Genomic DNA, 72,089 nt, shown 5'->3' with positions numbered 1-72,089 from the left:
TTCTGTGATCTTAGCCACCAGTTCTCTTTGCTCCTACCATTCATCGACTACCTTCTCTTTGCCCTTTGCCTTCCATACCTCTCTCTGTTGAGCCCATTTGCTAGTTTTAGAACTAACTAGTTTTGTTGGCTCACCTAGGATTTCCTCAATGACTACGCCTTTACTGCGTGTAACTGCTCGTACTGAAACTGGCTCTAGGGCTTTCACCTCAGTAGCCACAGTGCTAGGTGCTTCTGGGCACTGAGCCGCAAATGCCCATACTTTCCACAAGTATAACAATATAGGCTTTTATTTTGAAAGTTACCATGACCCCGGCCTCAGAGAATACCTCCCTGGTATCTGCCGCACCCAGTACTAGTACCATTGGTACCTGATTTCTCCTCTTGGGGTATATGAATTATCTCTACTCTAGCTAGTTCAGCATTGGTAAATGCCACTAAAGACAAGTCCTTTCCCTTCTTGAAGTGATGAATGCAAATGACACAGTTGTTTCATAAGTGACCATATGCTTTGCAATAGGTACATTGTGGACATTCATTGGAGACATGATCTTTAGATTTGCACCTTGAGCACCAGGTTTCCATTCTCCTAACTTGTTGTCTGGTCTGGCTGTTTCAGCAATCTGTCGCGCCATTTTATCAATCTTTCTGGACCAAGAGCCCTTCATGGCCTTGTCCTTGCTCTTTTCATATGAGCTGCATTCAAAGCTATTGGAAGTCTCACTGGAATCAAAATTCTCAGTGGAAAAACTGCTAGTGTTGGACCTCCTTTTCTTGTGCTTCTCTCCTTCTTAGTCTGTTGTTCAAGCTTCAGCACCGAATCATTAAATTTCTTTGTTGGTGCAGGCACCTCCTGTTCTCTGAGCTTCTTACTGCGGAACCCATTTAAAAACCAAGTGACAATTTCCCTTGTTTACTCTTATCTAGCTTGCACAGGATGTCCTCATCACCCTTGTTGTCTGAATATTCTAGTCTGAAAGCCTTGAGCAATTTGCTGTATGATCTAAGTCGGCAAGCTGGGTAATTATAATACCATTTTCTTGCTGCATCTTTCAGTGTCTGAGGAAAATACTCTCCCCAGTCATCTTCATCAATATTCTTCAACTCAGCATATTGTTCAAAAGCTTGAATATGAACACCTCAATCATCTTTCTTTCCTCCTTTGAACACTGGGAAAGAGATTTTCAATGAAGAAGTATAATCATGCCACTCGGCATCGTCTCTTCTTCTTCTGCCCTTGGGAGCCTAACTTTGTCGAGAAGACTTTCTGTAGTGATCTGTGTCAACATCCCAGTCAACTTCTTCAGTTTCAATTTTTTTCTCTTCTCTTGCTTTTTTGTTGGAACTGTGATGACTGCCCTTGACCCCATCTGCCTTATGCGTGGACCGAGAACTCCTAGTTTTGCGTTCTTCCCGCTCAGCCCTTCTCCTCCTGGAATGACTAGAGTGCTGAGAGTCCTTGGCCTCTTCAGCATGACTGTGCTCCTCCTGAGCCTCAGTCTCGCTCTTCGGGTCCTTCTTAGGATAAGACTCTCTTTCTGATACCTCAGGAATAGGGTCAACACGATCAAAATTAGTGCCTAATCGGGTTGACTTTTTGTGACCACAATTGACTTTGGGCGCCATCAGTACAGCTAAAAATTTCTAACTAGGAGATAAGAGTTTTTCGTCAAAGAGCAAACAACTCTAACCATCGTGATCGCCAAAATAAAATTGGAGCTGATTTCTTCAAACAGCTGCTTTCGGTGTTAGAATTTAGAGCTATTGGTTATGTCGTCAGTTCAGCTAGTGAGATTGGAACAGATTACTGACTGGACTGAAATAGTAGCTGAACTAGAATGCTATACTGAGACGAGAGACATAACTAAAAGACTGGAAAGAATATTTGCAAATTTAGATTAATAGCTCAAGGACAACCAGTACAGTGTATAATGGGTTTAAACTCAGATGATTATAGAAACAACGATTACAGGGTGAAACTAGAGGCAAGAGCTCGTAAACCCAAAAGTGCTTAAAAAGCTAAAGCCGAACTACAAGCAACTAAGATTCTTGATTACAATGTAGCGGGTCCTATTTATAGCTCCTTGGAGTTACTGCTACTGCCTACGGTAATTACTGCCAGTGTGATTGCCTCCCGCTGGTCTGTCTTCTAAGGGACAATTCCCGCCTACTAGGATTGTCTCTGCCTTCTACAAGGATCGATAGTGTAATCATCTTCATTGAAGATATATCAATGTGAGCTGCTATGGAAACGCATTCACTCTCGATCGTCTTGAGAGTGTATTGGCTACTTGATTATGCTTGCAAGCAATGTGAGCAATATGAAAATGAAATTGCGAAATGAAATCTGCCCACCTCATTTGTTTGTTGGAGAGCTTGGTTTGCGTCATGAAGTGGTGATCCGTTTGCAAAATGAAAGAGTCCCCAATAAATAGTGCTTCCATGAGTCTAAGGCATGTAGAACTGCAAGAAGTTCCTTTTCATATATGCCTGGTGCATTGGTCTAGCCAAAAGGCATGACAATGTACTCGTAATGACCAAACGTAGTGCAAAATGCGGACTTTACAATGTCTTCATCAACTATCCTTATTTGATGGTAGCCACTTTTTAGTTCAATCGTATTGAAGTAAGTCGACCCTTGTAGCTTATCAAATAGGTCTTCTACCCATGGAACAAAAAACCTATTTTTGATAGTGATCCTATTTAGTGCTCTATAGTCGACACACATACGATATGTGCCGTCTTTCTTTTGCACTAATAACATTGGTGAACAAAATGGAGATGAGCTAGGCCCAACCATGCCCTTCTCAACTACCTCATGCACTTGCCGCATAATCTCCTCTTTTTGAGCTTGAGAAACTCTATAAGGATGTTTATTAGGCGGTGAACTTCTTGGAAGAAGTTCAACTGCATGGTCATCATTGCCTCGTTTAGGAGGTAGTGCACAAGGGATGTCATCAATAAAAACATCTTGAAATTCCTTGAGAAAATTGGATAACTCTAATTCCTTGTGATTGTTGATATTTTCTTTTGCTAAAGCATTAGGTTTATTTTGAGAATCTTTAACAAAAATCATGTACACGGAAATAGAGCTCCTTATTGACTTATTAAAAGCTTGCTTATGTACAATGGGTATGGTGTTACCCAACTCCTTAGCATCTATGTACATATATTTTTCCCTGAACCTAGAGTAGATTTGTTTTTCAGGGAATTTAACATTGGCAGCCATGCAATCAAACCATGGTACCCCTAGGATTACATCCTCGTGCTTGAGAGGAGAGATCAAGAGTTGACATACTTTGCCATATCTTCAGTTAAACCCGCACAAAATTGTTGTTTTTTCTCACCAAAATCCATCTTTTTGAAGAGTGTGGCTTCGAGATGTAAATCCCAAAACTTGACTACATATTTATGAATAGATTCGTAGGGAGAGAGCTTCAAGCTTTTCCATTTGGTGAGTACTTTGTCTTTGGCATCGGTAGCCAAAAAATGCTTCATAATGGAAGCTCTTAAAGCTTTCCATGTTCGTGGAGCTTCATTGTTTTCCCATAGGCTAGACCACCATTGCCTGGCGGACTTTTGAAAATGCATAGCTACATGGTGTACCTTAGAGGACTCCGTGAAGCCCTCATCTCCAAATGCCGCATCCAATTGATGGATGAAGGCCAAGACTTTGTCCGTAGCACCAAAGGTGCCATCATAGGTAAGGAAGAGATGTTCTTTCCTTCCTCTTTGAACTTCTTGAGCTTGGACGACCTCTTCCACGCGGAATAGGATTTCCTATGGCCTCTTCTTTTAGGTGGTTCAAGAGTTGCAGCATCACTTTCTTCAGAAGAGGAAGAGTATGAGGAGGATGCAGAAGAGGGTGACCTCTTTCTCGCATTTTTCTTCCCTTGTTCCTCCTCATTAGGGAATTTGGGGGGTCATTTGGAGGGCCTTATTGAGGAGAGAGGAAAGGAGGCGCATCCAATGTACAGCAATCCAACGTAACGTAGAAATAGGAAGAAATAAATCAAATAATGCAAAATAAAGAGAAGAACATGAGGTAAAACCTCGTTTTTACGGCATTGCAGGTATCTATATGTGGGCCAGGGTCTATATGTAGTTATGGTACTGAAAGATAGCTACGATACTGTATCATTCTCCTACCACCAAAATCTCTTGCTCCATAACCAAGCCTTCAAAATTGAATTTCCCTCCATTGGAATCAAGTTGACGCTTTCTTCTACCACGCAGAAAGAGCCATGGTTTCTTCCTCTTCTTCTTCCCGCCCCAATAGCTCTAGGGGTTGTTGTGCTCTCTCCCCAAAAAGCCTCGCCATTAGTCTCCCAAGGAGGCCAAGTAGCACCATAAGCTCTATCACTATCTCAAACTCCATCAATATAGATAATCAATGGCAACAACAGACAATATACGAAGGTTCTTGGGTTCTTATGCAACCGAGAAGGAGGAAAATATCCTCAACAACAAATTTATTTTTTTCAGCATGGAAAGCACGAGTGCTAAATTTCAAAGTGGAGGTGGGCAAGAAAACTAATAAGGAAGTTTTGGTACAACATGTCTATAGTCACTCTGATGTGATTGCTAATGGTGAAGATGTCTCATTGGCTTATCATCCTTGATGCAACTATGAGTGTGTTCATAGCCTTCCATCTCTATTCTTACTTTTAAACCTTATTGTTCTCTTTATTTGTTTATTCTTTTGAAGAGGTAGAACAATATTAATAGAGCAAGATCTACTTCATCGGTTTCATTAGTTAGACTAGGTGTCTTACATTTTGTTGTTGCAATTGCAGATGTCTATCCTTCATCGTATGAGGAATGGGTGCCACTGGAGTGTATCATAGGTCTTATCTCTGTAACCCACGCTGACATTGATGTTCTATTGTATGATGAAAGAACTAGCAAGAGTCTTGCAGATGTGGGAATTTTCTTCTATGAGCATTTCTACCATCTCAACCATAAAAATCAAAAAGGTCATCAGGTTAAACTCCCTCTCCCTACCAAATGGAGCTGTGTTGATTGGCCACTCCCGGACACCACCGTGTGTGAGGCTCTCAGAAGCAAGCTGTTCAGGGATGTGCAGAGGTCTTTGCAAAATTCAGTACCTACTAAATTGGTAAAGATTGCTAAATTTTGTCCTATAAGTTTATTTCTGGAACTATTTTACACCTGCCACATACATGTTGCAAAGACGATGCTGATATGTAAATCTTTAGATGCTTGCTTCTGTAACAAACTACTTGATAGAGGGTGGTATGTTAAAGAGGTGGACGGCATACATTGCAAGGTTGCACTGGACACTATAGTGGCCAAGTACATGATAGGCACCCAGTCCCTTCTCATCTCCTTCTGGTACCAGCGCTCTCAGATTGTTGCAGACTACTCTATCAATCCTATTGATCAAGAATTAGCAATCCTGGAGAACAATAGTGTCATATATGTGGAGGTATTCGACAAAGATCTCAACCTTGTGATAGTAGTCATAATAAGAGAGCAATGAAACCTTCTGCAACTTTGGCATGACATCATGGACGAGTCCGCAGAGAACGAGCCCTCACCATTCTATTTCTTAATTGGTGGATGCAAAGTAATGCAACGACGGGAAAAAGAGATTGTCTGTAGCGAACTAACTGGCCAAGTCCAAATCGTGCCAATGTAACTTGAATGAATCTATATTCATGACTTCAATTCCAACATTTCTTGCAATTTGGTTATGAGATGATTCCCACAATTTGGTTATATCTTTATTTTAATTGTAAGATGAGGTTTTCCTCACTATTTATGTCCCTTTTTTAGTTGGTACTATGATAACTGTATATTTTGAACAACCTATGCAGAGTTATGTATAATCTCTCTCTCTCTCTCTCTCTCTCTCTCTCTCTCTCTCTCTCTCTCTCTCTCTCTCTCTCTCTCTCTCTCTCTCTCTCTCTCTCACACACACACACACACACACACACACACACACATTTCCATGGCACCACATTGAGAAGAACAAAGAATCATATTAATCTAGATAGCTAGCATTTTGGAGAGTATTTGTAAGTACAAATTTTGAAACAGACAATGGGCTGAAATACAAATTCTCGGAATAAGGGATCAAAATGTCCTCTAGATAAAAGTCATGCTCATGACCTTCAAATGAGGGTGGGGAGAGAATGGTGCCTGGTGGATTTAGGAAGCCCTTATGGGGTGTGTCATTTATCAACAAAGTGTTGATATCATCATGTGGGACATGGATTTGGAAAAAAGGTTTATAGAATAGCAATACATTAGGTTTGGTAGGGTTGTAGTGCCCTTCAATGTAAACACACTCCTTCTGTGAATACAAAAAATCACATTGCAAACGTTCGATTCCCGCTACATTGCAAACCATATATACAAGGGGATTGAGGTTTCTCTGTAGCATAGAGGACCATATGGAAACCCAAAACCTTGGAAGTAGAAACTGTATAAATTCCTTGATTCCTGGACGCACAATACATTTGCAATTGGATACCTTGAAGTTATGCAGGTTGATAACTTGCACGTGGGGATCATACGGCTCCTGAAACACCAACAATTTGTTGACGTCCAAAATAATCAGTCTCTACAAACATTTTGTAAAACAAATAAGTAGTTAGACAATAGGTTGACTTTCATATTCTTTAATATAGATATTTACCGAAACAATCATAGGGATGTCTAGCAAGGGTCCATAATGGGTTTGCCTGCCATCAAGGTTGTCTTCTCTAGTGTTTAAATCCTGGACCGTCTTCTCTTGTTCTTCTGCTATTCGAGACTCTTGTGTCTCGAGTGTTGAGGGATCCACTACACCTGAATTTTCTTCTAATGAGCTATATCTGTTTATGTGTCAGCACAACAGGTGGAGTTGTGGCAAAGGTATACTCTGCTTGAGGGTTAGAGTGTTCTTTTTCAGCCCCTCCCTCTGCATAAACTTCATCCTTTTGAAACCCTCCAAGTGCGGAGAGGCTTTCCACATTTATATCTTTCTCAACGCCTCTATCTATGTGATCTTGATCCTTTGTGGTCTTCCTCTCATTTGGACTTTTCCCCACATCAAACTCTCCCTCTGCAGCATTCCCTATCTTGAAAGTCCCTGCCTCCCCTTGCTCGTGTCCTTTCTCAGCTGCCACCATGGAATGTGTTTGCTACAGTTCATCATTAATTCTACAACGTGGTCATCCAACGGGCTTTGTTCTGCATCCATGTTCACGGTATGTGAAATTGCAAGCAGATGTTGGATTAGGGTGGCACGGTATCGGGGCAACTACTCTATAGTGTACCTTTCCAATGCACTCTGCAAAATACAAAAAGAAAACAAAAAGGAACTAAGACACAACTTGGTCCAAACTGTCACAATGTTATAGGAATGTTGTGCAAAATGCATACCTTTGACATGAATGGCTTTAATGCAAAAAAGCTTTGCAGTATAAACTCGGCATGGAGGAGGCATCTCCATCCACACGAGTTGCCATCATCTGTAAGGGCACTGTGACTTCCTTAATTTTTGACCTGTATAGCTCTAAATTATTGCATAGTCGTCCATATGCATGCAACAGTCTTTTTATGCATCTGCAAGAAGGAGTTGGTATGAACCCAACACAATAACTGTCTCCATTGTGTATCAAAAAGAGAACCAATTTACAGTTATCAATACTCACAGTCTCAATTCAGGATGCATTCCTCAACTTGATTTAGTGTCCAGACAACTAGCTTGTCAAGTTCAATGCACACGAGGCTCCATTGGTGGTTGCTCACATATGGAAAAATTATGGTTGTTACTTGTAGCATTGGACAATGAGCAAGCCCCTTCTCGAATGTGCCGATAGGGTATTTTTCATTCTGACTAAGGGAGAAATTTGGGGATCCAATATATATACATCTGCATGGCATTGTGGTGGCAACTAGCTCTTTATCAAGATCAAACTACAAGACAGTTTGATCTTGTTAGTCTCTAGCCTCAAGGCTGAATAAAATTATACAAAAGCTGGTGAAAACATCTTACTTCAGGGAGATATATACAATTGAATCTGTGATTTGAGCATCTGGATCCCACAATATATTGATATCCGTGGAATCTAATGCAAGTCTTCTTATACCATCTTCTAGTTGTATATCTACTATTAATCCTTCCTCCATAGATGACAAAATTTTGTTGTTGCTAACCTCAATTTCCTGTGTTACAATGAGGTAGTTGTTAACCTCTTCTTCTATAGCATGTGCTGCCTTTTCCTTCTCTTTCAGTTTATTTAATTCTTCTGCACACCAATTTTCCTGTTCAGGCCTGGCCCTGGTATTCACATCGTGGGTGACTTCTACAATCTTCACTGCCTCTAGCTTTGATGGAGGAATAAGCAAAATTTCCTTCATTTTATTATCTATAAATTCGTTGGGCTGGAGGAGCTTATCATATCTCTACCTTACCCTTTTTAGAGTATCACTATCTTTGTCCATAATTGTTACCCTGTTTGCATGTGCTACAACAATTGTAATGTCATAATATCCCAGCAAAAAATCCTCTGCTGCCTCTTGTAGTGCTAGCAGTGCAACAAGTTTCCACCTCATGGTATCAAAACATGCTTCCTCACATATTGACATGACTAGTCTTTGGAATGGAAGCTTTGGAACTAGAAGCTCGATACATTTCTGAGCCTTCCTGATTTTCTTAAATAATCTAATATGTCTTTGAAGCCTATTTATCCTTGGAGCTTTCAAGGTTTTCATTGGCTTCCCTGGTCTCTTCTTTTTACTAGCAGATCTTCCTCTTGCCTTAGCAGCCAAACCTAGTCCTTTTCATGCCTTCCTCGTAGTCATCTTTGTTCTTGCCATTTAATTGTAAGCTAATCTCTCTCTCTCTCTCTCTCTCTCTCTCTCTCTCTCTCTCTCTCTCTCTCTCTCTCTCTCTCTCTCTCTCTCTCTCTCTCTCTCTCTCTCTCTCTCTATTTCTAATAATATCTCGCTCTATCTCCCTCTAAATGTCCATAAGATTGCAGACTGGCGCGCGGGTATGATTTTGAGGCTGCTAGAATGAATTCGCGCGCCATTGTGCACACATTCTCTCTCTCTCTCTCTCTCTCTCTCTCTCTCTCTCTCTCTCTCTCTCTCTCTCTCTCTCTCTCTCTCTCTCTCTCTCTCTCTCTCTCTCTCTCTCTCTCTAACAATCTCTTGCTCTATCTCCCTCTAAATGTCCATAAGATTGCAGACAGCTATGGTGCGGGGTATGATTTTGAGACTGATAGAATGATGTACACATGGGCTCTCATTTAAACCACAACATTAAATTTTACACCATTGTGCAAAATAGGTAAATATTGGAAAGTTTTTTATTTTGGTTTGTCTATCAATTCCAATAACATACCATTTGGATTCAAGCTTTCAAACATACACCAACAACAATACTCTCTGTCTCATCCTCATACCTGTAGGTATATGTGGATAGCAATACTCTCAGCTTTGTCACTCTATGTGTTGCCTTTTGAATTGTAGTTCTTCACTGTCTCTCTCCCCTCTCCCCCCCCCCCCCCCCCCCCCTCTGTCTCTAGTGTTGGATGCTTGCACTATCTTGTAGACTGTGAAGTCTGTTAGCTGCAGTCTATCTTCTTCTACTCTCTCTCTCTCTCTCTCTCTCTCTCTCTCTCTCTCTCTCTCTCTCTCTCTCTCTCTCTCTCTCTCTCTCTCTCTCTCTCTCTCTCTCTCTCTCTCTAAGGTGCTACAATAAGCCTGCCAACAAATATTGTGCAAACGTAATTGTGAAAGTGACCTCTTAATCAAAAGTATACGGTGCAATAAATGCGCACTATTTAGTTTGAGCCGTTTGCCACGTGTAAAGCATGTAGTTATTCTTCGTGCATGTCGGAAATGGTAGTATGAATGATATGAGAGAGAGAGAGAGAGAGAGAGAGAGAGAGAGAGAGAGAGAGAGAGAGAGATGTATGCAGAAATTGCATCGTGAAGGTCTTGTTAGTCTCTAGCCTCTAGGCTGAATAAAATTATACAAAAGCTGGTGAAAGCATCTTACTTCAGGGAGATATATACAATTGAATCTGTGATTTGAGCATCTAGATCCCACAATATATTGATATCCGTGGAATCTAATGCAAGTCTTCTTATACCATCTTCTAGTTGTATATCTACTATTAATCCTTCCTCCATAGATGGAAAAATTTTGTTGTTGCTAACCTCAATTTCTTGTGTTACAATGAGGTAGTTGTTAACCTCTTCTTCTATAGCATGTGCTACCTTTTCCTTCTCTTTCACTTTATTTAATTCTTCTGCACGCCGATTTTCCTGTTCAGGCCTGGCCCTGGTATTCACATCGTGGGTGACTTCTACAATCTTCACTACCTCTAGCTTTGATGGAGGAATAAGAAAAATTTCCTTCATTTTATTATCTATAAATTCGTTGGGCTGGAGTAGCTTAGCATATCTCTACCTTACCCTTTTTAGAGTATCACTATCTTTGTCCATAATTGTTACCCTATGTGCATGTGCTACAACAATTGTAATGTCATTGAAATATCCCAGCAAAAAATCCTCTGCTGCCTCTTGTAGTGCTAGCAGTGCAACAGGTTTCCACCTCATGGTATCAAAACATGCTTCCTCACATATTGACATGACTAGTCTTTGGAATGGAAGCTTTGGAACTAGAAGCTCGATACATTTCTAAGACTTCTTGATTTTCTTAAACAATCTGATATGTCTTTGAAGCCTATTCATCCTTGGAGCTTTCAAGGTTTTCATTGGCTTCCCTGGTCTCTTCTTTTTACTAGCAGATCTTCCTCTTGCCTTAGCAACCAAACCTAGTCCTTTTCCTGTCTTCCTCGCAATCATCTTTGTTCTTGCCATTTAATTGTAAGCTAATCTCTCTCTCTCTCTCTCTCTCTCTCTCTCTCTCTCTCTCTCTCTCTCTCTCTCTCTCTCTCTCTCTCTCTCTCTCTCTCTCTCTCTCTCTCTCTCTCTCTCTCTCTCTCTAATAATATCTCGCTCTATCTCCCTTTTAATGTCCATAAGATTGCAGACTGGCGCGCGGGTATGATTTTGAGGCTGCTGGAATGAAATTTGCGTGCCATTGTGCACTCTCTCTCTCTCTCTCTCTCTCTCTCTCTCTCTCTCTCTCTCTCTCTCTCTCTCTCTCTCTCTCTCTCTCTCTCTCTCTCTCTCTCTAACAATCTCTAACAATCTCTTGCTCTATCTCCCTCTAAATGTCCATAAGATTGCAGACAGCTATGGTGTGCGGGTATGATTTTGAGACTGATAGAATGATGCACACATGGGCTCTCATTTAAACCACAACATTACATTTTATTTCTATCAGGCATAGGGAAAAATTGTGATTATGGTGCGCGTAAGATGTTGAACATAACTTAGAGATGTGTTCGCACACCATTGTGCAAAACAGGTAAATATTGAAAAGATTGTTATTTTGGTTTGTCTATCAATTCCAATAACATACCATTTGGATTCAAGCTTTCAAACATACACCAACAACAATACTCCCTGTCTCACCCTCAGACCTGTAGGTATATTTGGATAGTAATACTCTCAGCTTTGTCACTCTGTGTGCTACCTTGTGAATTGTAGTTCTTCACTGTCTCTCCCCCCCCCCCCCCCCCTCTGTCTCTAGTGTTGGATGCTTGCACTATCTTGTAGACTGTGAAGTCTGTTAGCTACAGGCTATCTTCTTCTACTCTCTCTCTCTCTCTCTCTCTCTCTCTCTCTCTCTCTCTCTCTCTCTCTCTCAGGTGCTACAATAAGCCTGCCAACAAATATTGTGCAAACGTAATTGTGAAAGTGACCTCTTAATCAAAAGTATATGGTGCAATAAATGCGCACTATTTAGTTTGAGCCGTTTGCCACATGTAAAGCATGTAGTTATTCTTCGTGCATGTCGGCAATGGTAGTATGAATGATATGAGAGAGAGAGAGAGAGAGAGAGAGAGAGAGAGAGAGAGAGAGAGAGAGAGAGGTATGCAGAAATTGCATCGTGAAGGTCGCCATGCCAAGCCCAAGAAAAGGTAACCCCTATGATTTTTCTTTTGTTTGAGAGAGAAAGAGAGAGAGAGAGAAAGAGAGAGAGAGAGAGAGAGAGAGAGAGAGAGAGATGTGACAATTTGGGAGGACTTTTGGTGCGTGGAGTGGTCTTTTGTGTAAGCCGATAGTTGTCCGCGTGCCGTAGCTGACACACAGCATGAGAGAGAAGCCACTCCCTCTGTTTGTTGTCCTATGGCACGCATAAGCATAAAAGTGGTCTTGTAATTGTTCTTCGCGTGCCGTGGTGGTAAGGGGCAAGAAATAAGGGAGATAGAGGAGTTGAACTCAAATAAAATGAGCTGCTCTAAGTAACCTCTATTAAAAAAAATTAAAAAAACCTGTGAGGCCAATTTGAGAGAGAGAGAGAGAGAGAGTTGAACCAACCAACCTTTGCAATACTTACCAATTCTTACCTTATTTTCCTTCCTCGACAACCATGTCTTCTTCTTTTTCATATCTTGCTCTTGAAAGCATATCCGCAACTAGATTATCTTTCCCTACAATATGCTTAAATTCTGGATTCAAGGACTTTATGTAGGCAATCCATCTCAACATAGCAATGTCGGGAGCTGAGCAACTTGTGATCATTCCAAGCAGGGGTAGACAATCAGTCTCCACTATTACATTTGCTCCTATCAAATACTCTTTGTCACATTTCAAAGATGTGACTACTCCCCATAACTCTCTTTTTACCTGTGGATAGTTGCGTTGACGAGCACTTAGGACTTTTTCTCCAAACCTCACCACATATCGCTTGCCATCATTATCATCTTGCCCAATCGCCCATCCAATTCCTATGGGGCTAGTATCCACTATCACAATTACATATCTTCCACATTCATAGTTTGCTTTTCTCAAAGTTGGAGACATAAGCAACAAATTCTTTAATTTCCTCATGGCATGGGTATGCATTTCTTCCCATTGAAACTTTTTGTTCTTTCTCAAAAGCTGATACAAAGGCTCTGCTACATGTGCATAATGCGGAATCCAAATAACATAAAACACGCATGCACCCAAGAACCTTCGAACCTCAGTGACATTTATACATTTCTCTTTCATTCTCTGGATTACATCAATCTTTGCAGGACAAGGCCTTCTACCATATGGCCCGCACATATGTCCCACAATAAGAACTTCATTCACACCAAACACTGACTTTTGGCCAGACAAGGTAAGATTCACCTCTTCCAACCTTGACAAGATATTATCACAATCATTGATATGGTTTGACACATACTTTTGGCACCCCCTCAAGTCTAGAGCCACATCTTTATCACTTACATCACATCCTTTGATTGGCACATCATCAAGGAAAGGCATTGTAGTTTGCGGTATGAAGTCACGTAGGACTTTGTTCATACCATTCATCATGTGTGCAACTGAATTCGTTGCCCCCTGAGGTAAGGTGCACATCCTTACTAAACCCAAGGGTGTCCTCATGGTAGTCAAGTCCCTGCTTTTCATTGCTAGTTGGAACTGATCATACCCTGAGTACAAATCTCCCATAGAATATATTGCCCTCCCTGCAAATGCCTCTGCAAACTCATCGACAATTGGCCCTATACCCACATTTCTGATTGTCACCTTATTTACAGGTTGCATATCCTGAACCATTTTTCTTTGGAACTGTGAACCACCTATTTGAATACGGAGCACAAGAAGGTTCCAAAATACCCATCTTGATCTTCTCATTAAGCAACTCAATGAGTTTTGGCAAATGAGCCTTTGGAACAGGAATAGGCCTCAAGTTCCAAGGTACATGAGGGATAGTGAAGATCACCATAGGAGCAACAATGGATGGATCAACACACCCTATCTCATAAGGCTCAAATGCAAAAGCTTTTCCGTGTTGGCAAGCATGTCTTCAAAGCATATCTTTTCAACTTTTGTCAAATTGTCCTCGTAACCAACCTTTAACTCTTTCAAAGAATAATTTGTGAACTTGTGTCCAATCTTGCTTGGGTCACGAAGGCTAGGTTACAAAGCAGCTTGTTCCATCTTATTTATGTAGTCTTTTGGTAGAGGTAATGCCACTAGTTTCACTTTCTTTGCCACGGACTTATACTGAGTCTCCACTCGTACATCAACACTTTGAGAGTTTTTGAAATCCTCAATGACTTTGTACATTTCTATTGAGCATACTTTCACGACCTCACTTCCCATATGCAAATTGCAATCCACTAAAGACTCCAAATCTTGCATAGTATCCACAAAAGAACACTCATCAAACACACCTGCAATGCATTCATCATCTTCTAGCAAATCATTCATCTTCAAACCTCTTTGTACACTATTTACATGTTGTCGTTCACCCCGCTTTAAGTCCTCACACTCTGTAAAAGCAATAGATCCATAGTCTGATAATCCTACAAAACCTGTAGAAAATGTATCCTTTGCATATACATCATGCGAGAACCTTTCTCTTCTTGTACCACTGCAATCCCGCTCTACAATGGTACATGGCCAAAACCCCTCATATCCCTATATTCCTTGAATTCTTTATTTGTCTTTGGCAAGGGTTGCTCTCTAAGACTTTCATGGTTCCTTTCATGGTCCACACAAACAGTAAGGAATTGTACTGCACGCTTCCCATCCCTACTCCTTATTCTTGCATAAGCTGACCCATCATCCATCACCTTGGTTTCCATGCGAGTAGCAGTGATGTATGGCTGCCCAAGGATAAGAGGATATGTAGACATCTCCTGTACAAAGAAATTCTGGTCATCTCTCACATCCCCTATAGTCACCTTAACGTTTGGACAAGCTCCATACAGCTCCCTTGATGAGTTGTTTGCTGCACGAATCATCCATCCATGATTTATATCAATTGGCCATTTTCCTTTTTGATAAAGACTCTTTGACATGAGGTTAATTTCTGACCCATGATCTATCAACGCAATGTATGGCTCTTCCAAGTCTCCTACTTTTACCAGGGTCTCATTAGTTGCTCTTGCCCAGTGACTCTTCAAGTAGTATCTCTTGTGAGTGGTCTCCACTTCATCTTCATCATCCAAGAAGCGAACGTGTTTTACTCCTCCCCTTGACTTGTAGCATCCAACAACAGTTTCTTCACCTTGCTCCCCATAGACCTGTACACCCTGTGCATTTAAAGTCTCTTCTTCACCCTGTACATGGATAGATTCAGTAAGAGACTGCTACTTTCTCTTTATGATATCAATTATTTCTTTGTGGAATTCTCGCTTTGCTATACCAAGGACCTCGCCCAAGGTAAATTCCACCTTACTGTTTAGAATCCTCTCTTCCAAAACCTTTTTGAGATCCGTTGCTGCCTCTATATCGGATTCGAGTTTGTAGGCTGGACCCTTTGCTTTGGTTTTTCTTGCATCCTTCTTCTTGTCTTTAGAGGCTTCTTGCATAGGCACTTCGGGGAGAGGCATTTGTTGCGGGGAAGGTGATCTAGGAGGCACTGTGTCATTTCTACCTCCACTCCTCATTGCCCGCTTTGAAGGCCCTTCATCCCCATTCTCGCGCCTACGTTTCTCTTCAACAATGGCCTCATTTGCTTGACATTTGGCAATATATGCATGCACTGACAAAGAGTCGACAGGGTCATTCCAACCTGTTTCAAGCCGAATGCAATCTCCAGCTTCATGTAAAACCTCTATAGTCATCTTACCCTTCATAGCAGACTCTATAGTGCATGGCCTAGCTCTCCAATACCATTAGATTCCTCTTCTCCAACCTTGATTGATCCTTTTCTTTTAATAGGATCCACCTTCAACCCATAGGCGGCTGCCTCAACCATTGAGATGGCATGGCTAGTAGCCATGTCCTCAACTAGTTTCTTCATCCCGCCTTTGCCAAAGTTCGTTCCCAAGAGCTTACATGTTTCACTTAAGTGAATTTTTCCATCTTTAAAGAAAACAAGCTCCTTTGTCAAAGCGTCGTTAAAGCTTTCACAATCCCTCCTTCCATGGTCAGTACTATCACACCATATGTATCTATTGACAAAGCCTTCTCTGTTTTGCGGTCGTTGCCCTGTAGATTCACCTGATGGTTTCCCCTTTTCTTCTAGCCTTGTAAGCTTTAACTTGAGCTCTTGCATTCCTTTGACAATATCATCTAGGATGGATTTTTCACTCTTTGGAACCACAATCATAGGCTTTATAGGACTCTCCGGAACACTCGGGGATTGAGTAGGGTTGACTATCATCTTGTCTCTTCGTCGTTGTCTCTTAGCTAGCAGTGAAATGGCATCTTTGACCTCATTCCAATCGGTCTTCAAACCCTATTCTGCATCCTTATCCTCAAGTAGTAGCTCTAACTTCTCTTGAATCTCTTTACCTGCTGCCTGCAAAAAGAGCTCTGTCTTCTCTGAGTTTAGCGTAGCCTTTTCAGTCCTTGATAGTTGATCATAACGGCATTCGAATTCCCTTAGCAGTTCGGTAGGTGAGAGCCCCTCTTTTGGCCGAACTACCCACTCTAAGAGAGTCCTCTTCGTTACCCTTTCGGATTCCTCCATGAAATACTCTTCCTTCAAGGATAATCTGAATGCTTCCCAAGTTGCCCCATCCTCATTTCTAATTCCCCTTACATGCTCTCTGATCTCGGGAACCACAGTAAGTTCAAAACTTTGCACCATCTCTGCTTCGGGCACTCGATGAAGCTCCATCTCCTTTACATACCCACAAAGATACTTTGTTACATCTTTACCTTTAAATTGGTCCAATTTCTTCACCACATATTGAAGCGCTTTGGTTGAGGAAAGCTCCCTCCTTTCTACAGCTTGCTGCTGCTGCATAAACACTACAAAAGCTTGAAACATTTGCATTGTGACTGGATCAAACCAGACCCCTCGTTGCTCTTGTTTCTCCATAGCTTTAAACCTTTATTTTGAGACCTTCAATGAAGATTTTGAACCCTCACCCTAGCCTACCTCGCATCGGGTTCACCAAAAACCTGTCAGGAAGTGCGCGTGCGACTAGGAAAGCGTCGGGTCTCTGACTGTGAGGATTCGTAGAAAAATCAAGCAAGGCATAGAAGATTTGAAGCCAAAAACACACTAAAAAAGAACAAAACTCCAGCCATGAAAGATCCACTTTGAAAAAGAACCAATACTAACTCAAAACTCTCGTGTGTGTGAAGATTAGGTGTAGCCTCGCTCCCAATTGCACAGATGCAGTGCTCATTCCACTTGTGAAAAACCCTAAATTTACGCTTTGATTCTTCATCGTGACCATTTCATGGAAGCATCATTACTTCATTAGAGAAGTCCAAGTAGTTATTTGAGGAGGGGAAACCCTAATTGGAGGCCTCACAGCCTCAATCATGTAGTGGAAGCAGCAAGGGACTGCACTAGCACCCTGTAGAGGAATGGTTGTATCTCTTTGCTCATGTGCCCAAATGAGCTCATTCTTGGCTCTAAAAATTCCCACACAACTTGAGGAACAACGCCAGGATCGTTGATGTGGCATTTTGAGCTATTTTGAGCATTTTCAAGGCTATTTTTGACCATTTTTAGGCCATTTTTAGCCCAAAAATGTCACTTTTTGTCCCTAAAAAGCCCAAACGAGCTGGGAAAAGTCCCTAAAATTGTGGAAAATCCCATTGGGCTCAAATTTCATGTCGACCCTCATTTTCCCACTTGGTAAGCACTTTGGACACGTCTTTCACGCCAACGCACGAAACCTGCTATTTTTGGCCGAGATTGCCCACATTGAACTTTCTAGGCAAAAGAGCGTGCCACTTCGAAACACTTGACATTTGTACATTCCCAAAGAAAATTAGGCATATATTTATGTGTAAAATCATTCCATGGTGCCACGTGTAGGGCCTCGCTCACCCGGCAAGGTATGTACACGACTGCAACCGTGACATTCATTTTTGCATATATCACACTATGTACATTGTAGCATTTGGTCCCACACATCATAAACATTAAGAGTGAGGTAGGTATTTTAATTTCACATTATGAACGTGCCATGGCATGACACCGTGCCTTGCAAGCCTCGATGCCTTTGCTCCTGCTCTCTCATCAGCGACCCACTTGGCTTGCACCCCTCTTGAGGGTTGTGTGTGTGTGTGTGTGTGTGTGTGTGTGTGTGTGTGTGTGTGTGTGTGTGTGTGTGTGTGTGTGTGTGTGTGTGTGTGTGTGTGTGTGTGTGTGTGTGTGTGTGTGTGTGTGTGTTTTCAAAATTCTCAGGTGCTCCCCATCCTCCCTTTTTCATTTGAGAAAAAAAAACTAAGGTTCTTTGCAGTTTGAAGTTTCTCTTCCTTCGGGTCCACCTGCTGTCTGGAGTTCCGAGAGAGAGAGAGAGAGAGAGAGAGAGAGAGAGAGAGAGAGAGAGAGAGAGAGAGAGAGAGAGAGAGAGAGAGAGAGAGAGAGAGAGAGAGAGAGAGAGAGAGAGAGAGAGAGAGAGAGTACTGCTGCAAAATATGTTGCATCATTAAAATCCGTACACCCAATCCTTTCGTTCTATTGGTGCAATGATGCAAACCCCACAAGCTTCTAATATCTCTATGGCGATTAAAGAAAACCGAGCAAGCGGTTGCCATTATGTAGCACCACATGGTACAAAGATTGCAGCTATTATGCCCGGTCATGGGGACAAAAGGACCATTGACCATTGTGACATTTTAATTGACTCAGTACATGGAGTATTAAAAAGAATCTCTAACACACAGAGAGCATATATGTCATTGTTGTATGTACTCCTATTTCCAAGGGGTAAAGATGGATGGCATATTTCAATGGGGCCAAGTCCAAAAGACTATTATGCTTATCGGCTTCAAGTAAGGGATGACACTATACAGTGCCTCCTATGAGGGAGTATACTTCTTCGACAATACATTGTGAATGCGTACAACTCAATGGAAGAGTCTAGGTTATTGTGGGTCAAAAATCACCAAGACATGCTTCAGACTGAATCATATGCAGGTTTAATGGCATTCTATTTCACTTGTGTCTATTTGGGATCTCATGCATCAAAAGTGCACCATAATTGTCACTGTATAGTCTAGCAAGGGTTGTGTTATGCCGGTGCATTGGATTTGTCCACACATATGCTAGCATTTTGTGCATCTTGATCTCACCTACCCCATTTTTCATTTATTACGAGGTTTAGGGTCTCTCTTGTTGTTTACTTGTAGCTACCCAAATCCTCACAAGCAGGGTCGAAAATGGTGGCAATTGCAAACTTGAGTAGCCAGAAATTAGGCCCTAAATACATCATTAGGGTCAGCCGCAAACAATGTGGCACAAGCCTTCCGCTCATTAGAGTAAACAAGTCGAGCCTTGCCTTGCAAGAGGGAGGGAGGGGTAGGAGGTGTGTCTTGCTTCATCTCAAAGGTGTCCTTTCCTTTGTAATGGTAACTTTGTTGTGATCTTATGATATAAACCAACAAGGGACACAAAAGCACAAAGGCAATCTGACCTACCGACCTTGGAAGCTTTGCTTAAACACAATAACAAACACACATTGGTGACTCTTGCACTTATGACAAGTACTTGCAACCTCCCCACTTGTGGTGACCTTGGCATGAACTTTGAGATGTAGACAAAAGCAATGCCACTATGATAAACAATGGTAGAGTTTTAGATGGTGACAACCAAATTTCAGTGGACATGGACAATCTTTGTAACCTTAAACTCAGTGGATAGGGATGGCTATAATGTAAACTCAAGTCACATATAGGTAGACATAGACAAGGACTATGTGCAACAAAGGGAAAGATACAAGATTTGAGTGTCCAATGATTATCTTCATATCCTTTAGCACAATGAATGGATATGGATTTTAGCAAATAAACTCGGCATGTACGAGTAAACATGGACGAGGACGGTTTGCAATAGGCAATGACATACTGACAAATTTGAGTAAACAATAACAGAAAGTTAGAAGTAGACAAGGCCCTCCATAAACAAGCGTGTGTTTGACAACCTCGATAAGTAAGTATATCCTTGTCCCATATAGCCAGGTACAACCTTGCATAACTTGGGAACATGCAACGTAAGCAAATCAAGATCAATGACGAATTCACACCATGCGGCCTTTGCTCTGCATGTAAACCAAACAATGACTACTTCCCAAATTTTTTTTAAGTACAAGGAAACAAGGAACGTTTCACAGCTTTAAGGAACCGTGTTTTATAGAATGGTAAGAGTTAGTCATGTTACATTATGCAGTTGTACCATCACCGGCTCTAGCCAAATGAGACAAAGGGGCAAAAATGGGTGATGGGCAAGTTAAGTCATATACATTCAAGTAAATATGTGCTGCATACATAATATGCAGAGGGTGGTACTATGCCGGTGTGTACACCTGTCCCAATAAAACAAAACCTGACAGCTATTGTTGTACCCAAATCCAAAACAAGGTCTCATTGTGTCAAGCCCTATACTCTAGCATGTAGACAAAGTAGTAGCCATGGATGAACTTTAAGTCTTACCCAAAAAACATGAGACAACATACACCAACCAAACTGCCAAACCAGCCAGGATGGAGCTCAAACTTTTGCTAGGCACTGCATGCACCAATCATGCAACTACCTCTTCATCTCACAAACTTCAATGTGCTTGAACCAATCCCTTGTTAGCCAATTCTTGCTTGGCTGCCCTATGAGACCTCCCAAAGTCAGGTCACTACAAAACAAAGAGGGACTAATTTGATTGAAGATCCAGGAGGCAAACTGCAAGATGGCAATGATGATGCACATGTGGTGTTTGGTTGTATTGTTGACAAACTTCATCACATAGAACCCACAATTGGTTTCTTCTATTGCCATGGAACATTGATGACCTTGAGCTCAAGTGTTGAAACACCCAAGGTCAAGGCGTGTTGGATCTCAACATCATGCATCATTTGTGCAAGGATTTGTAGGCCACTACAAAACAAAAACATAAAACCAGGATAAGAGAGTACATTGATGTCGGCAGATGGGTGACCAAAAACAACACACTTGAGTGCGGGGATACTTGTGCACTCTCTCAAGACACTTGAATGGGTGTGTAAGGCTTAGAGAGTCAAAGAACAACAAGTAATTCTTCTTTCCTGGCAGTTGAAGAAGCTTCACACCCCTCTTTACATAGAGAGAAAACAAGGACCAGTGGTGCGTGCACCCAAGCACAAAATGGTTAGCTACACTACTTTACAATTGGCAAAAAAACAGAAAGCACATGATAAAGCACATAAATACTTGCACACAACCGGCCAAAAGAAAGAGACCAACTCAGACATGTTGGTACCCGTAAATTGTTGCAAGAGAAACTTGTGTCCATGGTATACCACAATGAATCAATGATGTGAACCTTCTTCAGGACGAGTGTTGGTAATCTATGCTCAACGCACCTGCAAGTAAGCCCAAAACACTCACCAGGTTAACACCACAAATCTTCCAGCTAGACTCAGTACAGAGTGACCATACATCAAAGCAAGACATTATCGCAAATAGATTTAGGGCCTGAGATGATGCCTCCCCATGTGGTATACTTGATTCAATGCATGGTCCACATCAATTGCCAACTTAAATCTCATTGACCTAAAAACAATAGATGCCATCGATGCTAGCTTGGAAACAGACAATGAGTACTTAGCACAAAGATAGCAATAGATTAAACAAGCAGATACAAAGAGCAGCAATCTCTACTTGGGTACACACACTTGGCAGCGGCAATGTTTCCCCTCATGGTAGTAATCCTACCATCCCCACCCTCTACAACACTCACAATGTCATTTTGAATGGTGAAGTTGAGGCACACATGGGACCCCAATGCAACACTAGGTAGTGTGGACATATCTATAACAACATGGATCTTTTTCCTAGTTTGAATTGAGATCTTTTCTTGGTGTCTTGAAGAAACCACCTGCTTCAAAATGAGCAGTAGAATTAGCAAGGGAGCAAGCCTAGAACTAAAAATTCGCAATTACAAAAAAGAAAAATCTAAAAATTTGCCAGTAAATGGAAACAAAAAAATTAATAATTACTAGCAAATGGAAAGGGTGAGCAAGGGAAGTATTACCTCAGCATGTTGTTGGATATCGATAATAAGGGTCATTGAAGCAAATTGGGTGAATGCATATATACTTTCCGGGGAGACATGGGATGAACATCCTCAATCTCATCCATGGAGGGTGGCATCGAAACATCCTTGATACCCTTGGATGGCTGCTTGTTTACACTGCGTTGGCATCATGCATGGATGGCTTCCCATCAACAATGTGAATGGTTGGCTGCTCGTCAACATGTGCGGCCAATGACACCTCAACAAGGTGGGTCCCGGGACCTCAACCTCAGGTGTAATTCTGAGCTCAATCAAGGATCTTGTCATAGATGCTTCATCCTTGGACCCCACCTCCTTGTCTCCACCACTATACTGCTCTGCTGCCTCCTCATAACTTTCCCCAAACCCAAATTTAGTATCCAGATCATCTTCACCATACCCGTGCTCTTCCCCCTCTTCCACACAATCCTCCTCATCCTCCGCCTCCTTACCCTTGTTGCTACGCAAAGCCTACTCATCATCCTTAATGTCAGCCATCATCACATGGAGGCATGCTGGCAACTCCGGACACACCTCTGCATTCAACACACAAGAGATTATTGGCAGTGCATCAATATCATATAACCCAGGATGTAGGTACATCGGCACAAAAATAGACAACATTGTAGGCTTTCCTTAAGTAAACAAAAATTGACCATGACAAACATTGATCGAGCTATTGAGCATGAAAAAAATTCATCATGCCAAACATTGGTCGATTTATTGATCTTCCATTTAAACAAAGAGTTTTCCATCTATAAACAAAGTGTTTCCATCACAAGGTAACCAGGCAACAAGATTTCAAAGAGAACAACAACTTCCATTAAGCAATCTATAAACAAAGTGTTCCCATCACAACAGAACCAGGCAACAAGATTTCAAAGAGAGCAACAAATTCCATTAAAAAATATAGAAACAAAGTGTTTCCATTCACAGAGTTTCCATTTGTTAACAAAGTGTCTCCATTACAAGGGAACCAAGCAACAAGATTTCAAAGAAAATGAATTTTAAAGACCAAGGGGGTTCACCATTTAGTACCCCCCTATATAACGTGCGTTCACGGGGTATTGAAAAAACCCCTCTTTTAATATGTCTAAATGAATAAAATGACCCCTTATTTTAGGGATTTTTTCCAAAATTGAATATAAATACCCCTTATTTTAAATTATCTCTGTTAAATTGCCTAAATTTTTTGCATTTAAAAACCCCTCCTTTTGAACTCACATTATACATTAACATGATTACATGGTGCACCCCCGAGTTCAAAGATAAACGGAAGAACATGGCTATCTAGTGGCAAACAAGGCCAATGGGTCCAACACCTAGACAATGCAAAGGGGGATGCAGGCAAGCAAGGACAAGTGGGTACAAGGGATGCCATTTAAACAAGGTTAGTCTATACGAATATAGGTAGACAAGGATGGCCAAAGGAGAGGTAGAGAGGCCCCCACACCATAGTGGATGTGGTATTTTAGATTGCGTAACTGGAATGTACACATGCAATACTTGAAGCGTAGACTCTACTGACTCAAATGATCAATGTTGTTGCGGAACCTCTAGGTCTGATTTGATGCACCTTTGGATCCTTCTCGATGTGCATGGCCACCAAGGGGTGGATTTGGGGCTGAATTGCACTCCCAATGTGAGAGGAATGAAGGGCTGAAAATTCAGATCTCGATGTTGCCAATGATGGGCAATAATGTGAGCTAAAAAGACCGCTCAACAAAGCAAAGCCCTTGCTGCCTTGGGTAGCCACAAACCACTTCACATACTCCAGGACAAGGATAGACAACATTGGGTTGTAAACAGACAACCATATGAACATGATTATAAAGTTCATGCCCTTGCACTATGGGTGCTTGTCCATACAAATAAGGTCTTGTAATTGTGTGAATGTTGTTGACATGATAAAGAGATCGAATCTATTGCGGTAGATCCACAATGAGGATAGTATCCTCCTCATCAACATTGAATGATGGCAAAAAAATACAATTCAATGTAGGATTAACACATCCCTTTAATGGTGCATCATCTACTAGAAGCATTCTCTTTGTATCAATCCCAAATTTTGTTGATGCAATAGCCAATGGTTTGAAAAGTGCTTCTACTCTTGGATTATTTGGGTGAGTGATTCTTGATTTTTCACATGATTGACATTGGCTTTGTCCCCAAATCATAATGAGTGAAAGATTTTCTACAACCTCCTTCTCTAAAATCTTGATGATGTCCTTAACATGTGTATCATTAGTAGCTCACCATATCCGAACATTAAAATTACTAAGTAGAGTCTTTAAAAATTCAATGCATCCTAGCCGTAGAACAATATGATCATATTGAAACTTTAAGCTCTTCATTTTTTGGACTTATGCCACCATATCCGAACATTAAAATTACTAAGTAGAGTCTTAAAAAATTCAATGCATCCTAGCCGTAGAACAATATGATCATATTGAAACTTTAAGCTCTTCATTTTTTGGACTTATGCCAACGTCATCTCAAAAGCAATCCACCCAAGCTCACTATTATAGTTAGCATTGGTCTGTCAGTGGATTGAAGGTCCAAATCACCATGCACCCCAGTTCCTAGATCTTGATTTACTGAGATGTTCTAGATGGATTTTTCTTCTAACCTTATATATGTATTAAAACTTGCATCACCTTCGACTCCCATAGCATCACTCTTCAAGTTCTTCTCCATTGGTTGCAATGGTTGACCTTCAGGAAGTTGTATAATTTTGTCAACTTCTTCAAGAATGCTATGGTTGCTATGGAGATCCATAGACTCTTTCTCAAAAGGTTCAATAGTTTGAAAATCCTTTGTACCAACAATCTCAGATGGAACTTTGTCAGCGCAATCTCAAAAGGTTCAATAGCTTGAAAATCATTTGTACCAACAATCTCAGGTGAAACTTCGTCGACCTCAATATCGTATTGAAGGACTACAAGTTTCAAAGAACACCTATTGTTAGCTTTGTCACACTCTTTTTTTAAAAATTGAGAGTATCCAAATGACAAATTTGATATCTAAGAAAACATTAAATAGATATCCAAGAATGTATATAATAAGGCCAAGGATGCCATTACAATATAGCTTGTAGAAATATAAGGACCGCCCTAAAAGGCCTTGTGGCTGCATGGTAGACTTTGACTACAAGGTGTTGATAATAGACTTCTTGAAGAAAAAAACATTTCACCCTATGGCCTAAGGGTAGCAGGGTGAAGTTTGTAGGTATCTTGAAGACTATGTGGGAGCTTAAAATATGCCTTCTATGGTCTTAGGTCCATAAGGAGTTTTATTTATAAATAATTAAAATAGGAAGAAATCTATATTCTTAGGACCATAGAATACTTTATACCCTCTAGACCCTCTAATCTGACACAATTTGGTGTTAGAATCATAGGATGTTTTCTATATGATCCTATGGCCGTAATGTGCTTTGTTATAAACCTAAGGGACCACAAGCTCATGTTTTTGCGCCTCTATATTGGCACTCTATGGTCCTAGGGCCGTAGGGGTTATCATTATGGTTTCTAGGACACATGATGTTGATCATAGGTAGGTTATAGGTTGTCCTCTATTCTAATGAGAGATCCTATTTCCTTAGGGCCGTAGGGTGCCAATGTACAAGCTCAAGAGTCATAGGTTTCCCTCTATTTCAATGTCAGATTCTATGGTCCTAGGGCCATAGATCTACCAAGGTGCCCATGTAGGTGCCTTTGAATAGCCTAAATTATCTTTGAGAGTTGTTACATTGACACGCCACCCTCTAGCCCTAAGACCATAGGTTGCCCTCTATTCTAATGAGAGATCATATGGCCCTAGGGTCATAGGGTGCCAATGCATAAGCTCAAGCACCATAAGTTGCCTCATATTGTAATGAGAGATCCTATGGCCCTAGGGCTACCATGGTGCCCATGTAGGTGCCCGTGAATTTCCTACATAAGCAAATATCTTTTGAGGATGTTAAGAAGAAGCTATCTACATTAATTTTGATGATGCCTCCTTGTTGGGATGAATTTTTTTTCTTGAGTTTGTGGGTGAGCATGTTATTGATGCACTATTGATGCAAAAAGAAAAAAAGCAGTTTTACATGAAGTCGGTTTGCTACGTAAGTAAAGTGAAGAGTGATGTTCAAAAAAATTAGCATGAAATTGAATAGCTGGTTTGGGCTTTGGTACATGCAAAAAAAGAGGCTAAATTCCTATCTTATTTGTAAGCCTTTTGTAGTGTTGACATATTCTAGAATATTGCCTCATGCACTAAGGTATCCTGGAGATAGCCCAAAATTGCAAAAGTGGGTACTTGGCTTGCAGCAATTTGACATGAGCTTTACAAAAAGGATAGTGTGAGAGAAAATATGCCAGTTATGCTCAATTTTGAAGAGATTCATGCAAAGAGTGAGCTGAAAGATATTTAGAAAAGAAGATAGTACCAAGTCCAACTATGCATGCAGAGCTTTAGGATGTGGAAGGAACCTTCTACTTTGATGAGTCTTTCAAAAGGAGCATTACCAAGGGCACTATTGGTTATGTATTTGTGGAATAAAATTAGATTGATTGGTAGTTTGGAAGCCAAGAAGTAGATGTAAAGAACAATAATGAGGCTGAATATGCAAGCCTTTGTTTGGGCTTGGAAGAATGTGTCAAAAGGCATGTAAGGACGCTTCTAATCAAAGGTGATGCTATGTTGATTGTACGACAAGTTCAACGTACATGGAAGGTGAATCAAAGGGGCATGAAAGACTAGTTTTGCAAAGTAAGGAAGCTCTGTTAAAGCCTTTCCTTTATTTTCAAACATGGCACGTGCCCCAAACATGAATGTAAGAGCTCATGAGTTGGCAGAACAGGTGCTTGCAAAGGATGTGCATGTAGTAGGAATTAGAGATCCAAAATATCTTGGAAGAGAGTTCCTTCATGGGAAAGAGTATGTATTGCAAATGGGTTTTGCAAGAAAAGGATTAATATCTCAACAAAGGCATGCAGTCACATGAGGCTATGAGATCTGTCTTTATTGGAGAGCACATTTATCACAAGGAAATTGATGGTGTTATGAGTGACAAGAGTGCTCTACCATGGTGATATTTTTAATTGCTTAAAATCTTGCCATGAGGAGGTATGTGCAGGTCATTTTTGGGGTGGAAATCACAAGAAGAAAAGTTTTGAATGCTCAGCTTATGTGGCAAAGTATGAATAGGGATGTTGTGCATTGGCGTAGAAGCTGTCATGAGTTCCAAATGTATCAAAAAAGAAAGCTAATGTCCGAGCCTTTGAGACATATTTTGATCTAGGACTTTCTAAAAAGTGGGGTGTGGATGTAATAGGTTCTCTTCCAAGCACCAGGAATGGAGATGTATGCAACTTTATCTTTGATTGCATATGTTGTAGATTTGGAGTTCCATTGGAGCTTGTAAGCGATCAAGGAAAAGAGTTTTTAAATAATCTTACTGAATTGGGAGAGAAAATGGAGATCAAACACAGGTATGCTACTTCTTATCACCCACAATGCAATGGATTGATAAAAGCATTCAATAAAGTTTTGCAAAGGATATTGTTCAAGCTTGTGGAAGAGCATCCAAAAGATTGGGATATGTATTTAGAGAGGGCATTGTGAGCATGAAGAGTGATTTAAAAATCAGCCACGGATTTCACCCCATTTCATTTTGTTTATGGCTCAAAATGTATTATGCCAGTTAATCCGATGATTCCTTTATTTAAATTCATTTTTAAGAATAGTTTGGGTGAGGAGGAGCTTGTAAAGGAGATATTGGCATCTATGTATAGCCTCTTGTTTGATAGAGAAAGTGCTATTTACTATGAGGGCTTGGAAAAAAGAAGGGATGATGTATTCAATGAAAAAGGAAAAAGAGTTGTGTAAGGGCAGGTTGGTCATGAGATATAATAGTGCTTTGGACAACACCTTACAAACATAGTTCAAGGAAAAGTGGGAAGGTCCTTTTGTTGTGCACGAGTTGTTTGATGATGGAAGCTATCAGCTTAAGGACTTGGATGGGAAGATGCATAAGGTAAGGGTCGATATGATCAGGCTCAAGCCTTATGTGACAAGAATCATGTGATTGCAAGTAGGGCATGTACATGGAACACTTCAAAGTGTTCCATGCTTCTTGAAGGGGCAACATGTGACGTTTTTTTTAGGAATGGTGGGATTCACCCCGAAGAAATTGAGAAGTGTTTTTTTTTTGTATTTTTTGGCTCCTTCGATGTAAATAAAGCATGATTTTACAAAGTGTACAAAAGCAATGTGTGCCAGGTGTCTCTACGCACACGGGCCAGTTGTGCAGGATACATAGTTTTGCTATTTTTGCATATAAAAATATCAAGATTTCAAGGATTGAGTAAGTGCAATAAAAATATGAGGAAAATTTTTAAAAATATTAGATTTTTTTCATGAATGAAGTGGGAGTTTCATCAGAGAATATGAAGCTCCATGTTTATGCAATCTACGGTGAAGGGTGGGGGGTTTGGTGTGGAGATGCCCCTCTTGCTTTGTGAGAGCCTAGTGTGGTGAGTTGAGATTGTATCTCTCAATGGGATGATGAAAGTGGGTGCTTAGCTCTACATATTGACCTCTCTTCATCTTGGTTTGAAGTATGCTAGCTATGTTGTGTGCAGCTCCATGTGGTGCAGCTAGTCAAGGATAGAATATGAGCCTCAATATCTTGCTTGTACATATGCAAAAGGCCAAGATTTTCCCAAAGTTTTTCATTGCTTTTTTTTTAGTTTTTTTATTGAACTTTGTGGGTTTTCAAATTGTGCTTGATTTGAATAAGTTATGGTCAAACTATGTGTATATATATGGGAGCACCTACGGAGTCTCTACTAGCACATGGAAGGGCGTTTGAAAACAAGTAAAGCCCTTGATTTTTGTTTTCAAAAGTGCAGATATTTTCATTGCTTTTTTTGAATTTTTTTCTTTGTTTTTACTGATCCTTTTGCTTTCTTTAGTGCAAATAAGCATAGTGGGAGTTTTTGCGGTGTAGAGGGAACCTAGCTAGGGCTAGTCAAGAGTGTGTATATATATGGGAGCACCTACGGAGTCTCTACTAGCACATGGAAGGGCGTTTGAAAACAAGTGAAGCCCTTTATTTTGTTTTCAAAAGTGCAGATATTTTCATTGTTTTTTTGAATTTTTTCTTTGTTTTTACTGATCCTTTTGCTTTCTTTAGTGCAAATAAGCATAGTGGGAGTTTTTGCGGTGTAGAGGGAACCTAGTTGGGGCTAGTCAAGTGTGTGTGTGTGTGTGTGTGTGTGTGTGTGTGTGTGTGTGTGTGTGTGTGAGAGAGAGAGAGAGAGAGAGAGAGAGAGAGAGGGGGTGATAAAATTGGTGAGCAAAGATTAGCCCATATTCTCTTGAAAGATCTATTCTCTTTATTGTGGTGGTCTGAGGTGTTGTAGAGGCCAACCCCTCAATCCTTCACAACCTACATACAAAGTATCAAGCATATGTGTGATATGCAGTGTTTTTTCATCTAGATCACCATGAATATGGGCCTACACTATAGCTTTTTGAAGGGTCTAGGGGCCCTGGGTTTTAACATGCTTCTTAAGCTCAAGAGCTAACACACAGATGAACCCACGTACTTGTTGTTGGAAAGCATCTAAACCTCCCCGTGTGAGGATAACATCTCTATAATGCGAGATATATTCATGAAGTGTATTATGTCGATGCATAGAATACTTATCCCATGCAATCCAGTTTATGCCCTTCTCATTAGTAGGCAGAATTCTTTCTAAACACATCCTCGAAGGCATGGTATGATGCCTTTCTGCTTAAACGGTATCCACCATTTATAGACTTTATCTTCTAGTGTCAAACTAATTTGCAGTGCCTTGACTACATCCAGAGTCTGACGATGATCTTGAATACCATCCCATTTACTCATAAAGATATTTACCATATCTTTATTGCACTCTTTCTCCTCCCCACAAAAGATCATTGGTTTCGTGTTTTTCAACAACGCATCCATCTCTTTTTGAGTGAGAAAATTGGCAACGCGTCCAGATTGGAGCATCCCTCGAGCAAACCAAGGATTGGATTTTTAGGCATAGAGCCCAAAAAAAATCAGGGTTGCTCACTTGTTGTAGGGCCCTTCGCCTGCTGATGCATGTATTACACTACCAGATTAGATAGTTCAGCTACATTCTTATTCAAATGTGCAAAATTTTCTTCCAAAATAGACATGCGTGATTGCAATCCTCTAAACTCTTGAAGATTGAACAATTCCCTTCCTTTCTTTGCAAATCCTTTCTCGCTTCATTTTTACATTTTGATTGTTTCAGAATGTTTCTTCCTTTTGCCACAAAAAAAAAAGGAGTGGAGACCTACTCACCTTGTCTCACATAATCACACATGAAGTGACAAGTGAGATAGGAACACAAATGAACGTTTTTGTGTGGATGCAGATAGATCAACCCCTGAATCCCAATGCCATTCAAGTTAGTTTTACATAGAAATATTTATTTACTTTCATATTGCTTATGATTAGGATCTTCTATATCAAATTGTCATTATTAACAAGGTTGTAGGGTAGTGGTTGTGTGTGTGTGTGTGTGTGTGTGTGTGTGTGTGTGTGTGTGTGTGTGTGTGTGTGTGTGTCGATGAAGCTTTGTTCCAATGGTGTGCAAGTAATTTTGGAAAACACAAAAAAACATGTACTTGCATGTGCACAAGTTAACGCGTGTTTTGGGGTTACTAAAGCAACTCTAAAATGGTGCAGCATTGTCTCAACCTTATAGGGATTGCTGATACAAGTTGCTCTATTTTCTATCCAATGCCCTCTTGAATAACAAGTTGAGTTCAGAGATTGTTAGATAGTTCTTTGAGGTCTCTTGGATTGTTCTTGTGATGTTAAACCTTCGATTCTTCTTCTATCCCACTTTTATTTGATGCTTTCATACCGCTCCTACAAATGATACAGAAGATTGAAAAACAATAGAGCTCAAAGATTGGACAACTTGGGTTCCCATGCATAACAGTTTAAAGCACCAAAGACATCTCAATGATTGGTTAGCTTGGGCTCCCAAATAGATAACATTTCAAAGCACTGAGGACATATTGGCCAAGAGGATAGGCACTTTTATGGCCAACTAGATTTTTAGGAGTCTTTTACAAGCATGCCACAAAAAAAACAGAGCAATCCCACATTATAAATTGTTTTCATAGAGCACAATAATCATTTAAAAATCACCCTCCCTATGTAGTCGGTACTTTTGCCTTTGGAAATCCTTAGTTTGCAAGCAGAAAGGTGGATGCAAGCAACCTACGTCTTATTTCTTAGGTACATAATTCATCAGATGTAAAAGTGCTTCTGATTTTAAATGGATCTTTAGTTCAGTGCTATAGTCTGTAGAGGCAGATGGCTTGTTGGACCTGTGCACCTTACAATTTTTTGCAAGTCAATTGAGCATGTGAAGCTAGAATCTGTGGAAGACACAAGGCACCGTACCCTTACATGTCAGTTTCTTTGGGCTTAATCCTTTTTTCTCTAATTGAACCCAAAATTACAAATATTTGCTTGTGACAATGGAATATCTCTCGTCCAGACCACCTTCCGATGGGTGTGTGTGTGTGTGTGTATGTGAGAGAGAGAGAGAGAGAGAGAGAGAGAGAGAGAGAGAGAGAGCATTGTTTCTTTCACCCACATGGCAAGGTTTGAGAAAAGCATGCATGCCTTTTTACACAGGCTCCAAAAACCTCCGCATCAGCATTGCCATTCTCTCGAAAGGCAATGCGAACAAAACCAATTCAACCCAAACAACTGCATTTTAAATTAGCTTTGAAGACATCATCATTCACATGTCAGTCCATCACCACATATGGCAAAGCATAAATCCCAACGGATGGCAAAAGGACTGCTTCTGTCAAGACTTGTGCACTCTCAGCCTTCACCATTTCATTGGCTCCTATTTGAAGTTCATTATCACAAAGAAAAAGCCACTCTTGATCATCAATTGCAGACCACACCTTTTCTACGTGCGGAATAAATTCAACTCTCCGTTTCCTATTTAATTCGTCCTCGATCTCTGACACCACGAGAGACCGTGGCGGCACTAGATCATTTGTAGCTGCACCATTACCGCTGGCAGCAGCTCGACAAGAGACCAAAGGCGTTTGATCTGCCACACAATTGAGTTCAAGGCCATTACCTTCCAGTTGTCTTTCTCTGGTTCTACTTGCTTGCAAAATTTGAGTAGTATCCTTATGTACAGCTGCAGACCTAATAGCCTGTCTCTGTGGCAAGTTTCCTTCTGCTGAGGCAGGCGCAACTTGAAAGCGGACCCCATTTGCCAAGTTTGGCATATGTTTAGAGTAGAATCCATGTGCCGAGTTAGGCAAATCTTCACCAGGTCCACTCTGGTGATTTTTTTTCTGGTGATTTTTTTCCGATGGATTATCTACACAGCACAAGAAGCAATCAGACCCATTAACAGACTCAAAAATAGCAGAGAAATGAAGCAAAACAGTCAAAACTCACGTTGCGGCCTGAGATCCCCATTTATTTCTTTCTCTTTTTTCCTCTTTCTTTTCTTGTCCTTATGTTTGTGCTTCTCCTTCTGCAGTCGCTTTAAGTTCAGGAAATCAAGCTAAGGCATATAGCAATTCAAAATTGAAATTTCAAAAATTGGTTGAAATTCTCTCTCAATAACTAACTACATGTCAATGATAACATTGTAAAAATAGGTGAGAAGAAACGTCGGCAATTCATACTTACTACTACCACCTTTTGAAATTTTTTTATTTTTGGCACATAAAAGATCCTTCTATAAGTTACCAGCCTGCCCAATAGGCTAAATGAGCCCCTACCATGAGAGCAGACTGCACAAGGGGAGGCTCTCGCATAATTACCGGCAAAGAATACACGGTGGCTACATCACAGAATGGGAGGGGGAAATAGCCAAACAGGTGGCCTATGGGCTATAGTGCCCATGAAGATCATGCTCCACAATGAACAAAGGTCCCCGCCACCACAGACTAAAGAATGCCTGGCGACATCTCTCAGCCCTGGATACTATCATACTGTCCTCTTGAGTGTGTAATCAACTGGAGCCAGAAGGCTCGAACCATCACTGCAAGCGGCGGGGTCCGACCCGAGAAGACTCGAAACACTGATCTTCATATGAACCAAAGACCAAGGCGGTTGATCAGCTCCCATGAAAAATCTCTCTCGTAAGTCACGTAGCTGTCGAGAAATAAGGAGCATAGCGCACTGCTAAGGCTGCCCCTCTTGTAGCCTAATAGCCTAGCTGCCTTGCTCCATCTCATCTCCTCTTGCCACATCATCATGTCCATCATCATCCACATCATGGAACCCATACGATAGGGTGTCGCACGTGGGGTTGAGATTCACGAAGATGGTGGGGTAGGATGCTTGCTTTATGGATATTCAGAGAATTCCATACCACTACGAATCTTCACCATGCAAGGATTCCATCCCTTGTTCAAAAGGAATGCCGCAGACTTATCGTGGGGGCAGCTTTTCTACCCCTCGCAGGTGCACCATGTCACAAATTGCTGACGTGTCAAGCCACTGAAGAACGGAGCCAACCTGCAGATCCGGCTCAGAGGCCTAAACCCTAAGAAGTAGAAGCAGCAAAAGAAGAAGCGGAAGAAGTTCCCACCAACTTATGGGACCCCATCCGATGGGGCCCAAGTGACCTAAAGACATTTAAAAAAAGCAGGACCACACACACACACTGAAACTCTAGCGTGGAGAATTGATGACGTGGGGATTTCCGCAATTTGCGTTGACTTGTTGTCGTGGCAGCCTGTACCAATTTCCGTGATTTAAGCTGGCTGATTTTTCAGCGCCAGCTTTTGGGCCAAGTGTTTTTGAGTTTCAAGCTTTTTATGTAACTGCTTTTCAAGGCCAAGGGCCTTTAAATATGTGCAAAGGGCTCATTCTCTGGCACTCTTCTGGGTGAAGGTGCAGAGCGTGAGTACCGGCATTGTACCGAGTTCAAGTAATATAAAGAAATACCGAAAGGGGCATCAAGGTTTGGGGCCAGTTCTCTCTCGGGGTGAAACTCCGTGACTCCCCATCTCATGTCATGCATCTCTTTCAATTTAGTTGTTGTTTGATGTGCTTAGAGTTGTTCAGTCTGTTCTTTTCCGTTGGCACGTGGTGCCCGTCCCCTTGTTACACGCCACGCATGCAACACTCAGTACATACTTGTTTGACTTTTCCAACGCTCAAGGCACACGGTCCCACCCGCAATGGCAGGCCTCCAATTCTAAGAGAAGTGCCCCGAAACATTGCATGTCACATGCACATCTAACCCTATGTGCATGTGGACAAGCTGTAACTCCTATTTCTAGGGTTTAGGTCAACCTAGGAGGTGTTCTAGCAACCTTGTGAGCCTATACGCAAGACGTGCATGTCCAGGCACTTAGCGCAGCTCAGTATCACTATGTCACAAAATGATAAAGATGATTTTATAAGTTGTTCCAACTTATGGTTCCCTTCCGACGGAGCCCAAGGGACACAAGGCAATTAATTTGCGTGGAGTGCTGACGTGGACAGCTATACAAAAATCCCATGTTTTGCGCTGGCTGTGCCATGTGGTAGGTTGTACGGATTCCCGCAATTCACGCTGGTAGCTTTTGGGACGCCAGTTTTGGACCAGATGCTATTGAAACTTGAAGCTTTTCATGTATAGCTTTGCTTTTGGCATCCCTTGTACTATTTAAAAGAGCCCTTGGGGCCTCACTCTGAAGAGCATCTAGACGCAGAGTCTGAGAGCAGAGGTCCCTCGCGAGTTGTACTTTGCAATGATTAATGAAAAGAAATACCAAAAGGGGAACCAGACTTTGGGGCCAATACCTTTGGGCACGGAACTACGCTAGACCGTGTCGTCTCTCTCTCTCTCTCTCTCTCTCTCTCTCTCTCTCTCTCTCTCTCTCTCTCTCTCTCTCTCTCTCTCTCTCTCACAAAAAGTTCAATGATTTTGAAGTTTCTGTTGGTGTGTTGCTATTGATTTCTTGCTTGGAGCGTCCAAGCTTGTTACAACGGTATCAGAGCTCAGAAAGATTCTTCCTCTCCAAAGGATCCGATCCCTTCTATAGCCACTCCCACCCTTACATCATCGTGCATCGGGCATGATCCCGTCTTCAACGCTCTGTCTTACAGGGCATAAGCCATAAAGAACCCCAAATTACAAATGAGTTCTCGCGGAGAATCTGACAAAGATAACACCTCTCGGTGGGTAGGCAAAGAAAAGTAAAAATCCGGCGCGGAAACTGTAGAAAAGAATGAAGATTTGGACAAATTCTTGGTAGAAAAGTTTGCCAAGGCGGAGTACAAACATCGACTGCAAGTTGACACCTTTAAAAAGATTGATCAAGTACTCCAAAGACCCAAGATTTGCGAAACACCTGAAGAATTACCCGATTAATAAGATTTATTCAAGATGGCGTAAGGCCATTGATTCTCCTCTCAGGTCGAGAGGAAAGCTGAAAGGACAGACGAGTGCAGAAAGAGCTTGACAGAATTCTTGAAAAGAAGAACCAGAGGACCACCTGAAGACAAGCCAGGGAATTCCAGAGCAGCCGAAGAGCGCGGAAGAAAAGGAAAGACAAAAGCAAAATTGGTACCAGACTTTGTGAGGACTGACCCTGATCAGATGGACAAAAGTACCGAGCTTTGTAAAGCATGGGTTGTCGGGTGCAGCGGAAGTATTTAAGGGTTTAGCTCGGATCTAGTACTTCACACAAACACAAGGTTACTTTACTTTACTTGAAAGAACTGAACTAAACTGAATGAAAGAGAGACACACACACACACACAGACGACACCGCATGTCGGGTCCCAACCACCCTCAAGGGCCCCCTTGCTCTGTTGCCAGAGCAAGTACTTGCTTTATTACTTGTACAGAATGTTGATGCAATGATGCTAAATGATGAGATGTTTGAGATGCTAATGGGTACTCGATGCTACTGATGCTCGGTACTGATGAAGTGCTAAAGGGTACTGCACGTACTTGGTGCTTGGGTATTGAAGGTACTTGGGTGCTAAGGTCCTGATGATCCCTACGCTGAGCTAGGCAGGAGCCAAGCCAAAACGCAAGGGGTGCTAGATACTGGGGTACTGCGGCGGCGGCGACCACGGCGAGGGGTACTTGTACTACGGTGCTAATGGGTACTGCTAGGTACTACGACAACGATGACGACAACGAGGCTGTGGGCTGATTTGCTATTGCCGAGGACGGTGATGGGCTTAAAACTGAAAATGTTGAAGCTGAAGATGGTTGAAATCTGAAAACACTGGTGCTAATGCGGCAAGGACTGAATACACTGAGGGCTGAAATCTGATGGCGATCATAGAGCTGAAAACGCGGATGGTTGCCAGAGAAAACGCTGGTTGATGGTTGTTAGAGTTACACCACCATTGCTTCGCCATTTTTTACGGATAGTGATTGTCCTGGGTTGGCCACCCATCGCACATCATGTAGATTGCATGAGCGGACACTTTTAGCACGTGTCCGGCCAGTCATTTTTTGAGCCTGGCTCGGTGCACACGTTTTTAGCCATTTTTGGGCTTTTATGTTTTTTGCACCAATTACACATTTTGCCCTACCTCAACCTCACATTCTATAAATAGAATGGTTAGGGTCTTATAGTCATGCATTGTGTATTGAGAGCATCATTTGCAGAGCACTTGTGGTCTCTCTCTCTCTCTCCCCCACAACGTTTTCGGCGTGCGTGAGCACTAGCAATTCTGCTCCATTCCATCGCAAAAAACTACAAATTTCAGCCAGGCAGCTCTCCTCCTCAACAGCAGATCGCACCAAACCAGCCCCTGAACAGCCTTGCGTTTTCTGGCATCATCTGCATTTTTTGGACCTGCTGGCGTTTTTGGACTCGCGTTTTTTGAAGACCTACTGCATTTTCATTCACACGCTGCCCTTGAGGAAGCGGCCTACACTCGGCTAGAGAGCCTCCTACTGCCAGGCACTTGCTGTCACGTGACACATCTAACCCTATGTGTATGTGGACAAGCTACTTCATGACATGGGTTCAGTCCAATTCAGTGAGTCTAGCCTAGGAAGTGTTCTGGCACTTTTGTGAGTCTGTCCGCAGACCGTGCATGTCCAGACACTTAGAGTAGATGCATATCCTCTGGTTGCACACAGCATGATCATCAGTTTACACTCAGAACCCATCAGGAGCATTTTTACAGTGCATAGACCTATTTTCCCTATTTTAGCCAATTTTCACTTATTATTTTTAAGTGACTTTTGTTGGGAAACTGGGTAGGGCAAAATGAGCAAGCATGTATATAAGGAAACGTAGCGCTAGCACTTTCTGGCAGAAGAGGCAACAGGAACCAAGGGTTCAACAAGCACCTTCTCAGCAAGACTCCCCACCGACAAGAAGACTCGGTGTTTTTCAGCGATCAACAAGATCAACCAACGTTTTTGCACTTGCAGATTCCCGACGACAGTAGAACAGCAGATCAGTCTAGCGTTTTGCATTTGCAAGACAACCGGCGACAGCAGGACCACAGACCCACTAGCGTTTTTCAGCAGACTCCAATTCAGCCCTAGCATGGTTTGCAGATCAGCCCCTAGCGTTTTGCAGTTCCATCGCGACAAGGACTCAAGAAGGACCAGCGTTTTCAGTTTTCAGCAGTCAGACATCGCAGTGGAAGCCCCGAACCTTGCAGATCTCACCTTCCCACAACAAATCCTCGTTGCACGGTCAGATCCAAGATTCAGCGCAAAAAACGCAGATTTCAGCATCTGCGTTTTCAATGCGTCGTCGCCATCGACATCGTCACCGACATAGAGTCAGAATTCAGCAGATAAAGATTTGCAGATTTCAGCCCTTAGCGTTTTCAGATTTCAGCCCGTCTCGTCATCGTCCTCATCGTCGTCGACATCGTCGGCAAGTCCAAAGCATTGTAGAGATTTGTGCAATCAATAGCATAGACTTCTCTCGCCATCGAGAGAAGGGCCTTCGAAGGAGGGTTTGACAACATTCTGGTGTCGTATTCTCTCTCTATCTCTCACTCTCAGCACCTTCATTCACAGTGTTCACCACTTTGTTTGTGTCCATTGCACTCTCTCACTAAAGGAACGGAAGGCTCTCCCTTCTGTAAGTAAAAGGAACCTTGAGCACAGTTCGGAGCAGTTGCACCTTACATTGGTATCAGAGCTTTGGCAGTGTTCTATATCACTCAAGGAAAGAACCACAAGAATTTTCTTTGCTTGTTGCGGTCGCACGTAACCCAAGTCCTCTTGGTCGTGTCGATTCCTAACCGTGTTTTTGAAGAGTGACAGGAAACCCAAGAAAGAAGGGCTTGTCCAGCCTCCCTTTGTTCTCTTTTCACCATTGAGAGCGGACCATGCACTTAGCGGCCGGCCAATCGACGTGAGGTGGGAAAAAGCAACCTCGGTTTGAGCGCAAGGCCGCCAAGGGGTGCGCCCGCGGAAAAGAGAAGAACTCGGGTAAAGAGAAGATCATTCTCTAACACAAATTGCAAGCTAAAGAAGAACCTCACGAACCTCAAGACCCTCAAGAACTCAAGAACCCAAGTTCCTCGTGAACTTCAGAACCCAAGACTTCAGTGTGATGGTCATGACTCGAAGCGGAATGGATACTTGGCATGGAGGTGGTGAGCATGGGAGTGGCGAAGAAGAGTTTTCCCCACCAAGAGGTTTTTCTGACCCTCCCCTTTCCCCATCTACGCCAAGGATTGCACTAACTCCTATGGAGGCTTTCGACAAGATGATAATGGACAGGAAGCTAGAAAGCGACGAAGGAATGGCGGCCATAGAGCATAAGTACGAAGAACGAATGGCAGCCATAGCACGTGACCGCGAAGAAAGATTGGCAGCCATCGAGCGTAAGTACGAGCTAGCACGCTTGGAAGCCAAAGAAAGACAAGCAGAATTTGATCGCAAGAACAAAGCAAGAAAAGCAGAATTTGATCGCGAGAACAAAGCAAGAAAAGAGAAGAGCGACCAACACATGAAAGAGTTCTTACGACTCTTTTCAATTGTGCAGGCGCGGTTTGAGCAGAATCATGAGAAGGAGACTCTGTCAGTCTTTTCTTCTCCAAAGCACGACACACAGGATTTGCATGATAATGATGAGCATGATGAATTGCATGATAATGACAAGAATGATGATTTGCCTGAAAAGATGTGATTGTTCACAAGGATGATGTGTTAGTTCATACTTTCTCTAGTGAAGCTAACCTCATTGCAGAGACGATCAATCACGAAGCACCGATCTTAACTCTTGAGTCAAGGTCCAAAGAACCCCCTCAGAAAGAACCCATCTTGGCTCTCGAGCCTAGGTCCAAAGAACCCCCCCCCCCCCCCCCCCCCAGGAAGAACCCACCTTGGCTCTCGAGCCTAGGTCCACAACCCCCCCCCCCCCCCCCCCCCCCAGGAAGTATTATGTGTTCGCATGATTAGTCAACACGCATTGATCGAGTGTTTTATTCATGATCGGTTCCTGTATTCTAGTCACCGTCCTTATGTGATCCCTTTTCACAGGCATGACATATTGTACACCGAGCACGATTTACTCATGAATGAGCACGGATGTATGCGGATTACTCATGAAAAGATGAAATGTTTGCACCCAAGGAATTCACATTCCATGTCTTTTCCTTAGCATGACATAGTATCCGAAAGAGCACAAGAAAGATTGAGCATCACGCATAGGCATTTCCATTGTGTTTTGCCACAGTTAATTGATTTAGATCAAAAAGTCGAGATTCGACCCCATTGTTTGCGTGTGTTTGATGAACGATTTGGCACTTTGTCACTTTGTTCATCTGCATTGCATGCACAGTTTTTTCGAAGAAATAGAATTTTTCCAGTCACTTTACATGGAATGGGTATGTTCATGTTTTTGTGTTGGAAGTGGTTTCAGGAATTTTCAGCCTCCGAGATTCTTGAAGAAGGTAGACGCATGACTATAGACGAACCTGAAGCATCGAAGGAGCCACAGAAGACTTTGTGTCGCTTTCGGCGTGGCCCAAAGAAGCAAGCGTTGCAGACCTTTATGAAGTTCCAAGTATCGCATGACCCACCCATCAGAGTGGGCTGGCGAAGAGTCCTTTCCAGGATTCCAGACACTGTTGGCGATCTCCCTCGACGCCATACAGTTCGGTACCAATACCTCACTTTGAAAAGGAGGGGATGTCACGTGACACATCTAACCCTCTGTGTACGTGGACAAGCTACTTCATGACATGGATTCAGTTCAGTTCAGTGAGTCTAGCCTAGGAAGTGTTCCATCGTCATCGCAGTCCCGGACTTGAATCGTCGTCGTCGTCACAGTCACCATTGTCGTCGTCGTCGTCGACATCATCGTCGTCGACATAGACCAGCAGTACCCCTCGTTGACATCATCGTCTTCGACATAGACCATGCCGTCGACATCACCGTCTTCCACACAGAACCGTCTTCCACACAGTACCGTCGTCGACTTCATCGTCATCGACAAGACCCTTAGTACCTCATCGTCGACTTCATCATCTTCGACATAGACCTCATCGTCGACCTCCTCCTCGTCGCCATAGAACCCGCAGTACCCTTCGTCAACATTATCGTCTTCGACATAGAACCTTAGTACCCCTTCAATACCTCAGTACCCAGTACCCAGCATCAGTAGTGTAAGTACCCATTAGCATCAGCATCTCAGCATTTAGTCATTGTATCAGCATTGTGCAATAAAGAATGTACTTGCTCTGGCAACAAAGCAAGAGGGCCCTTGAGGATTGGGACCCGACATCCTTGTGTCGTCTCTTTCCTCTCTCTCGTCTCTCTCTTTCTTTTAGTTGGGTTCTTTCAAGTGAAGTAAAGTGTCCCTTGTGTTTGTGTGCGGAGTACTAGATCCGAACAAATCCTTATTCTCTTTCGCAGCACCTGACAACTGTGATGCTTGTGGTCGCAATCTGGGAGCAATCTTGATGCAAGAACACCATGTCATTGCTTACAAGAGCAGGATGTTTTCACATCCTAAATTGGTTGCACAGATTTACAAGAAAGAATTGTTGGCAATTACCCCTGCTCTTACACAGTGGCGACACTATCCACCTCGGAGCTGACTTTACCGTCTTCACAGACCATCAGAGTTTATGCTACTTCTTGTCACGGAAGCAACTTTCGGAAAAGCAGATGAGGTGGGTTGACATCCTGTCATAGTTTCGTTTCCAAATAGTGTCACAAATGGGTGACATGACATGATGTGGCATGGTATGGCTTAGCAGCAATATAACCGGCCTGTACAACGTAGAGGGCGGTACTATTTCAATTACCTGCTAACTTTACACAGAGCACTGAGAAGGAAAGAGAACACATATGCGTCCAACGACTAGAATGTCACTGTAGCACACGAGACCGACACCCTATAAGCCCCAAAGACTCGCGCCCCTTTCGGTATTTCTTTATTAATTTAAGGTAGATAATCCGACCACTTAGCACAAGCTGTCCAAACTTGGCGAGGGCTGAAAACGCAGGTTTTCGACCTGATTTCGGCAACATAACGACGCAAAAACCCCTGTAGGTCAAAAGAACCTGTCTAGGGCGGATTCCCTCGCTATCTGGAAGCTTTCTGGTAGCTGTCACAGAAATTCAACGGGTTGTAATTCTCTGTTTTTCACTGCCGGGTGCCCAAAAGCCTATACATGCATCCCAAGGCTCTCACGAGGCTCCCCTGGTGTTCCCTTGCAGTTTAGGTGCGAAACCCTAAACCTGCAGAAAAACACAGCAGGCTGTAATTCCCTGTTTCGGATCGTTTTTAGCGGAGCGAACACGCCTACGCGTGTCCCAAGGGCTCCCGCACACAATGGGACAGTTCCCCTGTGAATTGGACAAGTTTTCACGCGAGAAAACTCTCCAAACTCGCAATCTTTCGCGATGGAACTATGCGTACCTGTGGGGGATTAGCAATTAGCTAATCCGGTTCCTGTCCAGAAGGCTCTTGCCTTGGCAAACGCACATAAACCCCCAGAATTGCACATATTCATCTGAATAGCCCAACTAGTGGGGCATTACCATATGTGCCAAAGGGGAGAGAGAGATGCACAAGAGCAAGTTACATGAGACAGAGGAGAAGGCAAGCTTTCCATTAAAGCTGTAGACATGCACCCACTACTCTCACACACACTGTAGGTCACTTATGAGTAAAAAATCAGCCCCCTCTCTCTCTTGGGCGCCTCCTCTTGCTGAGGTGTCCTGCAGGTAGCTCTCCTCTTGCCAAGTGTCCAGTTTGCCCCTTTGAGTTAATTCTCTAGTTCCCACTGACTTATAAAGTTATAAGTGACTTTCCAAGTGGCCCAGACAGACTTCATTCGGCACACACAGGCTTCCATACTCATCAGAATTCAGTGCTAACTGGCCCAACCAGTCCCAGACTGACCGACCTAGACTCTCGATGCGAGAAACCTGTTCGGCCGCAGCCGTTTCACTCTGGCCATGCAATGTCCACTTGCACCTTTTCAAGGGTTCCGCGCAAAACAAGTAAAAAGAAAAATAAATAAAAATATCTAGTACTTATTTATGGAAGGCAACGGGAAAAATACACCTCCTGGTGACACACCCCATCCCTTGAAATACTGCAAGCGACCTCGCTTGCATGCCAATAATACATGCGGTATCTCTTGATATCACACATATTCTATGATGGGAATCCAAGCTTTACATGCTTCCGGAAATGTAGCGTTGGACGATTAAACATCCCACCAACTTGGCTACGACACATATATTAAGCATAGAAGTCTTCTAGTGTACTCTCAAGCACAAACCTCTCTAGCTAAATTATGTATGGAAAGAGTAGATACAATTGCTTAACTACTCTCTTGAGCATCATGAACTGATACTCTTGCCTTGCTCCAAAAAGGCTACATCAAGTCACTGTGGGTTCCATCTGAAAGGCTTCAAGATACAATTGCAATAGCTGAGGTGAATCAACCAATTCAGACTCTTCCATCCATTTCGCATCCAACGATGGATAGTTCTTGAACTTCACCGAATAGCGTCTTGCAACCTTTCCTCTAACCTTTCTTTCCTTATGTGCCAATATATGTTCAAGAACAAGGATCTCATCCAATTTTTCCACTTCGGGTTGTTCCTCATCAAGCATATTCTCTGGCACATTACCAACAAAGGGTCTTAGAAGGTTGACATGAAAAGCATTATGTATTTTCCAGCCTTTTGGTAGCTTTAACCTGTAAGCTACATCGCTGATCTTTTCTGAAATCTGAAAAGGACCATAATATCGCATACTGAGCTTAGGAAACAAGCGTTCCTTGCCTTTCCTTTTCCTTAACTTGTCCTTTTCAAAGCACCCAATCACCAAGTGAAAATACAAGTTCACGACGGTGACGATCAGCAGCTTTCTTTTGCTTAGCCTGAGTCTTCTCAAGAGCAATCTTTATCTTCCTGTACGTTCATCCACATCTTGCACATACTTGTCTGCCTCAAACATCTTGTCCTTAGTCTGCAAAATGGGCGGGACTATCTCAAATGGTGTCTTACCTGTTGGGTGACGTATGCACAGTGTTATTGTAAGCATATTCAACCAATGGAAGATGGTGTTCTCAAGTTGCCTTGTGCTCTGACACATAACATTTGAGCAGATCCAGGACAGTAGAATTTGCTCTTCTGACTGTCCATCAGTTTGCGGATGAAACAAAGAAGAGAACTTTAGCGTAGTGCCCATGTTCTCAAACAATGCATTCCCGAAAAGACTCGTCATACGTGGATCCCTGTCATCACTGACAATTGACTGAGGCATCCCGTGATATTTAAAGATATTGCTCATGAATATCTTGACTATGTGTTATGGCTTTATCTTCTTCCTCACAGGAATGAAATGGGCTTGCTTACAGAACCTACAATGATAGTCCAAATCCCATCATTGCCTATTTGCATCCTTGGAAGATCAAAGATAAAGTCCATTGCTATGCTTTCCCATGGCCTATCAGGGATCGGCAATGGCTGCAACAATCCCAGTTGCTTTTGCCTGTCAAATTTGACTTTTTGGCAAACTAAGCATGATCTTACAAATGTGTCAGCATCTCGACGCAAAGCTGGCCAATAGAAGAATGCCTCAACCCCTTTCACTGTCCCATCAATTCCACGATGTCCAGCATAAGGTGGAACGTGACTTTCCATCAAAATCTTTGGCCGTAACTGTTTAGTAACGCATAACTTTTCATGCATCATGAGAAAGTCATTCTTAAGCATATAGTGCTCATGAGTTGCCCATCAACAAGCTGGTCATAAATCCTTGCAAAATCTGAATCTTCAGCATATTATCTCTTCATTTCGTCTAGTTCACAATGGTACGGAATTGACACTGCTGAAATTTGGGACTTCGGTGACAACGCATCAGCCACCGCATTCTTTTTCCCTTGCACATGCACAATCTGAAAATGGAACATTGACAAGATGTTTGCCTATCACATGTGCTTCTCAGACAACTTCATCTGTGTGAGAAAATATCAGAAGGTTTGATGATCCGTTTGGACAACAAAATCAGCCCCAAGCAGATAGTGTTTCCAATTAGTGAGAGCATGAATTACTGCCAACAATTCTTTCTCATAGACTTGCAAGTTTCTTTCAGTCTTCAAAAGAATTCTGCTCTCATATGCAACTACTCGGCCATTCTGCATTAGAACTGCACCAAGACTATGGCCACACGCATCACACTCAACCACAGAAGGTTTCGAAAGATCTGGCAAAATGATTACCGGATCTGAAGTCAGCTTCTCTTTTAAGTGGAGAAGCAATGCATAGAGTGGAGAAGCAATCTCAGGCTTCAGCAAAATTTCAGATGAACCTCCGGTAGTAGGAACATAAGCCTAGAGAGCTTCGAATGTCATGTACGGACTTCAAGTCTGGCCATGACCTAATTGCTTCCACTTTGGCAGGATCCATGTGTACCCCATCCTTTGAAACAATGTGCCCAAGGAAGTGAATCTCTTGCAAAAAGAATTCACTCTTCTTCGCATTAATGAGTAGCCTATTCTTACGTAACTCATTGAAAACTGCGGTCAAGTGATCCCTATGCTCCTCTTCAGACTTTCAAGTAGACAATCATGTCATCAAAGAAGGTACCCACGAAGTTTCTATGTGGTCTAAAAATTATGTCCATCATTCTATTAAACGTGGCAAGAGCATTTGTGAGACCAAATGGCATGACAAGAAACTCATAGAGACCAAATGTTGTCCTTACGCAGTCTTATGGACATCTTCTGGCCTAATGCGTATCTGATGGTACCCACTCTTTAGGTCTATCCTTGTAAACAACGACGCCTCAAGCCGATCAAGAATGTCATCTATCCTCGGTATGGGGAACCTGTTCTTGATGGTATTCTTATTCAAGGCGCGATAGTCAATGCACATGCACCATGAACCATCCTTCTTCTGCACTAAGAGTACAGGCGAACAAAAAGGGGATAAACTGGGCTAAATCAGCCCCTTCTCTAAAAGCTCATTGACCTGACTCATAATCTCTTTCTGCTGGGCTGCACTAACCCTGTATGACCTGGCACAAGATCTATGGTATGATCCTCAGGTCTCTCAGGAGGTAACTCCCCCGGTAAAGAGTCAGAAAAACAATCACTGAAACCACTCAAAAAAGTTGACCTGTCTTTATCTAAGGTAGACAAATTAGATACAACTTCAGGTACTTCTTTTGCAAAGATCAAGTACGCAGAAAGATGATTCTTTATTACAGATGAAATAGCAAAAGCAGAAACAATTGGAACAGATTCGCCTTTAAGCTTTACATCAAGGACATGAGTCTTTCCTCTATGTACAAGGGTAATCTTTTTGTTGTAAGTATCCACCATAGCATGCAACCTGTAACACCATGGGATACCCAGTAACACATCACAGCCCTCAAGTGGCATAATATGAAATTCTTCCGCATCCACATAGCTCTGAATGTGCAGACGAAGCTTCCACAAAATGGGAGTAACAGGCTCTGAATGACCTAGCCATGCCAAACCTGCTTCCCCTGTTAAACCCATCTCCTCTGCACGAATGCCCAACTTTGATGCCAATTGGTGATATGAAATTTGCACGGGGTCCTAGATCAAAGAAAACCAGCACTGTCTGGTCTCTAACTTTGCCCCAAGCTCTGCACAGTTCCGTGGCATCTATGTTAGGCTGGTCTCCAACCAAATCTGGGACAATTCCTGCACTCGGCTTTGGCTTCTTCCCTTTATGGTCTGACTTGTCATCCTTATCCTGTGACTTCTTCTATGGGCATTCATTTGCAAAATGTCCTTCCTGTTCACAAATGTAGCATTTCTTGGCCTCCCTAAGAGCTTTCCTTTCTTCAAAAGTTTTGCCAGAAAAATGCCTTTTTTGTCCTTGTCCTCGTCCCGAAGGAGATTTAGACTACTTCTTGGACGTATCAGCTTCTTCATTGGAGGGCTTCTTTGTGGGAGGCTCAGAAGGCTTTGCATCAACATTGCCCTTGGCTGAAAACTCTTTGCCATGGGGCCCTTTCTTATGGCTATTAAATCCATCGGAATCTCCCTTCGACAGATTGCTGGCCACTTTTGCATTCTCAATCAACTGAAACATATTCATGATAGTAGTCTTTGTGCAGTAGTCCCTGATTTTCTTGGGCAATCCGCAATAGTACTTCTCAATCTGTTCTGACAATGGCACAAACCTGTAAGAGGTGACTGGCAACAGTGCGGCCCAAAACTGTTTATTGTACTCTTCCAGATTCGCACATTGTTTAGCATTCAACTCGTGCCATTTTGTCATCACATCGACTTCAATAGTGTTTGTCAGTCATGCAGGCACAAAAAGCTGTTTGAATTGGACCCACGTTGTTGGGGCCTAACCCTGGTTCAACAATGCAGTCCACCATTGAAGCGTATTCCCTTTCAAGAACGTGGCAACCTTGCGTATCTTTGAAGATTCCGTGAAGTTGCCTCCAGCATAAGCTGCATCGAACTGTTGTATGAAGGTCAAAGCCTTCAATTGGTCCTCAGTTCCTCTGAAAGTTTCAAACTTCACTCCCTGCCCACCTTCCTTGTAATCCTTAGGCTGACTCAAAGGAGCCACATTATCATAAATAAGTGCTTGTAACAATGGTGCTCCATGATTGTTCATTCCAGCACTCGCATCAACTGTTTTACCTGTCGTACCTGCATTTTGTACGTATGGCTGCAAAAAACCAGCCATACCAAATTGTGTTCCAAGCACTCGAAATTGGCCATACGCACCCTGAAAACTTGGTTGGACACCCATGTTCGCATACAAGGGTTACCCATGCCTGTTTGCATTGTCCCAAACACATTCCCTGGCATATAACCTGTAGAAGGTCCAGCCATAGCTTGAAACACTGAACCACCTCCAAAATAACCAAGATAAGTATTAGGTAATGGAAGGGTCTGACGCATAGCCTGTTCATTACTCCCTTGATCATTCACAAACGATTCCTATCCAGCTAAAGCAAGTTTCTTTGGATCATTGGACACCGCTAGTTGCTCAACCACATGGGCTTTCCCTCGAGCATCATGAGTCCTCTGCGCATTGGAAATCTCCTTTTCCTGCAACAGCTCAGTCATGCCCTGTTGTGTAGGAGGCTGAAAACCGTCCAAACCTGGCGAGGGCTGAAAACGCAGGTTTTCGAACTGATTTCGGTAGGATAACGACGCAAAAGCCCCTATAGGTCAAAAGAACCTGTCTAGGGCAGATTCCCTCGCTATTTGGAAGCTTTCTGGTGAGCTGTCACAGAAATTCAGTGGGTTGTAATTCTCTGTTTTTCACTACCGTGTGGCCAAAAGCCTGTACACGCATCCCAAGGCTCTCACGAGGCTGCCCTGGTGCTCCCTTGCAGTTTAGGTACGAAACCCTAAACCTGCAGAAAAACACAACAGGCTGTAATTCCCTCTTTTGGATCGTTTTTAGTGGAGCGAACACGCCTACGTGTGTCCCGAGGGCTCCCGCACACAATGGGACAGTTCCCCTGTGAATTGGACAAGTTTTCACATGAGAAAACTCTCCGAACTCGCAATCTTTCACGGTGGAACTGTGCGTACCTATGGGGGATTAGCAATTAGCTAATCCGGTTCTTGATCAGAAGGCTCTTGCCTTGGCAAACGCGCATAAACCCCCATAACTGTACATATTCATAGAGTAGCTCAACTAGTGGGGCATTACCATATGTGCCAAAGGGGAGAGAGAGATGCACAAGAGCAAGTCATCACACTACATGAGACAAAGGAGAAGGCAAGCTTTCCATTGAAGCTGTAAACCTGCAACACTACTCACACACACATTGTAGGTCACTTATGAGTATAAAATCAGCCCCTTCTCTCTCTTGGGCGCCTCCTCTTGTTGAGGTGTCCTGCAGGCAGCTCTCCTCCTGCCAAGTGTCCAGTTTGCCCCTTTGAGTTAATTCTCAGTTCCCACTGACTTATAAAGTTAAAAGTGACTTTCCGAGTGGCCCAGACTTCATTTGGCGTGCACAGGCTTCCATACTCATCAGAATTCAGTGCTAACTGGCCCAACCAGTCCCAGGCTGGCCGACCTAGACTCCTGATGCGAGAAACCTATTCGGCCATAGCCGTTTCATTCTGGCCATGCAATGTCCACTTGCACCTTTTCAAGGGTTTCGGGCAAAACAAGTAAAAATAAAATACATAAAAATATCTAGTACTTATTTATGGAAGGCAACAGAAAAAATACACATCTTGATGACAAGCAGATTCACACACCCTCCCCGGTTGGCCAGATCCCGAAAAATCCGTTGACATGCTGACGTGGCATTCCTGTAAGGTGCAGCGGAATGAATGTTGTACTTTCTCAAGATGAGTGATCCATATTTGCTCAAGGTTCCTTTTAGTTCTTATGGAAGGGAGAGCCTTCCGATCTTAATGGATAGTGCTGTGATCACGAACAAAGTGAGTGGATACTGTGCGTGCAAGTGTATGAGACTGAGAGATAGAGAGATACGACACCAGAGACGTAAAACCCTCCTCCGAAGGCCCCACTCTCGCTGGCGAGAGTGGTCTTCGATTAATTGCGCAAATGGGTACAATGATGATGCATAAAACTGATGCAGATCTAGGCTATGTCGACGACGACGACCGGGATGGCGATGACGACAATAGGGCTGAAATTAGAGAGGTTCTAACTGCTGTTCAAAAACACTATCTGCTGAAAATCTGATGTGAAAGATCGCTGAATTTCCGGGCTGTTTGGACTGCTGAAAAAGCGCAGATTTGGCTGCGTTTTTGGAAGCTGAAACTGCTTGACAAAAATGCTGCTGTCTGCAGTGTTTTAGGGCTGAAAACGCAAGATTACCTGCTGCTGAAAACGCTGGTTCACCTGCTGCTGAAAACGCTGATCTGGTGGTTCTGTTGGCGATAGGAAACGCTAGATGCAAAGGGGCTACTGCGGTCCAGAATTGCTGAAAACACCAAGGCAAGATGGGGGGCTGGCGATGAGCAAAACGCTAGGGCTGATGGGGTCGCCAAGGAAATCTTGGAGAGTTTGCTAAGAGAGGGGGGAACCTGTCGCCAATGGCCTGCTGTTCTCCTTGCTCATCTGCTGTTTAGGGCTAACATTGGTTTGCTTATATATTTTCTTACCCAAATTGCCCTACCTACTTTTGTTAGAAAGTCACTTAAATTAGTAGGGAAAATAGGCTAAATGCATTGGAAAAATCCCCTAACTGATTCTAATGGATTCTGATGGGAATACTGATGATCATGCTGTGTGCAACCAGAGGATATGCATCTATGCTAAGTGACTGGGCATGCACGGTCTACGAATACACTCACAAAAAGTGCCAGATCACTTCTAATCTAGACTGACTGGACTTGACAGAAACCCTTATGGTGTAGCTTGTCCACGGACACATAGGGTTGGATGTGTCATGTGACAATTCCGTACGGCAGAATCCTGTGATTTGCGGCACTTTCTACGCTTGGCTGCTGACGTGGCAATACGTACGAAAAAGCTGGCCGATTTGTACGGAATAAAGCAATGCTAAATTTCTATGCAAGCTTTTGGGAGAGGCTTTGGAATAAGTTGCTTTATTTTAAGTGGTTATTAAATGAAGCTTTTGATTTTCAGCTTTTGGGGCTTTGCTTTTAGTATCCCTTGTAAACCTTTATAAGCGTGGGCAGGGCTCCTACTCTTTAGAGTATCTAGTCATAGAGTCTGAGAGTGAGACCCCTCCCACTCTCTTGTACTTTGAACATAGATTAATACAAAAAGAAATACCGAAAGGGGCGCCAATCTTTAAGGCCAATATCTCTTGGCACGGAACTCCGTCGGGCCATGTCGAATCAATTGAGAACTGTGAACTGTTTTGAAGTGAATCTCTGCAATGTTGCGGTAGAATCTTGACTTGGAGTGTTTAAGTTTGTTACAGTGGTATCAGAGCGCAAAAAGATTCTTCTTCTACGGAGGATCGGATCCTTTTTACAACGCACACAGCTTTTGGGAAAGAATTTCCGTGGCCCGAACCCAGACTTATTAGGCACTCCAACCCTTCATACATCGCATCGGGCGCGCTCCCGTCTTCATCGCTCTGTCTTACAGGGCATAAAGCCATTAAAAATCCCAGATTACACATGGGTTCTGGTGAAGAATCTGACAGAGATGACACCTCTCAGTGGGAAGACAAAGAAAAGTTGAAGATCGGGCGCGGGAACTGAAGAAAAGAATGAAGATTTGGGCAAAAAAAAATTCGGATAAGTTTGCCAAAAAAGAACACAAAACGTCAACTGCAGATTGACATATGTGTGAACAGATTGATTAAGTACTCCAGGGATCCGAGATTGGCGAAACACCTGAAGAATTACCCGACTAATAAGATTTACTCGTGATGGCATGTAGACATTGCTTCTCCTCTCACGTAGGGAGGAAAGCCGAAAAGACAGACGAGTACAGAAAATTAGAACCTGTACTCGCCGAAAGAAGAAACATTTTTTTTATAAACACAACCAATATGACTTTCTCGAAGATAAAAGCAAGAACATAAAAGAATTAAAAGAAGGTGGACAGTCGATTTGAATCCTTTTCTGGATTCCAAGATGCTCGAACATGGTGGTCCACTCTTCTGCTGAGAAAGGAAGCTCCGGTTAAATGGTTGAACTTCAAAAAGGCTTTTTATTTCTTCTTGGCTGACTCGAGAGTACGAACAAGACATACGAACCGCTTGGAATCATCTTTGGATGACCAAGGGAGATTCTTTGGACGCTGATTGCGAGAGATTTTGGAGCTCTTTTTACCAGCTTCTTCATTTAAGAAGGTCTCGTTCAAAGAACAGATTGAGCGGTTTTGTTGCGGACTTCCTACAGAGATCTGAGACTACTGCTTGGAACAAAAGTCAAATTCTATTCAAGAATTGATGGGTCATGCGAAACGGGGTTTTGCCATACACTCAGGCAATCTCACTTACCCCACTGATGAGATCTTGACTCAGAGAACCCAACAGACTTCTAATAATGAAAGTAGAAAGAGCAAGAGTTCCAAAGAAAAGAAAAGAAAGATACACGTCCCCGACAGACTCTTAGAGAAAGGGCTATCTATCTCAAAGAGGGGAAGTGTTTTGGTAGCGGGGAATTTGGACACATCTCTGCAAAGTGCCCCAAAAAAGCACAGCAAGAACAGATTGAAGACAGGCAAGAGAGTTCTAGAGCAGCACAGATGAAACCAGAACTAGTACCACATTGCGTTGGGCCCGAACCGAATCAGATGAACGAAAGTACAAAACTTTGCCGCACTTAGGCAAAGTGAAAGATCAAGAAGCCCTCATTTTCTTTGATGGAGGAGCCAAGGCCAACTTCTTTTCACTTGAATTGGCAGCTCGATTTAGAATTACGCCCGACAAGCTGAGGCCACAGGCGGAGGTAGTTCTAGCGGCACCCAAACGGGATGATGCCATTACACCGATCATTGGCAAACTTCGTTTGCAATGTCAAGGGTGTTTAGGGCACGAGGACTTCTACGTAATTCCTTTGGGACGTTTTGACGTCCTCCTCAAAATCCCTTGGTACCATACGAACAATGTTGTGGTTGACTCTCGGGCTGAGAAAGCGACTTTGACAAATGAAGGGCACAGAAATTGTACTCGATGAAATTCAGCTTCTTTCCTCGATTTTCTGGAGAGAACTGAATGATGATTGAAGGTCAAATATATTTTTACCTAGAAAAAGAACGCCAAACTTTTCTCCACACTCATGCCGATTGCTTTTCTGAGGGCCTGCCAGGCGAGTTGCCACCAGCTCATCCTGAGGATCATACCATTGATCTGATACCTGGAAGCACACCACTGAACCGGCCACCTTACCGTGTGAGTCGAGCCCAGAATGGAGAAATTATGAATCAAGTGAAAGACCACTTGGAAAGGGTCTTATCCAGCCGAGTACTTCACCTTACTGCTCTCCGGTGTTGTTGGTTTTGAAGAAAGACGGATCTTGGAGAATGTGCATTGACTATAGAGCTCTCAACAAAATCACCATCAAGAACAGATTTTCGATTCCTAGGATCGATGATATTCTAGACCAACTACAGGGATCCTCTTGTTTCAGCAGGATCGATTTGAAGAGTGGATATCATTAGATCATAATCGCGCCGGGAGATGTCTACAAGACAGCTTTTTGGACGACCTTCGGTTTATTCGAGTTTTTGGTTATGCCTTTTGGGCTTACCAGTGCTCCACGACCTTTAACCGAATGATGGATATGATTTTCAAAGAGTACAGATCTTTTGTGGGCACTTTCTTTGATGACATTATTGTCTTCTCCAAGGATGAGGCAGAACATAGAGAACATCTGCTACAGGTCTTTCAGGCATTACGAGATCACAAGTTGGTGATTAATGCAAAGAAAAGTGATTCTTTCCTACTCGTGTCACGTGACACATCCCAACCCTATGTGTCCGTGGACAAGCTACACCACAGCAAGGTTCAGTCAGTCCAGTCAGTCTAGATAGCAGTGATCTGGCACTTTTGTGAGTCTATTCGTAGACCGTGCACACCCAGTCACTTAGCATAGATGCATATCCTCCGGTTGCACACAGCATGATCATCGGAATTCCCATCGGAATCCATTAGCATCAATTAGGGGAATTTTCCAGTGTATTTAGCCTATTTTCCTATTTATTGGTATTTTCACTTATTATTTTTTAATGACTTTCCAACAAAAGTAGGTAGGGCAATTTTGCTAAGTTAATATATAAGCAAACCCAAGTTAGCACTTTCTGGCAGAAGAGGCAGCAGGAGCTTCCCGCTCAACAGGCAACTTCTCAGCAGTACCCCCCCGCAGCAGTAGACCCTCGCCATCCACTCCTTCCCTTTGGCGTTTCCTCCCAGCAAGCCATTGCCTACAAGTCCTCTTGCCTGCCGTTTTCCAACCTCAGCAGATACATCCCAGCCAGCGTTTTTCAGCCTTGACAAAAACGCCAGCATCACTTGCAGATTCAGCGTTTTTTCAGCCTTGTCAAAAACGCCAGCTTAGCAGTAGCAAAAACGCAGAATTCAGTAGTTGGATTCTCGCAGTTTTCAGCATGTGACACCGCAGTAGATCACCCCCAGATTGGTTGCAGAATGTTCCCCCATTTTCAGCCATAAAAACGCAGCCAAACCAGTCAATTTCAGCCACCGAAACAATCCCGAAAATCAGCAGTTAGAAGACCACAGATTTCAGCCACCAAGTCATCGTCGTCATCACCGTCGTCGTCATCGGCATAGTCCAACTTGCATCTGTCCATTGCATACGCATTGTACACCTTTGTGCAATCAAAGAATAGACCACTCTCGCCAACGAGAGTGGGGCCTTCGGAGGAGGGTTTTACAACCTCTCGGGTGTCATATCTCTTCTCTCTCCTTCTCTCAGTCTCATTCACTTACACGCACAATATCCACTCACTTTCTTCGTGACCACAGCACTCTACAAGACGGAAAGCTCTCTCTTTCCCTAAAGAACTAAAAGGAACCTTGAGCAATAAAGATCACTAATCTTGAGAAAATACAACATTCATTCCGTTGCACCTTACATTGGTATCAGAGCTTTGAAAGTGTTCTGCATTACTCAAGGAAAGAACCACAAGAACCACAAGAATTTTTTTTGCTTGTTGCGATCGCACGAACCCAAGTTTACTTGGGCGTGGCGATTCCTAATCGTGTTTTGTTGAAGAGTGACAGGAACCCCAAGAAAGAAGGGCTTGTCCAGCCTCCCCTTGTGTCTCTTTTCACTCATTGAGAGCGGACCGTGCACTTAGCGGCCGGCCAATCGACGTGAGGTGGGAAAAAGCAACCTTGGTGTGAGCGCAAGGCCGCCAAGGGGTGCGCCTGCAGAAAAGAGTAGAACTCGGGTGAAGAGAAGATCCTTCTCAACGCGATTTGCAAGCGAAAGACAACCTCAAGAATCCAAGACCCTAAAGACTCAAGAACCTCAAGAACTCAAGTTCCTTGTGAACTTAACAACCCAAGACCCGCAAGAACCCAAGTTCCTTGTGGACTTAAGAACCCAAGACCCCAAGAACCCACAAGAACCCACAACTTCAGCATGATCATCACTCGAAGCGGTATGGATACTTCTCATTCAGGTGATGAGCATGAGAGAGGCGACGAAGGATTCTCCCCACTAGGAGATTTTTCCAACCCTCCCCCTTCGCCATCTACGCCACGAGTTGTCCTCACTCCTATGGAGATGATGGTCAAGTCGATGTTGGACATGATGGCACAACAACAAGAAACGAATCGAGTTGCATTGGCACAACTCGCAAGCAAAGCAGAAGAACAGGCAGCAAAGAACCGTGCACAAGAAGCCAAGGAACGCGAGCGCGATGAAAGAAACACCACACTTGCTGCGGAACAAGAAGAAAATCGACTTGCTCAGAAACGTGAGCGCATTGCTCTTGCCGCAAAACAAGAAGAAAATTGACTTGCTCTCGAACGCGAGCGCAATGAACGGAATGCACGAAGAGCAGAAAAGGACGCCGAGCGTGAAGCTCAAAGGGAGCTTCGCAATCAAGAATTTATTGCACAAATCCTAGCCTCGAAGACCGAACCACCCAAAGATCGTGGAAGTTCGTCAAGTGGCCCAAGCCACGACGCGGATTCCAACCATCCAGTTACAGAAAAGTTGACTTTCAGTAAGTATGACGGTAAGATGGATGCTACAGTTATTCATTCTTGGTTGCATCAATTTAATGCTTATTTTGCGACAACTAAGAAAACAGGAAATAGCAAAGTTTTGACGGCAGCTATATACCTTGTCGGTGATGCCATTAATTGGTACCACGCATAGCAAGAGGCACAACTAGCCGCGCACCTTGAGGCAGCCGACGATTTCACGCCCCTCTCTTTTAGTTGGGCTGATTTCCAAGACAAGCTCAAGGCGCGGTTTATGCCACCTCAGTACCTCGCACAATTGAAGGACGATTGGCGCACTCTCAAGCAAAATGGTATGCCGGTTATGTCTTTCTCTAATCGTGTTTTGCAGCTAGGTACCCAACTACGCATGTTGGATGAAGAGCGCAAAGAGGCTTTTCTCTTTGGATTGGACGAGTATATCAAGTACGACGTCGAGGTACTCGATCCAATCGATCTCAACAAGGCGATAGCGATTGCTCTCGCACAGGAGATGAAGCACAACAAAGGAAAGCCTAAGGAGAACAAGACTTCCACAAGTACCTCGCAGACTCCTCAGAACTGTAAGAACGGTAAGAATGATAACTCTTCTAACCAATCTACCAACAATATCTCATCAAGGAATTCTTCCAATGAATCTAAAGGTAAGGCTAACACAACTGCTAAACCTAAGCTTACTCCAGATGAAAAGGTAGCACAAGGAATTGTAGGAGGTTACATAACTTCGGAAGAACAAAGCACTTATTCTAAAGAAGGTCGTTGTTTTCATTGTCACATTAAGGGTCACATAAAAAGAACATGTCCTAAGCTTGAATCGAATGAATCTAAAGAACCCACAGCACCCACTACATCTGTCAATGTAATGAATGATACCATGGGTGTGCCCAAAGTTTCTCAGGACCCTCCCATTGATGATTCTCTCATTAAATGTTATGGTCGTACGTCGGGGCACCGTTTTGTCATATTGTTTGACCCAAGTAGTATGCATGATGTGATCAGCCCCTCTCTTGTTGAGCGAGCCCGCCTCGAAGTTAGTCCGAGATCTCCTATCGAGGTCTCTGGCTTTCGTCCTGGTATGGACACTCTGATCACGAAGGAGTGCCTTGATGTGTTGTTTGCAATTCAACAAACTGCCTTCACTAGAAGATTTGTTGTTTCTCCTCTCTCAGGATGTGATATGATTTTAGGCATAAAATGGTTTCGTGAAATAAACCCTCTCGTTGATTGGGAGGCTAGCACTTTTACTCTCAATGTCAAAAGTGATTCTCCTACTGTCTTTCATGGAATGGACACTGCTCCTTCTCCATCTCTCATTGCTAATATGCAGGACAAGGTTGAAAGGGTTCGGGATAAGGAGATTCTCTCAATCTCTCTTTCTCCACAGCATGACACACAGGATTTGCATGTTTAGGAGAAGCATGATGATTTGAAGGATAATGATTTGCATGATAATTTGGATGACAATGACAAACATGATGATTTGCATGATCAAGATGTGATTTCTCACAAGCATGATGAGTTGCATGAAGATGATGTGATTGTTCACAAGGATGATGTGTTAGTTGATGCTTTTTCTAGCGAAGCTAACCTCGTTGTAGATTCGATCAATCCCCAAGAATCGATCTTGGCTTTCGAGTCAAGGTCCACAGATCCCCCACAAGAAGATTCGATAGATCCCGAAGAAGCGATCTTGGCTCTCAAGCCTTGGTCCAAAGAACCATCACGGGAAGTATTATGTGTTTGCATGATTGATACGCACGCATTGTTCGAGTGTTTCATTCATGAAGGTTTCCTGTATTTTAGTCAGCATCGTTATGTGATCCCTTTTACTAGGCATGACATATTGTATGTTGAGCACGTTTCTATCACGGATGAGCACGAATGTATGTGGATTGTTCATGAAAAGTTGAAAAGTTTGTATGTCAGGGAGTCACATTCCATATCTCTTCCTTGGCATGACACAGTTTCCGAAAGAGCACATGATAGTATGAGCACCAAGCATGGGCATTTCCATTGTGATTTGCCACAGTTGATTGATTTCGATCAAACAGAAAAGATTCGACCTTATTCTTTGCATGTGTTTGATGAACGGTTTGTCACTCCGTCTCTATGTTCATCTACATTGCATACACAGTCTTTAGAGGAGACAAGATTTTTTTCCTTCACTTTACATGGAATGGGTATGTTCATGGTTTTGTGTTGGAGATGCTTTCAGGAATTTTCAGCCATGGAGATTCTTGAAGACGGAAGAAGCAAGACTCTAGACGAAGTGGAAGCAAGAAAGGAGATTCAAAAGACTTTGTGTCCCTTTGGGCGCGGCCCAAAGAAGCAAGCGTTGCAGACCTTTATGAAGTTCAAGTACCACACGACCCACACATCAGAGTGGGCCGGTCAAGAGTCCCTTCTAGGATTCCGGATGCTGTTGGCGATCTCCCTCGACGCCATACAGTTCGGTATCAGTACCTCACTTTGAAAAGGAGGGGATGTCACGTGACACATCCCAACCCTATGTGTCTGTGGACAAGCTACACCACAGTAAGGTTCAGTCAGTCCAGTCAGTCTAGATTAGCAGTGATCTGGCACTTTTGTGAGTCTATTCGTAGACCGTGCATGCCCAATCACTTAGCATAGATGCATATCCTCCGGTTGCACATAGCATGATCATCGGAATTCCCATCAGAATCCATTAGCATCAGTTAGGGGAATTTTCCAGTGCATTTAGCCTATTTTCCTATTTGGTATTTTCACTTATTATTTTTTAATGACTTTCCAACAAAAGTAGGTAGGGCAATTTTGCTAAGTTAATATATAAGCAAACCCAAGTTAGCACTTTCTGGCAGAAGAGGCAGCAAGAGCTTCCCGCTCAATAGGCAACTTCTCAGCAGTACCCCCCCTCAGCAGTAGACCCTCGCCATCCACTCCTTCCCTTTGGCGTTTCCTCCCAGCAAGCCATCGCCTACAAGTCCTCTTGCCTGGCGTTTTCCAAAATAAAAGAATAGACCACTCTCGCCGACTAGAGTGGGGCCTTCGGAGGAGGGTTTTACAACCTCTCGGGTGTCGTATCTCTTCTCTCTCCTTCTCTCAGTCTCATTCACTTGCACGCACAATATCCACTCACTTTGTTCGTGACCACAGCACTCTACAAGACAGAAAGCTCTCTCTTTCCCTAAAGAACTAAAAGGAACCTTGAGCAATAAAGATCACTAATCTTGAGAAAATACAACATTCATTCCGCTGCACCTAACAACTCGAGATGCACTTTTTGGGACACATCGTCTCAGCAGCAGGAGTGCAGATGGACCCAACCAAGACAGAGACTATCTGTGATTGGCCCGATTTGAAGAATGTCCATGAAGTTAGAAGCTTCTTGGGCTTATGTTCTTACTACCGACGGTTCATTAGAAAGTTTACAAAGGTTGCTTCCCCTTTGCATATTTGAACACAGAAAGGAGTCCCTTTCTCGTGGGGACCCACAGAGGTGACTGCCTTTCCGACATTGAAAGAGAAATTGCCTACGGGACTAGTTTTGACTTTGCCGGATTTGCAAAAGTCATTTGAAGTATATTGTGATGCTTGTGGTCGTCTAATGCAAGAAGGCCATGGCATTGCCTACGAGAGTCGATTGTTCTCAAGGCCGGAATTGACAGCACAGATATATGAGAAAGAGATTTTGGCGGTTATCCATGCTCTTACTCAGTGGCGACATTACCTACTCGGAGCCGATTTTACAGTCTTCACAGATCACCAGAGTTTATGCTACTTCTTGTCACAAAAGCAGCTATCGGAAAAGCAGATGCGGTGGGCGAACATCTTGTTCAATTTTACTTCCAGATTGTCCATGTGCAGGGATAGAAGAACTTGGTGGCGGATGCTTTGTCCCGAAAGCCGTTGGTTTTGGCTATTTTCCGCAATACATCATAGGAGCTTCAAGAATATGGTCGATCACTATGCCACAGATACAGATTTTGCAGATATTTTTCACTCGAATACAGAATGGGGAGGTAGTAGCGGGATATTCCATTCGGGATGGCTACTTGATGAAGAAACCGATGTTGTGCGTTACACAGCCGTTGAGGGAAAAGGTTTTAACCGAATGCCACTATCCACCTTTTTCGGGTCACCGCGGCATTGCTACCACCTTGAAAGGTGTGGAGAGATACGTCTTTTGGCCGAGACTCAAGAAGGACGTGGACGATTTTGTACGCAATTGCTTGGTATGCCAGAAGGTCAAGTTTGACAGGCATAAAACACAGGGATTGTTATGGCCTTTACCCATACCCACCTGCCCTTGGGAAAGTATTGCAATGGATTTCATTTTTGATCTCCCAAGAACACAGAGTGGGCACGATGGTATCTGGACTGTTATTGACAGATTTAGCAAGCAAGCTCATTTCATTCCAGTGAAGAAGACAGTCAAGCCAGATCACTTAGCGAGATTGTTTGTGGCCCAGATCTTCAAATTACATGGCATGCCTGAGACAATTGTCTCCGACAAAGACCCCAAATTCACGAGTTTGTTTTGGAAGGCTATTTGGGAGAACATTGGCACACGGCTACAGTTCTCGTCATCTTTCCACCCGCAGACAAATAGGAAATCTGAGATTGCAAATTCAGTCGTACTGGATTTGTTGAAGTCTTCTTCGTTGGATCATAAGACTACATGAGAAAAGGTTTTTACGTTTGGTGGAATATGCCTATAATAACACGATCAACTCTTTGATGGGGAAGGTGTCATTTGAGATAATTGAATTTGCTATGAAGGTTCCACCCTTTCTTAGCACGAAAGATAAGATTTTCTTTTAAAGCCGACCAATTGACGAGGGACTTGGACTTGGTCTGGAAGGCTTTGAAGAAATCTCAGGCAAGACAAAAAAGGCAGCAAATCGACATCGTCGCGATTGAAATTAAAGGAGATGATTGGGCGCTCTTACGTTTTGAGAAGGCAGGCCTAAGAAAGAAAAAGGGAACGGAGCAGCTTTTTTCAAAGCTTAGCATGAGATACTATGGACCTTTCCAGATTTCCGGAAAGATAAATGATGTCTCCTTTCGACTGAAGCTGCCCGATACTTGGAGGATTCACAATGCTTTTCATGTGAGTCTCCGAAGCCTTTTAAAAGCGATGTGCCCGATCATGGGGAGCCTGATGAGGAACCCGAAGTGGAGGAAAACGAGGAGATACTCGTTCCAGAACAGATTTTGGCACATAAAGAAAGAAAGGTAAAAGTAAAATGATAAGGCGGTTCTTGGTTAAATTCAAGAACTATCCCGCATAGGATGCGAAGTGGATGGAGCAGGAGGACCTGGCAGATACACCTCAGATTGTGAACCTTTACCTTGAAGCATTTGGTTTAGCATAGTCTATTCCAAATTGAACCCCGAACTCAGCTGGGCGGAATTTGGTGCAGTGGGTATGCACAAGAGGGGAGTTGCTCCACTCCTTTGTCAATAAATTGCCACAATTTTGATACTAAAGTCACTGATGTCTCTTTTGAGTTTCGGGGATACTGTGAACTAACAGTATTCTGTTGTATGACTTTATGAGCTGGAATTCTCGACAATATGATACTGATTTGTTCTTGACTTATTTAAGTGCAGGAACTGATAGACGAAATGAACTGCAGCATTTCGGTCTGAAAGATCTCGATAGACGTGATTGCAATAAGGATTAGTTAATCGGGCATCTATGAGGTCCTGAGTGGATCTAGATGCCATTGCTAAATACGTTGCCGATTAATCATGGTCTGAGATCCGAATAAATTTTGAACGTGATTTGTCATGTGATGTCAAGTAATGTCATGTGATGTCCTTCGATGTGACTGAGATTGGTACATGCGCTAGATGTGTGTTCCTAGTGCGTTGGTACTAACAATCGGTGTCTGCTAAGACAGTTTATGGCCTCTGTTTTGCAGGCGTAATCGAGGGCGATTACAATGCTTTCAAGAGGGGGTATGTCACAAATGGGTGACGTGGCATGATGTGGCATGGTATGGCTCAGGAACAAATTCACACACCTCCCCGACTGGCCAGATCCCGAAAAATCCGTTGACATGCTGACGTACCATTCCGTACAATAGAATCCATTGATTTGCCATGCTTTCTACGCTGGGCTATTGACGTGGCAGTACGTACGGAAAAGCTGGCTGATTTGTACAGAAAAGCTGGCCAATTTGTACGGAATAAAGCAATGCCGAATTTCTACGCAAGCTTTTGGGAGAGGCTTTGGAATAAGTTGCTTTATTTTAAGTGGTTTTTAAATGAAGCTTTTGATTTCCAGCTTTTGGGACTTTGCTTTTAGCATCCCTTGTAAACCTTTATAAGCGTGGGTAGGGCTCCCACTCTTCAAAGCATCTGGACGCAGAGTTTGAGAGTGAGACCCCTCCCACTCTCTTGTACTTTGAACACAGATTAATACAAAAATAAATATCGAAAGGGGCGCCAGTCTTTGAGGCCAATATCTCTAGGCCCGTACGGAACTCCGCCGGGCCATGACGAATCAATTGAGAATTGTGAACTGTTTTGAAGTGAATCTTTGCTATGTTGCGGTAGAATCTTGACTTGGAGTGTCTAAGTTTGTTACAGATAGTCCATGTTCAGGGATAGAAGAATTTAGTTGCAGATGAGTTGTCTAGACAGCCCTTGGTTCTCACTATTTCCAAGATACATCATTAAAGCTTCAAGGTTATGGTAGATCAGTACGCCACAGATCCTGATTTTGTAATATATTTTACCGGATGCAAAGTGGAGAAACAGTTGCAAGCTATTCCATACGGGACGGCTATTTGATACTTTGATTGTTCATACAAATCATCACGCCCTCAAGTTGCTCCAATCTGTACCAAATACACCTTGGAGTGACCGTCAAGCTAGATGGTTCCAGTCTTGTGAGCAATTTGGTGGTGTGATTGATTGTGTTCCTAGTAAAGCTAACCCAATTGCAGATACGATCAGTCATGCAGGACCAATCTTGGCTCTCGAGTCGAGGTCCACAGTACCCATTCAGGAAGTACCTTTTGTTTGCATGATTAGTCAGTATGCATTGTTCGAGTCTCTCATTAGTGACGCTCTCTTGTTTTTTCGTCACCGTCTTTATGTGTTACCTTCTCATAAGAACACCATATTGCACGATGCGCATGATTCACTCACGGATGAGCACAGACGCGTGAAGATCACTCTAGAAAACAAAGAAACTTTGCATTCAAGGAATCCACAATGTTTCACGTTTGTATTTCATGTCAATCGGTTTTGCATGCTCATTCCTTGGCAAGACACAGTTACCGCAGAAGCACTAGCACGTTTCTCCATCAAGCATTGGTATTCCCTTTGTGGTTCGCCACAGTTGACAGTATTAGGTCGAAAAGTCAAGTTTAGATCGCATTTTTGGAATGTACTGGGTAAACAGTTTGGCACTCCGTCACATTTTTCATCTGCATTCCATCTGCAATCATTTAGAAAGCATAGTCTTTTTTCAGTCACTCGACAAGTAGCAGATGTGTCTATGATATTGTGGTTTCAAGAAAATTCCCCAAAGGAGATCCTGGAAGAAGATGAATTCGAGATCATAAACAAAAGTGAACTTTGAAGACATGGAGCCGAAGCAGACGATTCTGCATCACTTTCGGCGCGGCCCAAAGAAGCAAGCATTGCAAACCTTCTTGAAGTTCAAGTATCGTGGGACCCACGAAGCAAAGTTGTCGGCGGACTATACGCCATACGAAAGCAATACAGCTCGGTGCCAATACCTCACCTTGAAAAGGGAGGGATGTCACGTGCACATCTAACCCTATGTGCATGTGGACAAGCTATAACTCCTACTTCTAGGACTTAGGTCAACCTAGGAAGTGTTATGGCAACCTTGTGAGCTTGTGCGTAGGATGTGCATGTCCAGGAACTTAAGAGTAGATGCATACCCTCTGATTGCACAACCCATAAGCATTTAGCATCAATACCTAGCACCAAGCATAAGCATTTTCAATGCATACGAACCCTTTTCATAACCGCGCGTGAACCACCTCTTATTAGGCATTTATTTAATTAAATGGCCTTTGGAATTCCATAATAGTGGGGGCTACCTTGTAGCTGCTCGACCTAGCATTAGACACCTACTTATGTAGACCTTGGGGCACCAGTATCAAGCAAAGGAGCAATAGAGAGCCACTCAACTACCAGCAAGACAAGTACCCAGCGTTTTCCTTGACAGCCCACTAGCGGTCATCATCAGCACCCATCAGCCCTAGGCGTTTTTGCATCAGCCTCACCAGCGTTTTCAGCTTTGATCAGCGTTTTCATCCTCATCATTGTCGTCAGCACCCCGTCGCCACAGCAGAGCATCAGCGATCAGTTTTCAGCCCTCACATACCTCAGTGTTTTCAGTTTTTAGCCCTCAGATCAGCCAGCGTTGGCATCGGCGATACCAGATCTGCCCATAGCCTCACCGCATTTGCAGATCCCCAGCAGTATCCCCAGCGTTTTCAGATTTCAGCCCTTTAGCCTCGCAGTATCAAGGACTCCCAAGCATCGTCGTCGTCGTCGTCGTCGTCATCATCAAGCATCTCAGCATCTAGAACCATTGTAGCAGACTTTGTGCAATTAAAGCAAACACCTCTCTAGCAATAGAGAGGGGGCCCTTGGAGGGGGGTTTGGGACCCCATCTGGTGTCGATCCTCTCTCTCTCTCTCTCTCTCTCTCTCTCTCTCTCTCTCTCTCTCTCTCTCACTCTCACCACTTTCTCTCAGTATTCATTTTCTCTTGTTTTGGTCTATTGCACAATCTCTCATAAAGTAAAGGGGGGCTCTCTCTCCCCTTCGATAAAGGGAACCTTGGGCACGAACTAAGCACTCATCCTGAGCATACACCATCATTCACTTCCGCTGCACATTACATTGCAAGACACATCCTCAATCACGAGAGGTTTTTTTTATTTTATTTTTTTGGTGGTGGTGTGTGTGTGTGTCTGTGTTGGGGGGGGGGGGGGGGGGGTTAGCGGATTAGTGTGAAATCCAATCTCTGATACCAAGGTCAACTGCAGCAGAATCAAAAGAATTGGTAGAGTCGAGAATTCACACTTTGACAATCCCTTTGTTCTTTCCTTGCGTTAGTGAATGCAACTTTGTGTTATTGATGGTCCTTTTAATTTTTTGTAGAGAGAGAGAGTCGGAGAGATGAGGTAGAGATAAAGAGAGAGAGAGAGAGAGAGAGAGGGGAGAAACATGAATCGATGGGGTCCCAACCAATTCTCTCAAGGGCCCCTTACGCCATTACTGATGTGGTATTTGCTTTAGATTGCGTGAATGGAATATAGCCGAATGCAATACCTCAATGCAAGACTCGACTCGACTCGACTCGAATGGATGATGTAGCCACGGTAACTCTTTGAGATGAAGCACCTCTAGGGCTGATTTGATGCAGCTATGTAATCCGGCTTGATGTGGGTTGCAGATGCCACCACTACAAAGTTTTGCGGGTGATTTGCACACCCAATGTGAGAAGATTTATGGGCTGAATTCTGGCTGCAAAAACGCAGATCTGCGATGCAAAACAAAGGGCTGAGAGCGCAGCTGAATGATGGCACAGTTGATGGGCAGCAGATGGGCCAACTCCAAAAGCGATGGGTCTCAGCAAGGAAAGAGCCTTGGACTTGTAAAAGTTGGGCACTCAAATCTTTCTCCTGGCAACTCTCTCTCTCTCTCTCTCTCTCTCTCTCTCTCTCTCGCACAACATGGGAGACACCCAATACGACTATTTACAGAAGCAGACATTGACGAAGCTCTTCAACAACCGATGCAATACTTTCTCGGACGACGCTCGATGCCGGGCATCCTGCGGCATTGATGATGATGATGATGAAGATGTTTTTAGTCCTTGGTTTTTCACTTTACTTCATTTTTGTTTTTATACCCAGACATTGGCTTAGATCCACAAGGATTGTATCGGTTTGGTCTCATAGGTCATTTTGGCCTTTTGAAGACGTTTAACATAACATTTTATTTCATTTCATCTCTCTCTCTCTCTCTCTCTCTCTCTCTCTCTCTCTCTCTCTCTCTCTCTCTCTCTCTCTCTCTCTCTCTCTCTCTCTCTCAGCAGTGCTTCCTTCCAAGAATCGCCTCCTTTCTGTCTACTACAACATCTGCAGCCATCACCGGTGAGGCTATGTGGCCCCTTTATGCTTCCAGATTCCCCTTATGTATTTGTTGACTCCTGCTAGGGCAAGTGACTTTGAGATGATTTAGTAAATTATATCATAAGTCTCTTATTTGATATTTTATTGGGAGAGTGAGTTTCTAGGAAAATGAACGAGGTCCAAATACAAGCATATAATCTGAGAGCGGGAACTTGTGTATGACTCAAACTCGAGTAATTGAACACTGGTACTGCTCTGGCAATTTGAACAAGAGTTTGCATGTAAAAAAATGTAAAGAACATGCAATACATTCTGGCCTTAATTCAAAGACCATTGTCAAAATTATTCTTGTCAAAAGGGAAAACAAATTTTGTAGAAAGGCAATATTCCAGCATAAGCAACTTGAATCAGCAATAAATATTAGAAACAGAGACATGTCTGTCCTCTCCAAAACAGTCAAACCTGTCCTCCCAAAACACCAATTGCAAACACAGCAAAGTATGAATGCAACACAAACATTTCCTCTTCAATGAATGCAGGTGCATACATTTCTCTCAAAACACCAATTGCAAACGCTGGCAAGCATGAACACAACACATTATGCAAAGGTGATCCTTGCGATAAAACAAGGAAGCATGAAACTTGGAGGCCACATCTTTAGAGCATTTGGAGAAAGAAACACAATCACCAATCTCCAAGAATAAAAGGCATCAGAAAGTAACTTCAAAAAGAGCACTTAGGCAGAGTTCCCATCTGCTGAATATAAAACAACAACTTTAATATCAAAAACAGAAGTAGAACCTCCAATCCAGATCCATACAAGATATTGTACAATGGATTTAAACAAATCGAGCATTGAAAAAAGTTCAACAGGAAGCACAAACCTTTTGAGACAGAGGTGGCTCCACGTAGGCCTTCTTCTCGTATCCTGGAGGAGGATATGGATAGCAGCGAGACATAGTGCCAAAAAGCTTTGCAACAAGGCACTGGCAGCCACTCTGAGTGGTGTGGATGAAAAAGAAATCCACAGAGACTAATAGGACAGGAACTCTTCCTGCAATCCAGCACCATGTCAATGCATGAAAGCACATGCAGAGCTTCCACAGTCCTACTGAGAAGTGTACACAATCCTCTTGCCCAATGAGAGGCTCTAATGTTACAAGCAAAAAGGGAAGCACTTCAAATTCTATCAAAGCATTTTGGGTATTGATTGCTGAGGAGCACCACCAGTAAATCCGTCACTTGCCCACTGCCCATCTTGTTAAGTACCTTCCAGGACCCTAAACCTAGCAGCTCATCGGCACCTCCTCTTTACAAGCATAGCTGTAATACAGCGAGCTCTCTCAAAGGAATGAGAATCAAAAGCCCTAAGGCTGCGATCTCCAGTGCAGGAGGGCATGCCCTGACAGTGAAGAGGTTCGAGCTTTTCCAAGAAATACAAGCAATCACGTTACGGCCTTAACAGCTTCTAATGTTTTTGATGTATTATTGAAGAGGGTTACTGTGCTTACTTCATGGGCATTTTAGTATTCGAAGAAACAGTTCCAGTTTTGAAACAATCACGTTCAAGCTGTGCTGCCCGATCTCGCTAACAACCGAGAAGCCACATTTCTACGATTTTAGCCATACGCGAATGACAGGGAAGGCGAGGAAGGCTTGATGATACTCGTCGTAAGGGAACGTATCACGATGACAGGTGATGTAGTGTCGAAAAAAAAATACAAAAAACCCCCGTTTGATGCAAACACCCTTTCCCATAGGATCGCCAAGCTGTGGTGGATGGTTCAACCACCTTGTGTATGTTTGGGATAAAGGTTTTTCCCAGGGGTGAAAAGGGTTGATAGGCTAGTTCTCCTCCTCTCTTTTGGGAAAAAAAAAAGTACGAGTGCTTTTCCCATATGTAAGCATTAAATTTACACCATGGTCTAATATAAGGCCTAAACGACCCTTTAGTTAGGTGACAAAAAAAAAGTGAGTGGCCCCGCAAAGGTTGGCGATGGGCTACGAGCTATGTGGCCTGCACTAGCTTTTGTCATCAGCCATTAATCTTTGGTTGTGCCTTGAGCAGTTGCTAACTGAGTGATTCTATCGTTGTTGGACATGTAGTGTTTGACTGCCATCGTTGTCGATTGCAGCCATCCTGCATTGTTGTTGTCACCTCTTCCTACCGGTTCTCACACTAGTGGGGTTGTGTCAGCCACTGCCATCAACCGGATGGTGAGTGGGTGTAGTGATCCCCACAACAGCGATTGATGCCATCTCTTTGAACGTCCCCACAATCAATGTTTTGTAGCCTCCTAGGGTTGTTTTCTGATGCCCACAGGCTCAAGGTTCATTAGGATTGCTCTCTATAGCTCTTAGGATACCTAATTGTTGTGGTGCGTGGTGGTCTTTTAGAATGGTTTTCCACTACAAAAGTATATAGGTGTCTCTTGGAGCGAGAGGTCTTGAGCTGATTTTGGTGAGTGCTTTTTTAGAATCCGATGAGCAGATTCCAAAAAGATTCTTTCTCAACCTCAACCCTTATCTTTTTTCTCTCTCCTCTCTCTCCTCTCTCTCTCTCTCTCATAGATTTCTTTCCTTGGCGAGCACACATACACAAAGGACCAAATCATTAAACACATACACACTCTTTCAAATATTTAACACAACTCAATCAAAGATTGTGATCCTAGAGCCATGAGCATGAAACGGTCTCTCTCTCCCTCTGTTCTGGCAAGGCATCATGTTTTGCTCTCTCTCTCTCTCTCTCTCTCTCTCTCTCTCTCTCTCTCTCTCTCTCTCTCTCTCTCTCTCTCTCTCACTCTCACACACACACACACACTCTCTCTCTCTCTCACACACACACACAACAAGGACAAGTATACACCCAAATCATTTAACACCAAGATTAATGTTAACAACATGAGAAACATTAGGATTTTTAAACGAGAATAATTCAAAACAACTTTGCCATTGGTCCAATACCGAAACAATCCCAACCAACTTTGCCAGAGTCAATACATGGTGGAAAAGGTGTCACAAAATTATCCAATCATTGGGCTTTACTCTAAGTTTGGATATGTGTGTTCACGGTAAGACCATTGTAGACATCTACATTGGATGAAGTGCTTGAAGAGTGGAGTGTGTCGGTCTTTATGAATCGACAATCGGAATCCTAGTTGCCAAGATATGGGGCTTTGAAGTTTTAGCAGGGTCCTAAGCCGGTTTGGTCGCATTAGAGAGCGTGCCATCTAAATTGTTTTGAAGCTTTCCAGGGTTTGCAGAGGTAGTGGACATCATATGGAGCTAGCCAGAAGTCATGGCACGTCAATCGGAGATCTAGGAGGGCAAAGTTATAGCAGTTTAAAATTGGTGACGGTAGCCTGTTGGGGGATTCGAGATTATTTTTTCAGTTTCGATCGCCTCGGTTGATGGGCCCGGCAACATCAAAATGGGGTGGTGCTTACACAGACCGGAGTCAAGAACCAGGGTTTTGGTGGGGATTTCACAGCTCGAGACTCGGGGCATAACGCAAAAAAGGAAGGGCTTTGGAAGTGGGAAGGAGAGAAAGAAGACAATGTGTTTTCTTTGAAGTTTCTAGCGGCCTTCAAGGCTTTGAAGGGGCAAGTGCTAGAGAACTACCACATGGTGGCGCCGAATGAACCCACATGCAAAAGATTGGGGTAGGCTACTGGAGTATAAGGCGTAGAGGGGTGCCCCATTTGAAGGCATCAAAGGAGAAGAGCTCCCTTGGGAGCGTGATCTATGGTGGATCTTACCCAAGGTGTTGCATGGGCATGAGCCAACGGCTCTGGCAGCGTTTGTGGCATCCCGTGGCATTCTTGATGGTGCGCGAGGGAGGTTGTTGGTGGGAGGCAGTGTTGAGGGCTGATGTGGCAAGGCCGATTCACGCATTTGTGGGCCAAAAGCATTTTTGAGGGACAACCTGGGGAGCACCGATGGCACAGTCGGGGCTCCAATTAAGACAAGGATTGTTCACAAAATGCCTTAAGCCTCAAGGTTGCCGAAGATAGCAAGTGGTCTTAAGAAAAAGCAAGCTAAAAGTGGAGTATTTGACAAAAATAGAAGGTTGCTCACACGCCCTTAAAGGGGACATTTTTTATTTTATTTTGGAGAGAGCTTTTTTTGAACAACAAGGACTCCAAGGGAGAGGGCTCTCTGTGTGCTTTTGCAACAAGGGCAGGAGGAGGAAAGCTCCAACAAGAGGCGCCAACGAGGGCTGTCGAAATTGTTTTTTCATGCTCGTTGAGGCTATGCCAATGGAGCAAGGGTTGTATATGGTCATTTTGAATAGGATGGAGCCATCACTGTCGTGTTTTTGTGTCGATTTCCCCTTCTCTTTTCTGTTATTGTGTGTTTTCAGGCATGTGTGTAGGCAGGTGTGCCCCCCCCCCCCCCCCGGGAGGGTGTGTCGTGCAAAGAGACAAAGAGAGAGGTGTTGTGTGTGTCGAAGGCCATGAATTGAGTAGTGTGGAGTGAGTGGGTTCTTTTGTGGTGTTGCAATGAGTGTCTGCATTGGGTTGTGTGCAAACGGTGGTTTCCTTGTGGATTGGTGATGTTTTGAGTGTGTTTTCTAGTGCATAGGTGCCCTAGGCTATAGAGTGGCATTTTCCTTTCCCCCTTTCCATATTTTGGTGCCCCCACTAAGGAGCACACTGATTGCTCGTTGGTAGAAGTGAAAAATAGTGTTTCAAGCCGAGGGACGGTGGGCAAATGATGTGGCAGAAGATGCATTGATTAATTCAAAAAATTGATTGAGATGGTGGAGCCAAGCATTGGCCCCAATTTCACAGGGATTGAAAATCCGGAGGATTGGGCAATAGACTTCGAGTTGTGGATGTTATAGATGAATAGATTGACAAACGTAGAAAAGTTGCAGATGGTACCGCTGCTGATGCGCGGATGTGTAAATATATGATTTGATGTTCTAAGTGATGGTGATCAAAGCTCCTGGCAAGAATTGCGGGCTCAGTTTTTTAAGCGGTTTTGGCAGACAATTTCTTCTGAGGAGGCAGGTGCAAAATTGAAAGTGTTGCAGAAAGATGTGAGTAAAGATTTCTCTATTTTTGTTGAGAAATTTGAAGCTTGTTGGTGACAATTGGAAGTGGCTACGGGATTCCGCGGCCATCATTGCTTCAAGGTGTCAAAGTTCCTAGATTGCTTGCATCCAAAGGTTCAAGAAATGGTCAAGTTTGGTGCCGATAGTTACAAAGATATGATCTACTTGGCCAAGGTGAAGAGAAGAAAAGTGAATCGAAAATTGTAATTAGGCTTGTTGAAGCCTGCTGATTATATACCGACTACGAAGGTAGTGTGTGCTATGCATCAATCAAAGATGGTTCCAATTGTTCAGCCTGATGTGGTAAGACCTGTGATTGATATTTCTCCTTTGAAGTTTCTAGTTTATGATGGGCTTATGCCGATGGATGAGGAGCTTGTCAAGAGGCAAAGAGAGAGGTGTTGTGTGTGTCGAAGGCTATGAATTGAGTAGTGTGGAGTGAGTGGGTTCTTTTGTGGTGTTGCAATGAATGTGTGCAAACGATGGTTTGCTTGCGGATGAGCAGTTTAAAGAGGTAAAACTTGTGTTTTTTAAGCCAATGCATGAAGAAATAGTAGTGTAGCCAAGATGCAGCCAAAAAGCTGAAGGTAAATGAAGAAAGTGTGCAAAGCCAAGAGGGTGGTCAAGCTTTTATGGAGCAGCAAGCAGAGGAAGATGCAGATACAGAGTTGGATTATGGTGCTGATGATGAGGAAGATACAAGCTCGAGTTTTTGAGAGACAAGCAAGGAGGATAGATCAGATGAGTCCACATCCTATGGGAGCAGATAGACTCTGATGATCCACGGTTGGTAGGGTAAAGCTGCCTTGTTGTGTGGTGATCGGCAATGTGAAAGAAGAGAAGGTTGAAATGTCAAAGTTGGTGAAGGAGGATATGCAGTCAAAGTTGGCATGCAACACTATGTTGATGGCCATGCTGATGAGAATTGTGATGGAAAGTGCTATAGCAATGCAGTTGGTTTGCGACTTTTTTGTAGAGAAGGGCAAGGTCTCATCTATGGACAGCCAAGTTGGCCTACAAGGTCAACAAGAGGACAATCATGAAGTGGAAATTGAGGGAGTTGGGAATTTTTCTTATGCTCATGATGTGCTAGATGTTGAACAAAGGGAGCAGTTGATGTTGCCTATGGATTACACAGGTGATGTCATGGATACAAGTTCTATGGATAAGGTATGCATTGAGGATGAGTCTGGTTGGGGTTTGATAATCCAATGGTTGAAATGGATGAAGGGTCGCAGGTGCATGTTGATAAAGCTTTGAACACGACACGGGTTGTCATAAAATCTAATATCTAACCAACCCAAATGATTTTCTCATATTAAATTGATCACTTAATGTGGGAGAATAAACGGGAACAAGTGTTAAGATATAGATATGTGCTTATAGATCTATCTCAACACGGGGCCAATAGTAAAGGGGCCCAAATGGGAGATGGTCTATCAAGAGCAAGGCTAACCAATGGAGCATAAGACCTTAGGGTTAGCTTCATTGAAGACCTCCAATAATGTGTGTAAAAGTCCTTTGACCTTAGGTAAGCTAGGGCTGAGCTTGAGGTGGGAACCCGACCCAAGCTCGAGGTGTTTGTCCTGCTTGAGGTGCTTGATTAAGGTGCTTGAGGTGCTTGACTTACTCCATGCTTGAGGTGCTTGACTTGCCGCTTGATTAAGGTGCTTGAGGTGCCTTGACATGCTTGCCTGAGATGCTTGTGGGAATACCCCCTAGTCCAAGTGCTTTGTCATGCTTGATGACTAAGGTGCTTGA

At 43.1% G+C, this 72,089-nt stretch overlaps 1 protein-coding gene across 2 annotated transcripts; it reads right to left on the bottom strand.

The window, feature by feature from the left end:
• Window positions 1–31,793: 31,793 nt before the first annotated feature.
• LOC147458004 (uncharacterized) lies at window positions 31,794–67,001 on the bottom strand. Of its 2 annotated transcripts, XM_086511743.1 has the most exons (4): window positions 66,778–67,001; window positions 66,151–66,320; window positions 32,525–32,603; window positions 31,794–32,444 (listed from the first exon to the last, which is right to left on the bottom strand). In XM_086511743.1, the coding sequence occupies exons 2-4, from the start codon at window positions 66,223–66,225 to the stop codon at window positions 31,849–31,851; spliced, it is 750 nt and encodes a 249-aa protein (XP_086367869.1). In that variant the 5' UTR covers window positions 66,226–66,320; window positions 66,778–67,001; the 3' UTR covers window positions 31,794–31,848. The 2 variants fall into 2 exon arrangements, with proteins under 2 accessions (XP_086367869.1, XP_086367868.1); XM_086511742.1 differs by having other exon boundaries at window positions 66,151–67,000.
• Between the last annotated feature and the right edge of the window lie 5,088 nt (window positions 67,002–72,089).

The sequence above is a fragment of the Adiantum capillus-veneris genome, chromosome 5 (assembly GCF_014529385.1).
Source record: "Adiantum capillus-veneris isolate H3 chromosome 5, ASM1452938v2, whole genome shotgun sequence".
NCBI classification, from domain to species: domain Eukaryota; kingdom Viridiplantae; phylum Streptophyta; class Polypodiopsida; order Polypodiales; family Pteridaceae; genus Adiantum; species Adiantum capillus-veneris.
The sequence above is the reverse complement of the archived record's forward strand: the minus strand, read 5'-3'. Positions and strand labels throughout refer to the sequence as shown.

Excerpts from the sequence above, each read along its gene's own strand:
- LOC147458004 (XM_086511742.1), bottom strand. The coding sequence starts at position 66,357 with ATGTGCTTTCATGCATTGACATGGTGCTGGATTGCAGGAAGAGTTCCT. Across the intron at positions 32,604-66,150 it reads AGCCACCTCTGTCTCAAAAG|AAGGAGAAGCACAAACATAA; the intron begins GTTTGTGCTTCC and ends AAGCGACTGCAG. Across the intron at positions 32,445-32,524 it reads TGGGGATCTCAGGCCGCAAC|ATAATCCATCGGAAAAAAAT; the intron begins GTGAGTTTTGAC and ends TGTGCTGTGTAG.